Source organism: Cupressus sempervirens, chromosome 10 (genome assembly GCF_028749045.1).
Source record: "Cupressus sempervirens isolate cs-2001-9-10 chromosome 10, ASM2874904v1, whole genome shotgun sequence".
NCBI lineage: Eukaryota > Viridiplantae > Streptophyta > Pinopsida > Cupressales > Cupressaceae > Cupressus > Cupressus sempervirens.
Window position 1 is genome coordinate 806943695 of NC_143127.1, and position 72089 is coordinate 807015783.

At 35.5% G+C, this 72089-nt stretch overlaps 1 protein-coding gene, 1 long non-coding RNA gene and 1 pseudogene across 4 annotated transcripts; 2 read left to right on the forward strand and 1 right to left on the reverse strand.

Annotated features, from left to right (window-relative positions):
• The first annotated feature begins 1277 nt into the window (after positions 1-1277).
• On the forward strand, positions 1278-39571 carry LOC149536386 (uncharacterized). 3 transcript variants are annotated; one of them, XR_016357228.1, is made up of 6 exons: positions 1278-1769; positions 7413-7486; positions 38780-38845; positions 38934-39023; positions 39121-39186; positions 39273-39571. It is a non-coding gene; the product is annotated as an uncharacterized LOC149536386 (long non-coding RNA). The 3 variants fall into 3 exon arrangements; XR_016357226.1 differs by lacking the exon at positions 38780-38845; XR_016357227.1 differs by lacking the exon at positions 38780-38845 and having other exon boundaries at positions 1278-1714.
• LOC149536387 (GTP-binding nuclear protein Ran-B1 pseudogene) lies at positions 33189-33684 on the reverse strand (annotated as a pseudogene).
• On the forward strand, positions 33723-34547 carry LOC149536388 (UDP-rhamnose/UDP-galactose transporter 1-like). The gene has a single exon (XM_089805277.1). The coding sequence runs from the start codon at positions 33723-33725 to the stop codon at positions 34347-34349; it is 627 nt and encodes a 208-aa protein (XP_089661403.1). The 3' UTR covers positions 34350-34547.
• Positions 39572-72089: the final 32518 nt, after the last annotated feature.

A 72089-nucleotide genomic window follows, 5' to 3' on the forward strand; every position in this document is an offset into this window, starting at 1 on the left:
CATTCATGGCTTCCTCTTAGCCATTGTTCTTTCACAAACACCTTCAATAAGAGTTGGTCGATTCTACACATTGTTCACATTATAGTCTATTTCATATGGATTTAATAATGAATGATAAAATTTTATGTCACTTGACACAAATAATCTCTTTGTCATTTTCTTACATTGTAACCTTCATTTATAGGCCATGATGAGAATTATCCTACATATTTTTTAAAAATTCATATTCATTACCCATTCTATATAAGTCTCACAAATGGATTATATAATAATAATTCTATGTTCTATTAAAAATTGATATTTTACTCTACAATATCAAAAATTTAATATACTTCAACTAAAAGCATCAAAATTCAACTTCATGCAAATCTCCTATTAACTGTAATCTTTTTTTTTTTTAAACTATAGGGCGCCTAGTTTTGTATAAGAAAGGAAGAGGGCTCATTTTTAAATGCATAATGTTATATAAAAATTTTCAACAATGGGTAAAAAATATCTGAGCATACATGTGTTATGAATGATAGTTTGATGACATAATGAGTTAACTAACATGAATAAGATATCAAGATTAATTGAATACTCACTCTTATAAACTGCATAATCACAAACTTCAATTTATATAAACATCAAAAGAATGTAAATACTAGTATGAAATCAAAGATAATTGATTATAAAGGGTAGTTGATTATTGTGAATTTATTAAACTATTTCTTATATAAAAGAGTTATTGTGAAACTTTAGTGACTTTTAAAATTAATATATCATAGTTTTCACAAAATTATTTTAGAAGCCCTCTTATCTAATGCAATTAGAGCTCGTCTAAAAGATATCTACATAAACCGTGCAAGCTTCCTTTGTGTGTGTGCCAATTTGGGGATTTTTGAATATGGTATGGGGATGTCTAAAAAATGGTTTCTTGACTCATCGCATCTGTAAGATAAATAGTTAGTGGATTTATTTGAAAGTTTTTTGTGGGAGGGGGGGGGGGGGGGGGCTATGTATATATACTTTTGGAAGCAAGACTAGCTTAATTCCTTAATCTTTATCATGCTCCTATGATTCAGGATGAGTGGGAAGCCTTTAAGAAGGTACGGTGAACCCTTAATTTTCATCATTTAATTAAATTATAATCTCATGGATACATTGATTTTGTGATTACACGAAATGAATTTTTTAATAAGACCTACAAACCTCAAAACACATGCAAGTTGTTAAGGTAAAGCTAAACCTAAAAGCGCTTATTTCCTCTACCCGCATCAAATTCAAATTTCAAAACAAGAATCGTGACCCATTTTAGTGGTTTTTTGAAATGAATGATACATTCTGATGTTGTTGAATAAGGATGCACGATATGGATTTACGAAAATGAATGATAGCTTTCAAACTGGTAACATCGGACAATATTGTTTTGGCCCGTGCGCTGATGGAAGTTTGTGATTGAGGCAAATCTATGGATGCTAAATGTGGGAGTTAATACAAGGTACATCCAAAGAAAATTTTATACGCAGGTTTACATTCTATAATTGTGCTCGATAAAAAACAAGGAACGTGTGCCCTCTAGCCCTACTGGCGGGATGGTATAATTCCCAACCACAGATTACTGGACACACTCGAACAGGAGATGGAGGATGAGATTCGGACCCCGCACCTCCAGCTACCACTAGGGCATTGAGGTTTCTTTCAACCATGGCGAGCGCAGCAAGAACACCCTAAGGTGATGAGGTAAAACGGCGGCCTTTGCAGGCATAGAACCCTCGCGAGTGTCATTAGTAAGACAAGGCCGTTACAATTTTTCTTTTTTGAAATTTTGTGCCCTTTCCCTGATTGGACATATACATGAAACATTATGTGTCTCATTAGATCATGATCAAAATGTCCAGCAGATGTAACTGTATCTATATATTTATTTCACACAGTTGGAAAGGCATTTAGGCCTTCCCTCTACTTCATTTCCTCTATTTCATTTATGTGAAAATTACTTCATAGTAGTGATTTACACAAATCCATCTCTCATGACGATACATCAAATATTGAACACTCATCAAAAGTCCCAGTGCTTCACTTCTATGAGCATCACCTAGATCTAATGTGTGTTAAGTGTATTAGAAATTAATACTCCATTCTTCCACCTCTAGGCCAGATTAAGTCAACACTGCACGCACTCTAGTTAACATTGAGTCTCTCCCACACGTGCATTGAATCAAGGTGATTTCTCCACATTTGCAGCAGATAAATGTAATGGTTGTCCAGCTCACTGATAGTTCTGTCCATCATACCATCCACGTAAAGACTCTAGAATCCTCTTCTTTAACTTCAGCCCTCTATTTATAGAGGTTATGTAGTTGGTTTTTAGTGTGCAGCCAGATTAATAAAATAATTTTTGTTATCTGCTGTCACCAATTTCTTTCTCTTTTCTATTTTTTAATATGGTATCAGAGCTCTTGCGATTCTTGGGCAGTGCTATTTTTTCTTTGTCTGAAATTCAAATCATTTGCAGCAGGATAAATTTCCTTGAGCAGCATTCAATCAATTCATAGCCTGTCTGTGGGCATAGTCTACTATATGAATAACTATCCTACTATTACCGTGTTTGGTCTCGGCTTGGATATCTGAGTCTTAGGGGTTTTATTGTGTTTTTGAGGGCAATGTCAGTTTCAGAATTGCTTGTTTTGATCAATTTGGATTTGTTTTTTTGCTTGGAATGACGTTGCTTATGGTAGACGACTTCCTCGGAGCCGCCCTCCAGCCGCCCCAACCGCTGGCCCACTGTATTTTCTGTGATCTCTGTTTTTGTTTTCCCCCTTTTTTCAAAGATGGCTCACTTTGAACTCTCCCTCGGACTTTCTCGCCCTTTGGGTTGTGTGCGTAGTGGAATTTACCTTCACATTTGGATCAACAGCGCTTTGAAATTGGCATTCTCTCGGAGTGGCATGCATGATACACAAAGGAAGCAGATTAAATGTCTAGTCATTTTTGCAGGACAGTGTGCAGTCCGGACATCTATTATGAGATGCTAGAAATACGAGGCAAAGACAAAATCTATGTGGAGATACTTAGAGAAAGGTTCGACTGTTGAGTTTTGTATCTCATTTCCAGTGGAGCATCTCTGTGCAAGCGGGAGTGCCTGAGTATGCATACACAATTCTTATGAGAGAAGAAGAATAAAAAGAGTGTAAAGTGAATGAGAGATGAAAATTTGAGCTTGAAGCTGTTGGAGAGATGTGATTCATTGTTTAATTGTTGTGGAAAAGAAAAGTTCGAGTGTTTGAGTTTTGTATCTCATTTCCAGTGGAGCATCTCTGTGCAAGCGGGAGTGCCTGAGTGTGCATACACAATACTTATGAGAGAAGAAGAATAAAAAGAGTGTAAAGTGAATGAGAGATGAAAATTTGAGCTTGAAGCTGTTGGAGAGATGTGATTCATTGTTTAATTGTTGTGGAAAAGATGTGTACTTTGATTGGAAGTGTTTGGTTGGTCGTGAATGAGTCTGTCTAATTGCAGAGTTGGTGTCATCAAAAATTGTTGTTGTAATATCCCCTAATCAAGTGGTGAAGATTGAATTACTTGGCTGGAAAAAAATAGCGCAAGGTTCGACATAAGGAAGAAAGGAGTATGTTTCCAAAATTCAAACAAACAGCAGGAAATGTTATCATTGGTTTGATTCTTTGGCATGAGTATATTGAACAATTCTACAATGAGATATGTGGGTCAATGCTGTGTTATCCAGAGAAGCTGGTTTGCATAATATTTTTATTCATGAAACCTATATTGATGAACCATGTATCTAGAAAATATCCCTAGAGAACTAGCAAGCACAGCGGCTTGGTACCCATGTGACTCGGTAGATGGATTATTTTTCATATGGACTCAATATTAGTACATATGAGAAAAGTTTAGAGCTGGTTTCCTCATTATTGGAACAATATTTTTGTGAAGTTTGAAGGGTTTGTGGTAATCCAAAACCAATTGTTTAATAAATCTATTGAATGGTTTGTGGTAAGCCAAAACCACTTATTTAGGTGAAAAACCTAAAAGTTTTTTGAACGGTTTGTGGTAATCCGAAACCACTTGTCTAGGTGAAAAATCTAAAAGTTTGTTGAAGGATTTGTGATAAGCCAAAACCACTTTGTTGGGTAGAAAACCCTAAAGAAGGGGAAACAAAATTTTATGTTGTAAAATAGGTACCTAACAAGGCTCAATGCCAGGACCTATCCTATCTAAATTTCTTATTGTAATTTCTCCCACTGAAAGAATTTTTAAGTGGTAGAAATTAAGGACGGGTGTTAGAAATTAATACTCCATTCTTCCACCTCTATGGCCAAATTAAGTCAACACTGCAGGCACTCTAGTTAACATAGAGTCTCTCCCACACATGCATTGAATCAAGGTGATTTCTCCACATTTGCAGCAGATAAATGTAACGGTTGTCCAGCTCACTAATAGTTCTGTCCATCATACCATCAATGTAAAGACTCTAGAATCCTCTTCTTTAACTTCAGCCCTCTATTTGTAGAGGTTATGTAATTGGTTTTTAGTGTGCAGCCAGATTCATAAAATAATTTTTGTTATCTGCTGTCACCAATTTCTTTCTCTTTTCTATTTTTTCATTAAGTGTTTCATTCATTGTCATGAGAGATGGATATATGTAAACCACTACTCATGGAACATGGGTCAGTGAGTTTGACTCAAAAACTAAACAGTTGAATTATGATAGAAATATCCCAATTGAAGAACTCAAGCTCTATTCTCAAGGTTAAACACCATGCATCTATTTCACTCAGTTCTTATTATGTGAGAACCTTGATAAACTATATTTAACTATTTGATTGATCACTTCCACATAAATGTGGCTATAGACAAGTGATTGGTAAACATTAAATACAGATATATGATTTAAAAATAGCCTAAATAATCATGTAATTTTAGAGATTTGTATTTTCATACTGGTGTGTACTACCAAGCATTTTCCACTGTTGGACTCAGTAAGCTGAAACTTTCATTGTCACTGTCAGTTATTATCTCTAGGGTTGCAGATTTAACATTAACACCTTGAAAGGGTTGTTGGACGTCCGCCCATCTCCTACACTGATCGTTTACTTCTGATTGAATAGACAACCTATTGCTCATGCATCTGCTATCTCGCTATGGCTGAAAATTCTCACCGGCGTTGATGATATTGTAAATGGACAGATTTTCCTATTTTGATGCTCAGACCTGTGAAGATTCAGTATAAATTTAATAGAAGGATCGGTGATAGGACTGAAGTACAATCATGAATAGTCTTAGGTTGGTGTCTGAGATCCTTCCTGCATTGATTTAATGCAAACAATGATAGACTGCTTCAATGTCTCTCTTCACCCAATAGTCACTTATTTATAATGCCATTTCCAAAATGCCACAGTGCTAACACCGTTTCATCCCAATGGTGCTGACTCAAATATATAATAATATTTCCATATATAATACAATTTGGCCTAGAAAGAAAATTATTAATTATATTATACATCTATTTATACTTTTCATTTATTATTTATTTACTATTTGTTAGCTGATCTAGCGATATGATTCAGGGGTATTGCACAAGAACGTCCAGTTTAAATGGAAACATTGACTGAAAAAAGCATAGTGAGAAGAGTTGCATGGGTCTACTATCCAAATCAAGCCTCACAAAGATAAAAAAGATCTAACAATGTTTTGCAAGCACCAATACACAATTGACTTCTCTTGATCTCCCATTTTCCAATTTTTAGATGCATCTTTAGAACATTACGTTATGATAACTTCATCTATATTGAAGCTCCCATTTTAGTAATAAGATATGATGCTGGAAACCATTGTAGATTTTTTCTTAAAAATTTACACCTACCGTTGGCTTCTAACATTTAAGTTATTTTGTGAGGATTTTTTCTTAAAAATTTACACCTACCGTTGGCTTCTAACATTTAACTTATTTTGTGAGGACCAGTTTTGAATAATTTTGTTAAATAGTCTATTTTCTTTGTCAATGCTTTTATATAGTGCATTGTTTATGCTTCCATGTTTTTCATACTGAGGAAGTTACAAATGCATTGTTTATGCTAACAGATTTTGCATGCATGTTTTCTTGGACAACTTCACATGTTTAGTTTATACTTGCACAATTTTCATTCATGGGAAATCAAATCTGCATTATATGATTCCACATTTTGGAAATGAGTCGCTGGGTAATTATGGCTATAACATTTGAAAACGGTACCCTTCTAATATGCTTTGTTAGGTTTCATCTCTATTAGAAAGCTCACATTTTGGTATTATAAGGAAGGATAATGAAAAAAAATGTACAGTGTGACATGTAGATTTAGACCAGCCAATTTTTTTTTCATAAAATTTTTAACACCTTATTTAATTAATTTAGTTTTTTGTATACCTTAAATCATTACATTCCAGAATGACATTTCTTTGTTGAATTTTGTTAAACAATTTCAAGTGCCTTGTAAAGATGGCATCTCTTTGGGGAATTCCATTTAACAATTTAAGTATTTTATCTATTGCTGAAGATAATGGGTTCAAGTATTGGAGAAAAGCCCAAAAGTGAAAGAGCAGTCTTGATGGTTCTTCTATTCATTCCAGAAAATATGCAGTTGATAGATTTGAAACTTGAGCTTACTCCTTCTTGACCCATCTCTATCTCCTGCTCTTTACCTATCTTCTTCCACAGATATCAAGAGTGGACATATTAAAAAATATGCAGTAATTCCTTATCTAAAAGGGATTCCTTTATATTCTCCAAGCCCCTAGTTTTGAGCCTAGAATCCTTCTCAACTAAGCCAGTTATTTTCAAAGCACCAAATGGAGCCATTACTAGAATTGGTGCGCAATACTCTCAGGTTTCATATTGCTCATTTTCTATCCATTTCTGTATGTTTAGAGAAAATGAAAGAGAGAAGACGAAACTCAAGATGATTTCATTTTATTGGGTGATTGGAGTTCATAATATAATACGTTTGTGCATCACCGAGTGTGATCCACATACCTTTGTTTATGAATAATAAAATATATTTCTATTAGGATAGGTAAGTTTACTCTAATAGCTAATTTTTTTTTCTTTATTGTGTTCAATGTAACTTGACTGGATAGGAAACCTTGTTATAGTGTTGGACCGTTTTGAATATTATTTCTTCATTTTTTTCTTAATATTTGCACAGCTCGTGGTAAGACATATTTTACATTTTTGTAGCCTAACAGTAACAATCAAAACTACATATTTTGAACTTATTGATGATAAAGATGTAAATCTATGTCACTATATATTTTATCTTCATTTATATTGATATGCCTGATATTCTCAATTCCTTGAGTAATTATTACAGGATATAGGTTTTTAGGCAGCTCAGATTTTGATTTTGCATTGTCAATCATTTATATGTTTGCAGGCCAGATCTGTGTGCCCATTGCTTTCTGAGGACAAAATGAAGCCGCTGTTGGAATTGGTGGTAACTACTATCAGGTTTGATATTGCCCCTTTTTCTGTCCATTTCTATGTGTTAAGAGAAAATGAAATCAAAGATGAAGATACTTAAGATGATTAAATTTTATTTGGTCCATTTCTATGTGTTAAGAGAAAATGAAATCAAAGGTGAAGATACTTAAGATGATTCCATTTTATTTGGTGGTTGGAGTTCATAATCTAATACCTTTACATTCAGAAGTTTCTTGCTATACGTATTTAAAGCCTGAGATTTTTTTCAGTATCATTTCTCTTTCGTTTCACTACCTTATTAAATAAACATGCACAATTGTTCAGTTATTTTTGTGTCTTATTATATACGATAGACATGATCATACGTCCCCTTTTAGGTCTAATTTAAATGCTTGGTTAGTTTCAACATCGTGGTCACTTTGAATCCATATAAATATGAATTCAAATCTATACAAATATGGATTTATATGTGTTACTATATGATTTTTTCGTAGCTATAATGTTATATGGTGATCAACCAAACCAAAAGTCAACAGTGAGGATTTAAACACAACAAAAGTTTTACTTTATCGCTTCTAATCTCCTCTCATCCTACCAATTCTGAACTATACACTTATACTAGAACTCTACCAAGTTTTATGAATGAGCATTTTGTTCTCAAAGCCGGACACTGATGGTATACTTGCTAACACCACCTCATTATTTTAATATAAATTTCTATTCATAACAATGTTAATATTATATTCTACTATACCTTTCTCAAAATGCTAAAATCTAGGGGGTAGAATTCTGGACCGTATGAATCAACTTCCTGCTAAAATATCAGTTTGATGTGCAAGGGTATTTATTTCTTAACAATTTAAAAAATTCAGGATTCAATTCTTTCTAGATAAAGATTATCGTTTATGTACAATTTTTCCACAGGAAAAATGGATTAACTGTGCCAAAACATTCATAGTCTGGGTTTACCATTTAATATGTAGTTCATTATTGACAAATAATGTAATTAAAATGGTGCATCAATATAATATTGAAATAACTTTAATCCAATTAATTTGTGGCCAATTCAATCTCTCAAAATTTGGGAAATGGGAATAAATTTTGGTTGGGTTCTTATAAACGTTCTTAAATTTTTGGCTACTTCTTGTATTCGTTCTGGCCTTTTCCACTATTTTTCCCTATTTATGTCTCGTGTCTACATTTGAGGGCATCGCTATACCACCACTTCATTCTCCCAGCATCCCCTACTTCAAGAAAATCAGATTGTTTTCCCTGCAGTACAACTCAAATCTGATGAAAATTCTTCAATGCCAGTGAACCAGACGTGTAGTCTATAATGTGAGATAAATTATGTTATTTCAATGGATGTAGTAAAATTCCAAGTATAAGATATATGATCTGCAATAATGCCTATGTTTGATTGCTAGGCAAAAGTCTTGTAGTGAAAGACACATTTATGCCTATGACCTATAATTAAAATTCAATGTAGGGCTCTTGAATATAGATGTTATGGAAGTATCAATATGTTTGGATACGTTTGATGTTTGCAAGTATACATGTCACTTTGCTGATGAAAAATTGAGAATGTATATGTTAACTCCACTAATAAGAGTGTTCAATCATTCCCTACACTGGAAGCTCAACCTACTCTGGAGATAATACAGTGCAATTGTTTAATAGAGAGTGAAGGTTGCTAGTTTTTTGAACAAAGACATATGGAGAGAAATAATAGTATAGCTCCTCTCCTTGACTATGTAAGTGTCCCACTTTGAACACATGCATATAATAATGATGCAATTAACACCATTCCTTCACACTTTGTGTCATATTCTACTCTATCTAAGTGTACAAGAATTGATTCCACATTTGTTTCTATACCAACTACCAAAGTGACTAGATCTTTGTTCTGTTTTCTTTCAGAAAATGAGTTGTTTTTTTACCATATTTCTATTAACATTTAATTGCAAAGAGTCCAAGTATTTCCTCATTTCATGACTGGATCTAATTGCCTGATAATTATTCTTCTTCATAAGAGAATTTCTAACAAAATCCACCTTAGCTTTTTCACTTACACATGTTTCATATTTTGGTTGCAACAAGTCCATATTCAGGAGGGTCTGTAGAAATTGCCAGTTCATTGGAATGCTTCTTGTTGGTGTAACTAAATGTTCACTAATTACACTTACTTAAGCTTACTTAGGATAATGCATTGCATAGTAGTTTGTGATTGAGACACTTAGGAGTTTGTACCTCAATTAAACACATGGTGTAGGAGAATTCCACTCTAGGTGGTCATAGTTGTTATCTCATTCCACCTTTAGTGCACATATCACATTATCATCCTCATCATTGCACATACTTCATTGCATAATGGAGGATGATTCACCTTTGATGGACAAGTGATTCCACCTTGTGTGGGTGGTAGCTTATCTTCTCCTTATCATTGTCTCTTATCTCCTCTCCTATATAAGGAGGCTTATTATGTACATTTCAAATCAATCCGTTGGATGTCAATCAAGTCCATTATCAATAATATCATTCTTCCATCTTCATGCAATTGTCTTGCCATTTTGTTGTGGAAGTTATCTTGGTCTTTCATTTGATCTTGGAGGTGTTGTAGAGTCACCTAAAACTTTAACACTTCTTATGTCCCAATTCTATGGGATGTAACTTGTTTTGAGAATTTTTAAAGGTTATATTGACATACAATTCTCTCTCAGTTTTAAAGCTAATAGTAAAGATGAAATAGTGTTGAAGCATGAATGGCAAAGCAAATGGCCAAGATTATAGCAGACCTTATTTCCGTTGCAAAGAGTAGTGAAAAAATATGTGAAAATTGAATGGCTATTCTGAAGATAAGGCGATTCATCAGGCATTTTAGATTTTATATATCTCTGTACTAATCTAGTGATGATGTTACTAATAATATATTATTTACCCTTATTTTCTTAGTGAAGAATTTTTCAACTTCTCTCAAGGTGAGATAACATTGTAGAAGATTAAGGAATTTAAGCAGTCATTGAACATGTAGAGCAGTATGTTAGTTTAATCATTACATAGAAAGTGTCTTTTCAGTTTCTGATGGTTGTATTTAGAAAAGTAAAAAGTTGATGGGTGATTTTATTTATTAAATTTGAATGCGTATATTGAATTTTAATTTCCAATGCAATCTAAGTCAACTATTTGAAAATTGCATCTCTATATATTATCGACATTACAATGCCCTGAATTTATAAGGACAACTCTAGCCACTCTTCACACGTTTTTATGACGGATTCCTCTTGGTTATATCTTTGAATCTCCCCTAGTTTTTTTCTCATCCAACATATATCATCTCATCTAAATGCATTTTTGACCCTTAATTATTTTATTATTGCATATTGCTTTAAGTAAGAAATTGAATGCTTTAATTTACTAAAAATTATGATGACTATCTTGAATATGTGTGTCAAGATTCCTCCTAGTTTGTAACCATTCACTTGTTTAGTTTGTAACCATTCACTTGTTTGTGATGCTTATAGCTTGATACTTTTCTTTAAATAATTTTCCTATGCCCATCTATAGAAATTTGGCTTTGCAACACTTAAAATAAGTTATGTATCCTTGCATTTCTATACCATATGAACTCTTTATTTGTATGTTTATTGTATTGTGAGTAACTTTACTATAGAAATAAGGTTCTTATTTATTTATTCTTCTTGCATGCCCAATTGGTAGTCTCTATTCAAGTTGCAACACTCAATTTTGGGGACTTCAATGATGCACAATCTATGAAGCTTTATTCATTCTTCATAGTGCAATTGCAAGTATTGTGTATGAAATTTCTATAGTTCATGATTTTAGGTGGGTTTTATTTCTCTTCTTGTAAATATAAGAAAATTGGAACGCATAAGAAGCCCATGATTTGTACTTCCTCAAGACCTTGAACTATTGCTTCTATAAGAGTGTAAAGGATTACAAATAAAATGGGGTGGAAGAAGCCTATGATTTGTAGTCCTTTCGAGTTGAAATAATGTATTACAAGATGATAAAATTCAATCCCTCTTCTATTAGTCTTATTTTTCCCAACCCTACCAATACACAACTGCATGGATGTTACATCCCCTTGGTTTTTATCACAACTCGTGTTTAAATTAGTTACAATAGAGCTTCTTATATGGCTACTTCTATTATTAGACCTTTCTTTTGCATCTTAGGATGGAGAATGTAAACTTTATAAAAACTAATGATATATAATCGTTGGCACATGTATCTGTACTCCAACATTTAACTTTTTCTCGATCATTGTTATTTTATTTATTTATGTGTATTTATATTTGAAATACATTTATTTATTTTGAATTGTTGTCACAATAGACTATCATGAGATAAAACCTTGTATTTCAAGATTTCCATCTACCCAAGAAATATTTATAGAAGACTAGCCCAATTGTATTGTCAAAGCATTATACAAGCCATCATATTTGATTCAAACATGAAGAGACCATTCAAATATGAAGATAAAAATGTTTGGATTTAGTGATAGTTAGTTTGCAAACTTTTCCAGCAATCCCTAGGTGGGTTGATGGTAATCTGACTAGAGATGAATGAAGAAATGTGCCTGCCAAATGTATAGGAAGCAAGATAATTGCATGGTTTATTTTGTAGATGAAAGATAAGTGAAATAAAGTCCTTACATATCAATGGATGGTTCTAAAGATCCATTTAAGGGTGTTACAAATTCATTTGATGCATACAACCAAGAAAGACTTCAAAACCCTTAGAAACCCTCCATTTTGGGATTTGTGCTATACAGAAAGAGTTGGGAAGTCAAACCTCAAAAATAATCTGCAATGTCAAAATGAGTATCCTAAATGGTGAATAGGTTTGTAGGTTGTTAATAAAGTTTTCAAATTAAAGCCCAAAAACCTTGTTTGGAGGGCTAATTGCAAATGGCTACAAGGAAGTAACCAGCCAGTTTAGAAATTGATAGAGAAAGGGAATTCGGGGTCATTTTGTTTGTTCATTATAGATCAAAAAAAGTTGTTTAGACCTTATTGTTCATTATAGATCAAAAAAAGTTTTTTAGATCAAAAAAAATTGTTGAAAATAAAGGAGGAAGCTTAAGCAATTTAGGACAAAGAAACGATGTTGGGAAAAGAAGGCAATTTTTGGATGTTGTAAAGGGCCTCATTATAAATTTGAGAAAAGTGTGGTAGGTGGAGTTTGGTGATGACCAAAGGATTCAATTATATACATCTACATAAGCATGGAATAAATGGCAATTGTTAGTGACTATGGTAAAGTTCTCTAGCCACTCGATGATGGGACCATATATTGGTGTTTAGTTTTGATAGTTTTAGTTTGAGCTTGACTTGGTTTCAAGAATCCTTTCATATTCTCTACTTAATAAGGTTAACCACATGAATGTGGAAGCTCATTTGACCTCTACCCCCCTATAATCAATCTAAATTCCCCATTAACAACTAAGTAAATATTTGATTCACTTATTTAAGAAGTATATCATTGAATCATTATAATCACATAAAATTCATTAATAGAATATATAATTCATTAATACATATAAAAATTCATCAGTAATTCATGAACACATCAATCATTATAATCACATAACAATATTCAATAACATGACATAAAATTCATTAATAAGCTACATTCATAAAAAATTCATCAAGACATTCATCATCAAACAAGGTTTTTAACATTCATTTCTTGTTTTGTTTTTTCTTGTGTCGAAGATAAAGGCTAATAGGCACATCGTAACTATGTTCAACATTATCCTGTGGTTCTAACATTATGACATGAGGCTTCCTCTTCTTTTTTTGAGGACAAGATAGATGTGTCTCTATAATAAGAAATAAATGAGTTTAGTTATAATTTTTTAAAAAAATGTTATAAGTATTTCATTAATCTAAAGAACATAATAGGAATTTTTCTTTACCTAATAGTGACACATCATCTACTAACACATTTTGTTCATCCCCAACCTCAACATGCTCAACACTAACATCATGATTCACTTTGTCACCATGAGGTTCTACATACCAAAAAATTATCACATAAAGGTTACACCAATTATAATTTAAGATGTTAACTTTTATTAATAATTACATAATTAATTTTCAATAGAAATTGAACATATACCTCTATAATTGTGATTCACATCAACGCCTTCATCATGTGTAGGATTAGTGTTAGGAGTCGAAGGCTGCAGTGAAGTGTCATGTGCATTGTTATCATTGTTTGAAATTAACATCAAATATATTATTTCTCATAAAGTTCTCAGTTTCTATTATTATTCATTAGGCCTATTTATGTATGCATGAACTGATGCACCCAAATCTTCTACATCTCTTTGGCCACTAGAATCTATGTGGTTGTGGGAAACCACTTCTTTATAGCCTTTCTTGAAGCCAATTTGTTTGTCATCTTTTGTGTGTGCTAGATTATATTCAATGCCCTACATTTTTTTGTATAATATCATCAATATTGAATGTATTGGTTATTTGTAATTTTATATAAAAATTTTGATATTTAATTTCATTTATTGCTACTTATAACTCATAAGTGAGTTTTCATATATCCACCAGAGACAAGATGCTCTTGACCAACCTTATCTTTTTCTAGCTTTGTAGCCTTTGATGTTTCCTATAGCCTATATGTGTAAACTTTGAAATATATTAAAATATGGGTATGTGTAGGATCATGGTCAACCAAACTATGCTCTTAAGTGGCAATAGAAAATTAGAAACTCAGGGTTATGTCAACTTGATGTGCAATTTTCTACTTGTTATTAACTTTATATCAAAAAGTTGAGAGAAAAGAATCTCTAGAAAATTGAATTTAGTTTCTAAACTACTAGGACTTATCTCAAAAGAAAAGAAAAAAATTGATTAGTCAAAATTTTGAATTTTAATGCAATATTACAAAAATTTCAGAGCAAAAGTAAGAAGTAGATGTATGTCTGACCACCTTAATCAAAATCAAATGATAATATTTTTTTAAATAATATTCTAGATATAAGTAGTAGACTCATGCCTAGATGTGACACATATCTTTTGGTATTTTTATTTTAAATAAAAAATTAATAATTAATTTTTGACTTTAGTATTTTTGGAAATAAAAAAATCTCATGTCTGACCACCTTAACTAAATCAAAACTCTACAAAATTTAATTTTTTATTTCTTTTCCTTATAGTAGAAGAAAGAAAGAATGTGAGGCATCTTTTAGATTTAAAAAATGTTGTACCATTTGAAAGTTATAGTTGTTTTTCAAGTAGTGTTCAGTCAACACTTTATATGAAACTCCATTAGAAAAAAAGTAATAATTACTTACTAAACTAATAATTTGACAAACCTTACATTTATGGAAAGATAAGAACATTCTTAAGAAACCCTTTTCATTTCATCAAATTTTGGTGAAAAAAAAGTTGTCAGTTACATGTTTGAAGTAAAAATCACATAAAAACAGGCCAAAAACACATTTTCTTAGGATGTTTTTAAAGTTAACCATATAGGGTTGGTATCAAAAGATATAGTATACCTTGTAAAGATATTAATTGTTTTTTTTTAGTATCAAGGTGGGTCAAAAAAAAGTTGGAATATATTTTGAAATAGTTTGAGATATTTCAGAACTACATATTTTTTCAGATCACCACTTTTTGGCACATCATGATCTTGCACATACCCATATGTTAGATTATATAAATATAAAGATCACTAATTTATGCATAATTACATTAATACTATCACATACCTATTTTTTCCAGGTAGTGGGTTAATTCCTTTATCTCTTAGTCTTATCTCTTTTGTATCTTTAATGATTTCAATAGACTCTAGCTCTGGAACCATAGGAGGACACTCATACTTTGGGTTGAGCTTTAGAGCCCTTCTATATTGGTCTCTCACAGTCTTTAGATGTTTGGAATTTTTTTTTAATAATTTGGACTCTATTCAAAATATTTTGACCAAATAGATCCTCTAGAGATTCTATGAACTGATCCTTTAATTTAGGGCCTTGCTCATTCCACCTTTTAACAAAAAAAAGTTAGATAAAAACATTAGTTCAAGCTATGTACCTTGAATATATTACAAAAAATGGATGAATGAAAAAATTCAGCAGCCAATTATGTGAAGCTACATACCTTTTACATAATTAGGGCCCAAATATATTCAATGTCAAATCATAAAAAGGTTTCATAAAAAAGATTGTTTCCTGCAAAATCATCATAGGATCATTAGTCAAAAATGAGTTATGAATAAGTAAACTACAATTACCCCCTAAATAATTACAATTTTAAAGTATCTAGAAGCTTAGGTAATTTTAAGAGAGTCATATCTTTCTCATGTTGCAATTCTTTAGAATAGCTGAGAGTGGGGGGGGGGGGGGGTGCGTGAATTAGTTATCCAAGGTCATCATGCATTAATCTTTAAGATTATGCAATCACTTAAAACTTGTAGGTTACTCTCAAATCAATTTGTAGAAATGTAAACATGAAACATAATAGATTCAACAACACACGTGACACAATAATTTAAGCAAAAACCCAATTTAGAAAAAACCACCAGTAACATGCTACCATTTTTCACTCTTTTGAAGTGATGCCCTGTGAAAGGCCAACCCTTTTAAAGGTTACAAGACACAGTATTAAATGTGACCTTGTTAAAGGATTTCAATCACCCTATTAGGAGTGAGTGTTGTTAGAGGACTTTAGACCATTCACTTGGAATGTCACCCAGTTAAAGGATTTAGAAATGACTATTAGGTTAACTAGACTGATACAATTATTAGGGAGTAATAGTAAGGCTTGATCTGATAACAACTTACAACTCCATTTGTAGATTACAAATCTCTACTTTAGTTCTGCATTCTACTTGGCTTTCACACATTTTAGCTCTGATAGCTTGTTCATCCTTCAAGCATCCATACCCTTAAGCCTTATTTCTTAACTTGCTAATACAAACTCTTCACTTAGGTCACTTGATGAAGCAATACTCTAGATTCCTTCTCTTCCTTGGGTTCTCACACATGAAAACTCTTGCTTCTGACTAGCCATCCCTATAAATAGAGAATTAAAATATTTTGTCATTCATTCTCTATTGTCCAATTTAGGGTTAGAACAATTAGGTAGGATTCAATGAATCTACCCCTCATTCCATATCACTTATAGAAACTTCTCCTTCAATCTTCTATTAAATTCACCTCAAAATGGTTTACCATGAATTTTGTGCCACCAACTCATCAATCTTATCTTCAACCTGGTTCATACAATCCAAGAAAACAAACTTGTCAACTTAGATCCATCAAATTCATGATCTTTCTAATAATGTTGACACTTGGCATTAAATAGCTTCTGATGCTCGACATCAACTAAACTTTACTCGACATCCACTATTTTGCTTGGCATACACTAAAATGAACTTTTACTCAGCTCCAATTGATTTTTTTCTTGGCTTGCAATAACTTTTCTCGACACCTACTATCCATTCAATCAATCTTGGTAGAAAAATTGTGTTTAACTTATTCTTCTGAACTTGTTTAGTGTAACCAACCTTTGCAACCTTAAGGAGATTATCAATGCACTATGATATCATTATCTTAGTTTATTCTTGTACTCCTTTTTATATCATAACTCAAATTTTCCTCTAGGTGCTATTGTTACATCTTTTGATCATATCCTCTTCATCTATCAAATAGGTAATAGTACTTAAATCATATAAGCAATTGTCTTACCAAAAAAATAGTAGGTTTGACATCAATGACAAAACAATGATTGAAACACATTTATCATACTTGTATTAGTTTGGTTTCAACAATCTCCATCTTTAACCTCATCCATCAATAATGATGCCTCCAACGATTTAGTAGAATTAATACAAGCTACTCCAAGAAAAGTTGGTAAATTATCACCAGTACTAGTATCTATTCTATCATCATGAGAAGTTGTACCTATCAATGCACAAACTTAATCAATGTCATACTATGATAAATGAACAAAAAATTATAAATCAAATCATATTTAACACATAACAAAATGTAGCAAAATAAGAATTTACTAGCTCAAGTTGCAATAGGTGTGGATGTTTGCATGCTCCTTGTTGTTGATCTCGTAGTCGGTAATCTTAGAGTGCTTGTTAACCTCGTGGAAGGAGGCATATACACATCATCAAGACCTAAAAAATATTCATATATATATATATATATATATATAATGTATTGTCTTTTAAAAATATAGATTGCAAAAAATTGACAACAATAATATAAAACTATCAATAATAATCATTAAGAAAATAATGTCCTTTCTGATGATTGAAAATTGAAATCACATACCTATAAGATCTACATTGGTACCCTCGTTAGGTGGAACAACTTGGTAAGGTCTCGAAAAAATTGTCATAACACATATATATTTTAGGTCATGATCCATACATTAGTATAAAACATAAATCTTTAGTGAACTATTGTCCTAGCAAAAGATTCATTGTTGCTTACTTCCATTTAACATGCTCTCTGAAATAATTCATTTCTTGTTGTCTCTTTCTCTTCTATTAAATTTGATCCATCACAAGTCCAAGACTTTGTAGATTAATGCTTTTGATGCTCTTTTTACACATGCTTATAGGGTCACTAGTATATGTGATGTCATCATCGAATAATACTATGGCCATCATATCAACAACTAATTTCTCTTATGTAGTATGTTCTTTTCCCTTTCCCTAAGCATCAAATTGTGACAGAAACATCAGTAAAACAATAAATAAAAAGTCTAAAACCTTAATGAAAATAACAATGTAATATAACCTTTTGTAAAATTACAATTACAAAAAAAATTATACAAAAGGTTTACCTTCTCTGGAGAAGGGGTTGGAGATGTAATCACTTAAAAATGGTCATCTAGACTATTAGCCCCCTTCTCAGCATTTTGGCTAATTTAATTAATCATTTACCTAGACCAAATTTTTAATAATCAATTAATTTTATTATAACCTATAGGTTGATTATGCTATCCTAAATTCATTATTTGATTAAAAGAACATGTCCCCTTTTAATTAAACAAAAGCACCCTTTCTTCTAACCCACTCAATGTGCACATATAAAGTCTTATTTCTATTTTGCATATTAAAGGAAAAGGCTTTGTGACTTTTGTCTTATATGGGAAGTCAACTTCTATTTTATTGGTTGACTTGCTTATGCACATTGATCAACTTCACTTTCAAATTCCACCATTGATCTTCCATCATCTTGACCTTGATCTCTACCACCCATACAAATTTAAAAGAGAGAGATTTCTCCCTCAAAAGATCCATCCACCTTTTGAATATTGTTATGGTGCAGGTTTTCTAATAGGTTTCTTTGGAGCTTTGTGGATAACTTCTCATTACTTGTCTCATTCTATCATCACCATTGCATACTAGTTTAAAAGCATCTTACATGGTAGCTTAGTTCTTTTGTTGTAATAGTTTAGCTCACATAGCATAATTAGCTAGGATATTGTAATACTCTCATCTTGTTAACATGGCTAAACTTTTCATTTCATATTAGTTTACTTCACATTTGCATTGCATCTTTGAGGAACTCCTTATGAACAATTGCATTCTTTCATCTCATATTTGGAACCTCCCATTGCATGGTTTACTAGAAAGAAGAGCATTCATAAGGCTCAACTGAGAGCCCTCATATTTGAATCATACTCTCTTGCACTCTATGGATAGGGAGCTCTAAGTTGGCATCCAAGCATTCCAAACTCATGGAATCACTTGGATAGAATGGTTTAGAGTGTAATACCCCAAAATTGGCTCATTGCCATTTCAACCAATTCTAGTCTATTTTTGATCAATCCTAAGACCTATTCTAATAGGCAATCCTTATTCGACTACTCGCTACTTGACTTAATTGTTAGATGCAGAAAACCCAAATATGCATTCATCATATTCTTTATTTAATTCCTATAGTATTGACTCATATTAGTCACATTAAACCTATTGATTAATATTTAATTTAATTACTGAGTATTTATACTTTAATTAAATTAAATCATATCCTAAGGATAATGTACTATGGAATTAAATTTATTTAATTTAATAAATGTGCCTATTTTAATTAATTAAACAAAATTATTTAATTAAATAGAGAAATCTATTTCTAATTAATTAAATGAAGTTATTTAATTAAATGGGAAGTCATTCCTAAATAATTAAATGAAGTTATTTAATTAAATGAGAAAAGCATCTTTTATTAATTAAATAAAATTATTTAATTAAATGAAAAAGGTAATTACGAGAGCATATCTCATCTTATTAAATTAAATTTGGAAGAGAATCTATGATGCGTCATAAGATTCCTCAACCCACTTAAAGCCAAGAATCTATGACGAGTAAGTCAAACAGGGACATGCATAAGAGATAATAATGACTTCAATCCTCACTGTTGATTGAAATCGATCTCAACCGTTGATGGATTCCAGGAAAGTTTATTTAAGAGACCCTCCTCCCTTCATTTCAAAAAAAAGAGGATGAATTGATTTGCTATCAGATTGCAGTTGAAATTCATGCTCACTTACATTTCTTGCATGCATTCTCATTCTTAGTTTGATCTCATTTTAGTTTAATCATGCATATGCTTAATATAGTTTACTTTATTTGTTCTTAGATTACATTGCATCTTTCATTCTAGATTAATCTACATTCTCATATAGATTAGTCGTACTTTCTTACAAATCTTTCATTCTTAGAGGGTCTAGTTGCTTAAACACCTCGAATCTGAGGATATTTGATAAGCAATTCCCTTTAGATAGAAGGCAACAGGTCACTTTGTAGGGCTGATTTTCGGATGAACAATCCAATGTTCATTCCAGGATGAATCCGCATACAATGACCCTGTTGAAGTGTCTGTGAGGTTCAGAGGCCCACATTTCATAGGTACATTTTTGGCGCCCACCGTGGGGCAACCCACCTTTACTTGCTGGTTTTTATGCAGATATGTTGGCAGACTCAAAGAAACCGTTGATTTGAAAGATTTGTTCATATCTTTCAAAAAGATGCTTATTTTTATCTGAAATTTTTTGTGTAGGGCAAAGATATCTCCAAGAAGCTTTGGTCCAATTTTCAGACTTTTTTGAAACATGTTCGAGCTTTTATGATATTTTCTTCATTTTTCATAAAAAATCATTTTCAGGCGTAAATCAACACATTTTTCTGAAAAATTTACAGTTTTAGAAATATCTTGAAATTTTAAATAGAGTTGGTTCTTTGTGTTTCAATTTTAGAGGTCATATTATGGGTCAATAATTCAATTTGCAAAAACTGGTCTGTTTTGACAAAACAACTCCCTAGGGCACAAATTAAAAGATCTTTTCAAAAGTTTTGCATTTTTGGAAATCTCTCTAATTTTTGATAGGGGTTACTTTTTTGTATTTTGAGTTTTGGATCCGAATTCATATCATGCAAATCTTATCTTTATGACTAAGTCAAAAATCAATTGAAAAAAAAAAAAAAGGCATTGAATGAATAGTTTGCATTTCATTTTTACAATGAATCAATGCATAATGTGGGCTTTCATTTGGGTTACTTTCTGATTATCATCACTCTTAAAAATTAGATTTTCAGATCTAACCTTGATTTTGCATGAGTTGACATATATTGCATTCATGAGTTTGTTGCTTTGTTCATTGTGAGCGAGCGATCAAGTGTAAACGAAAGGTACAACAAAGAAAAGACGCGTTGCGAGGATTACCTGGTAATTTTTTTTACTAATAACACTTCATTTGGAGGTAAAATGAACATCTCTTATGTCAAGCTTGTGTGTGTATTTTCTTTCATGTTCTCATTTTACAACACATGCATAATTTGATACTAGGTTGTGATCTCCATTAGTTTCCATTTAGTAGGCTTAGTTACTTGTGATAGATCTAATTAGCTATCTTGGGTTATTGGACTCGCTAATATGCCGGCCCCTCATTCCACCCTGTGGTTGCAAGCTTAGCATCATGTTAAATAGGGGAGGGGTCTATAGGATAGAAGCGTTAAATGTTCCACAAGGCAACCCTTTTGTGCTTTTTAGAACTCACTAGTTTCTGAGTTGTGGACTCGTTTTGGCTTGTGTGAGGGGTTAAATGTTCCACATCTTTGGACTCACCTCGCATTAGTTAAAGCGTTAAGTGCACCACCTTGTTCTCTTTGGTTACTTTTGGATAGATTTTCTTTTGAGAATTAACATTTGTACACACATAGTAATTAGGCCTCATGAAAACTATTTGTGGATCTTGAGAGAGTGGGTTCCTAGTGAAACTCCTCTATATGATGGATTCCTTGTAGGTGGGGAGGATACTTTGAGCATCTCACAGATAGATGAATCTTCAACTTGTTGATTGAGGCATCCTTTCTCCGGAGAGGTTGATAGATCACTGGGAGTTGATATCATAGATCTTTAAGAGATACTCTTAGTTTAGCATGTCGGATTAATCTGTCTGCTTTGATTGGGCTAAAAGTGAAAAGGAGTCAAAACCTTGGATCTAGAAGCTAAGTCCCCTTGTGGTACACTATTGTGAGTCGGTCACCTTTAGAGAGGCTTAACCGTAGTAGACAATCCCTTTACAGGGCAAACTGCGTTGACGAAACCTCAAGCAGTAATAGCCATTTTTGCCATGGTAGTGACAACCGCTATATAAATGTCCTTGTGGAAGAAATCTCCACGGGTGTGGTTCATTGTGGGTTGTCAGATCTCCCCAGCAGCTCTTGAAGATTAAGTTCTCAGACTGTGTCAAAACCTTGGTGCGCCGGGATTGGAGGTCACCCCTGTGAGTCATAAAAGTTGCAGAGTCAAACCATTACTAAAAACTTTAGAGAGGCCAAACTTTTTCATTTTCTAGGAATGTGTGCAATGATTGCAAAACTCTTTGAAAACATACACAATTAGCTCTCTTAGGGATTAGTACAAACTAAGTCACTTGATTGTTCATGCGCAAGGTTTCTTTTGTCCTTGCTCATTGTTTTCAGACGTGCTTGATATCGCCTACTTGCTATTCTACGTGCCTTTTTATCTGCCTAGTTACTAAAATGAATCAACAATCTATCCAAAACTGTCTGAAATCTTCAAAGTCTTTTCAAAATCCAGTTCAGTTGTCAGTCTAGTTTCCATTTTCACACACAGTTTGCAAACTTTTGCGCGAATACTTGTTGTCCTACTACTTCTTCACGCAGCTTTGTCCAAGTTCTCATGCAAACAGTTGCACATCTCCATGTAAGATATTTATGCTATCCAAGTTAACCTTGCACTACTTTGCGTGGCTTACATCACATCCTTGTGTGAAATCTTTATGCTATCTAGAGTCTTTGCATGGCCCTATGTACTTTCTCATGTGCCTTTCAAAGGATCTTCACGTGAGATCTTGAGTCTGAACTATCAAGTTAGTCTGTTAGAGCTATTTGTGCTTTGTACCAAGTTTGTTTCTTGCATCAGTTTACTACTTCTCTATCTGAAAACAGTCTGAAATAGTGGCATCCTTCTTAGCTAATGACTTGTGATCCATACTTTAACTAGTCTTGTCTCTTAGTTATCTTGCTCTTGTCCTTTAGTGCTTGTTGTACTCTGTGTTATGATAGTCATAATCTTTGGCTACTCTAGCCTTCAAATTAGACTATTCATGCCTTAGTATACAATACTCTTATCTTGTCCCATTCAGACTAAGTTCTAGTGTGGTCCTTGTTTAAGATTATGCTTTTTGTCATTGTCTATGACTGTGGCAACTTGACTTATGTTCTAAAACTTGGCTGTCACTACTTGAAATAGAGTACATCAAAATGGCTAACAACAAATGTGCTAAATCCAATATTCCTAGTGAGGAAGAAGGGATTCTAATTACAAACATGAAGAAACAAATTGAAACGATAAGTACTCAACTTCAAATACTAAAAGAAGAGGAAAACATATCATCGAACAAATTCTCTTTGAGAGAAATTTTCCCTTTCTCCTTTGACAACCAAAAATCACATTCTTGTGATCTTGAATCCAAGACATCTGAGAACACCTCACATACACCCAAGAAATCTAGGAATATCTTTGAAAACAAACCTTGGGAACCTAAACCAAAGCGTGATTTCACACCTTTGAGAAAATCTTATGAATTAATCTTGGAAGAACTTCTTGAAGAAAAACTCATTACTTTACCTAAGCTCACTTTGGCGGGAGTTTCCTTTATGAGTAACTATTGTGTCTATCATAGACATAATTTACACAAAACTTCCCATTGTAAGGAGCTGAAAAACAAGATCCAAGATCTCTTTGACAATGGTATAATTCAAAAATCTAAGCTCTCAACTACTAAAGATTATACTCTCAAGAAGGATCAACCTTATGAAACCATGTCTAATAATGGTTCAAACACAACTTCTACTTCCTCCAACATACATCCACTTTCTCAATTGTCCAATCTTTCCAACACATATTCACCAAAAGAACTCACTACTCCCCCAGTTGACTATGTGTACCCTCAAGAACTACCTTTAAAGGAAACTCAAGCTAATCTTAACTTAGCTGCAAACCTCTCCCATACTACACAAAGCAAAGATCCAAAACCTCCATGTGTTGCTCCTCCTATTATCCTCAATCCAACTATTCCTCCATTGTCCCTTCAAGAGCCTGTTATGGAGACTCTAGAAATATATTCGAATACAGATTCAGATACTCCCTCATCCTTGGATTTGGTTTCATGTCAAGAGGACCACTTAAATGATGAAGAAACAAATGTTGATCAAGACCAAGATTCCTTCATCCCCTTTCAAGTCTTCCAAGATCTTGTATCTCCATCTCAAGAGCCACACAGTCCTCCATCTCCCATGTCATGCACCTCTACTAAGCAAGATCAAGATGTTCCTTCCACCATCCTTAAGGAGATTACAGAAGACCAAGAGAAGGATACTTTTCCTATGTTACCCAAAATTCCTTTTGAAGAGAAAAGTGTTCCCTCGCTCTCCTATTCTACCTTGCTACATTCACTTCCAAACTATGCTCAAGCTTTAAATACTCCCATCAAAGGTATTGCTCCTATAATAGTTATTCATAAATCTATTGATGACTTTGGTCATATTGCTTACTCTAAAGATGCTGATATCCCTACTCATGGTCCATTCACATCTTCTAAATCTATCCTTGGTCCCTACCCATCCAAGCTAAAACATTCAAGTCTTCCATCCATATTGGGACCTTATGTTCCTCTATCTCATATTGCCACTACTAGCTCATTACACATTCTTCCTACCCTACCCCAAGATCAACAAAGATACACATACATGAACTCTTCACATTCACCTTTCCATCCAAACCAGTCATATTGGCCTCATTCATCCACAAGTCCCAAGTCCTTTGGAAGCAATATGAATGATCAACTCAAACACAAGTGCATGAATCCATCCTCAAAAGTTCACTATGTCTCCTCTAATCGACATGTGAACGTCAAGAAGGAAAAAAGAAAAAAGAGACCACAAAGGTCCACTATTCAAAGAGCTCAACCAAAAACAATTTGGGTTCTTAAATCTATTCTTGAAGAAATGTGTTCCAAAGCATCTAATGAAAAATCAAAAGCTATATGGATTCCCAAGTCTCTTTTTAAGGACTTGAATATTGAAAACAAATCAAAGTTGACATTCAAGTTTCCAAAGGCTTCCACTCCATCTTCTTCCCAACATCTTCCTAAAAAGGTTTCAAAACCTTCTACTCCACCTTCCTCCAAAATGTCTTTGCTACCTCATATATCTAAGCCTCAATCTATTCCATCTATATTTCCTCCATCATTCCACTACCCTTCAAGGTGTGTGTCAATGTTTGATCTTGCCCACTTTTTCTTCTCCCCTTGCACATCCCTTTCAATACCCTATCCACTCCACCTTCTGTACTCCTCCTTTTATCCTTCCATCCCATTTATCTCATCCATGGCCTAAATCTTCTCCTCCATATACCTTTTCTACTATCTCCCTCCATTACCTTATCAGCATCTTTGAGCGTACCTTGCTATGGCCTTGGCTTATCATAACTTATCTTTCTTATAGGAGTGCTATCTCATTTGAGAAAGGCTTGAATTCTTTCCAAAAATTTTAAAAATCCAAAAAAAGAAAAAAGAAAAAAGAAAAAGAAAAAGTGCCTTGGTGAAAACCTGGAAACAGGCACCTTGGTAGAAAAAGTAAAGAAAAATAAATCTGTCCTATGGTGAAAACCACTTCTTGAGGCACCTTGGATAAGTACCATGATGAAAACTTGGCAAACAGGCATCATGCGTAATTCTCCCATCCATGACATCCTATCATGATCTTGCTTATCCCTCAGATGACCTCTTTTCCAAAGTCATTCACTCATAACCTCCATAACAAACTTTGTTATCCTATTCAGTTAACCCTTTGGTCTTGATCAATGAAAGAAAGAAGAAAACTCAGTTCTTAGCAATCCCTTGACATGGTCATTTTCTTTGGTTACTTACACGATACCCTTCATTACACCATGAGCTTATATCCTTTTCCCTAGCTTGGGTAATCTTGTGAAGGCTTTCCTTGAGGGTAACATTCACCACTTCATATTCCTTACCTTTCCATCTCTGTTTATCCACTCGCTTGCTACTACATCTTGTCCTACACCTTGCTAGACACTGGAACAAAATCAAGGTGATCCTTCTTGAGAGCTAGTAATCTCTGAAAAAATCTAAAAATCAAAAAAAATCCTGAAAAAAGAAATAGTTATCCTGGTGAAAACCTAGCAATAGGTGCCTTGGTAACACCAAAAAAATTGAAAGATCTCAAAAAATACAAAAAAAGAGAAAAAAAGAGAAAAAAGAGAAAAATACAAAAAAATTGAAACATAGAAAAGTGCCATTGGTGAAAACTTGGAAACAAGCATCATGGTAGCAAAAATAAAAATAAAATCTTGCCAAGAAGGTGAAAACTTGGTAAACAGGTGCCCATGCTCCATCTTGCAATGCATCTTCTGGCTATTCTATATAGTCACTTTCACGCTTTTTCTTTCCTGCTTTTCCTACTCATGTATCCATGGATTGAGTCTTGTTACAGCTCGGGGCATCCCCCCTTAGTGTCACTCTTTTCGAGGTTCTCCTCATAGAATCTCTTTCATAATAGTCACCAGCTGTTTCAACTGCGTCTGCCTACTGTCACTAGTGTCACTCTTTTCGAGGTTCTCCTCATAGAATCTCTTTCGCGATAGTCACCAGTTGTTTCAACTGTGTCTGCCTACTATCACTAGTGTCACTCTTTTTGAGGTTCTCCTCATAGAATCTCTTTTGCGACAGTCACCAGTTGTTTCAAACTGTGTCTACCTACTGTCGCTAGTATCATGCTTTTCGAGATTCTCCTTATAGAATCTCTTTCACAACAGTCACCAGTCGTTCCAGCTATGTCTGCCTACTGTTGCTTAGGTCACGTCTCCAACTTCATTTATAGAAGATCTCTATTGCGTCAGTCATCGATCGTTCTAGTTGTGTCTATCTACTGTCGCTCAGTCCTCTTTAGGTTCTTCATCATGAGGATTCCTCTTTGACATCAGTCACTAGTCATTCTGACTGTGTCTGCCTACTGTTGTCACCCTACTAAAAAGATTTCTTTTGAATGTATTCTGGACATTAGCACTTGACATCAATCCCAAAACATTGAACTCAAAACTGATGTACTTGTTTGGATATGCTGAGCATTTTCTTTATTTTCTTTGTTTTGCTTTATCATATCTCCTCGACCAACTCGATGATGTCATCTTCAACTAGAGAAGTAATGACTGGGGGCATGATCTTTTTCTTTGCTTGTTGTTTGCGGTTTAGTTCTAATAAGTTGATCTACTCCTATAAAAGGGGTGTCCACTATAAGAGCCTCCATCTCGTATTGGATGGCTATGTGTACCTCGACTCCTTTTATAAGAATACGTCAATAACGTTGGTGCTTCTCCTTGTTTGTTGGAGTGAACTCTTCATGCTACAGTAAATACTAATGCTCATCCTGCTAAGTGAACGTACGGGTCACTACGAGTATATTTAGCACACTTCTGTCTGAGGTTACGAATGCAAGGGTCGTTGCAAATAGAATGAATACTAAATACTTAGCATAAGAAAGATCTCCCGTGTGTTTGGTGTGCTTGTTATGCAAGCAACATTCAGGTCATCCTAGTGTTTATGCTTTGATGCTTATGTTAACTTGCTACATTAAAAGGGACAAATGTTCTGGTCATTCTGGCTTCTTGTGCCTCGAATGCTTACATTTAATCTCGACAAACCGATAACGTATGTTATATTCATATTTCCATGATTGCAATGTCAGTGGGAATTGTATAACCTATGAGCTTTGTTAGATATCCAGTGATGATAAATCGTCGAGCCTTGGTAACCAGACCTAGGGTTGCATCTAGTTTAAGGTTGCATCTAGCCTAGGGTTGCATTTAATATAGTCTTGCATTACATACTTCACTTGTATAAGCATGCGATTGAATTGCGAATCTACTTTCACCTTCTCTGATGAGGGATTGTTGATCTCTTCAAAGTATCATGTTCTTCATGACTACACAAATGATCTATTAATCAATCTTTTGGCTACTTTGGCTGCTTAGAACCCTTTTTTTTTTTTTCGGGATCGAATTTGAAATCTGACACACCTAAGTGCCTCAAAAATGCGTTTTAAGATTTTGGCAACCAATGCGATCGAACGCTTGTGCAACTCAAATCTTTCTGATACTTTATGATTCTTGGAATCCTTTCAACTTTACATTCTCAATATTTTCACAATTCATTCTGAAAATAGTCAACTTAAGTCAACTATGGCTGAATCTGGTCAACTTTTGGTCAAGCTTGGTCTGTTGGATCTCGAAATCACTTTGGATCAATCTCCAAATTTCTTTTGATCATTTTGATCTCTTCTTATGTCTTTAGATCTTTCTGATCTCTTCATATTTCTTCAGATCATTTCTTTTGATCATTCTGATCTCTTCCTATGTCTTCAGATCTTTCTGATCTCTTCATATTTCTTCAGATCATTCAGATCTCTCCAAATTTCTTCAGATCGTTCTGATCTCTTTATATTTCTTCAGATCGTTCTGATCTCTTTATATTTCTTCTGATTGTTCTAATCTCTTCTTTATTCATTCTGATCTCTTCTACATTCTATTAAATCTCAAATTTCTTCTGCTGCTTTACATCATATTTTTGGTGTGTCATATTTCGATTTCACTCTGGAGGGGGCAGGATGATTACATCATTGAACTTGAATTTCAAATCAATCTGAATCTTCATCGCTTGGGGCATCTTGTTCCTATCTTATGTCCTTGTCACTTGGGGCATCTCGTCACTCGGGGCATCTTGTTCCCTTCTATTTGGCATCTTTGCTATCTTTCTTATCTTTTCATCAATTGATCAACCTTATAACAACTCTTCTTAGAGTTCGATGGACAGGTATTGGGAAAGTCTAAACCCTGACTCCTGGGGACATGATTCTATGACTCATGATTGGACCTTGTTATCTTTTATCAATCTCAGGTATCTAGGTGTTCTATCTGGATCCTTGAAGGTTAAGCTCCGTTCTGGAGATAATCTTCTAAATGCTTTCAATCTCAGGTATCTAAGTGTTCTATCTGGATCCTTGAAGGTTAAGCTCCGTTCTGGAGATAATCTTCTAAATGCTTTCAATCTCAGGTATCTAGGTGTTCTATCTGGATCCTTGAAGGTTAAGCTCCATTCTGAAGATAATCTTCTAAATGCTTTCAATCTCAGGTATCTAGGTGTTCTATCTGGATCCTTGAAGGTTAAGCTCCGTTCTGGAGATAATCTTCTAAATGCTTTCAATCTTAGGTATCTAGGTGCTCTGCTTGGATCCCTTAGGATTAAGCTCTGTTCTAGAGATGGTCCTTAAAAGCTTATCAATTGGTCCTCTGTGTCATCAATTACAGAACCAATCTCGTCCTCTTGATCTTTGCATCACGCTTTTCTAATTTTCTTTGAATTGAACGTGCTGCTTGCACATTCATTCAAAGAGGGGTAAAATATAATACTCCAAAATTGGCTCATTGCCATTTCAACCAATTCTAGTCTATTTTTGATCAATCCTAAGACCTATTGTAATAGGAAATCCTTATTCGGCTACTCGCTACTTGACTTAATTGTTAGATGCAGAAAACCCAAATCTGCATTCATCATACTCTTTATTTAATTCCTATAGTATTGACTCATATTAGTCACATTAAACCTATTGATTAATATTTAATTTAATTACTGAGTATTTATACTTTAATTAAATTAAATCATATCCTAAGGCTAATGTACTATGGAATTAAATTTATTTAATTTAATAAATGTGCCTATTTTAATTAATTAAACAAAATTATTTAATTAAATAGAGAAAGCTATTTCTAATTAATTAAATGAAGTTATTTAATTAAATGGGAAGTCATTCCTAATTAATTAAATGAAGTTATTTAATTAAATGAGAAAAGCATCTTTTATTAATTAAATAAAATTATTTAATTAAATGAAAAAGGTAATTACGAGAGCATATCTCATCTTATTAAATTAAATTTGGAAGAGAATCTATGACGCGTCATAAGATTCCTCAACCCACTTAAAGCCAAGAATCTATGACAAGTAAGTCAAACAGGGACATGCGTAAGAGATAATAATGACTTCAATCCTCACTGTTGATTGAAATCGATCTCAACCGTTGATGGATTCTAGGAAAGTCTATTTAAGAGACCCTCCTCCCTTCATTTCAAAAAAGAGAGGATGAATTGATTTGCTATCAGATTGCTTAAGGTGCTCCTATGATTGTGAGGTCTATTACCCACTGCAAGGTGGGGTGTCCCTTAATTGGGTACAAGAGGAACATTATGAATGGAAGCCCTCTCTAAGCACTCTAAGTTAGTAGCTACCCTATTTTTTTGCTCAACTTCTTGGTGCAAGGATTGATCTTAGTGGATTACCCGAATCACCCCAAGATTTTACACTCACCATCTGTGTTCCCTTGGTTGTACTTATGGAACTTCCATGACAAAGCCAATATCTCTTATGGGCAACCACTTGGTGTGAGGCAAGGGAGCACTTAGTGTGGCCCAAGTTGTTAAATAATGAACCATGTCTCTACTGTAGATTTCTTGGCTAGTGTTTTCAAATGTGTTGACCTGTGTAAACATTCTTAAAAATCAAACATCTCAATAAAATTGGTAGGAAGGTTGTTCTAGTATCACAAATACATTTTGGTAAGGTTGTTTTGACCCTTGTTCAATTGTTTAAGACATGCTAAAAACCCCTGCTATTTGCAAACCTTGCTATTACTTGACACAAAGTGAAATCTAAAAATGTCTGGTCTAAGGGCATATGCACCGAGTTGTGGTGCCAAAAAGGTGCCAACTTTTTTTTTTTTTTTCCTCTATTTTCAATAGTGCGTACGCGCTATTAGCAAAACACAATTTTTATATATGATGGGCTGCACACCCATAGCCCATCATTTCCATCAGTGTTTTTGCCTTTTCCTTGCAGAGCAATGCGTATGCAGGTTGGAGTTTCAACATTTTTGCACCATCCATTGCCAATATGCCTCCTCGTCGACAAAATTCGAGATCACAAGTGCACTCACATCGATGCTGTATGTGATCTAAACTTAACTTTGCATTGTTTGATATGTTTTTCATATTGTTTTGTAGACTTTACAATTTTCATTTAGATTTGTTTATTTATTTGGATTTTAATTGATTTTTTATGAAGAAATGTTCATAATCAATGGCAAATCCACAAGAACCTCAAAACCCTCAACAACCTCAAAACCAAAACCCTCCTCAAGAAGAACAACAAATTCCACAACCCAAACTGTTAGAAGTTGTAATATTTCCTTGGTGTGTTTATAAACCAAGGTTAGAACTTCTTTCCTTATTGTTATAATATATTAGGATATAAGCCAAGCTATCCTAATATATTTCTTTTTTGTCCTTTTTCCACTACATCTTATTTTTTCATCTAGTGGAATATGTGAGGACAAATATTTATTGTAATTTCTAATTTTAGATTATTCCTCCTTAAGAGGAATCTCACACTTGGCCTCACACACTTATGAATGGTGGCATTCATAGACATGGGAGTTACATTCTAACTCCTCTCTCTCATCTCTATTTAAGAGATGACCCTCTTCTCTCATTTCACAATGAGGTTTCTTCCTCTTCTCAATTATTGTATGAGCAATTGCTCTCTTGCTCTCTCTCTCTTTCTTTTTAGGCTTTTCATGCCTCATTCATAACATCACAAGGGGTTTTCTTTGCTTTCCCCTTTCCAAATATCTTGTCTCATGGTGTTGGAGCTTGAAGCTTTCTCTCTCCTATTTTATGGTAATATCTTTTCATGCATTTACTCACTTAGATTCTTTCCTGGTATTGCTTATTTACAGATTTCTTTTTCCATTTCTAACATGGTATTAGAGCTATTTAATCTTTGTTTTGAGTGTTTGCATGAAGGTACAATTTGAAGGAGACTCTTGAGAGAGATTTCACTAATTCTTTTTAATTTTCTTAAGTTGGAAGAAATTGAATTTTTTTTTTTTTGGTTTGGCTGGTTTACCGCCAAACCAGATTAACTCCTGTTTGCTCTAATTTGTGCAGGTTTGGGAGATTGCATGTTATTGTAGTGATTTTTATTATAGATTTGTGTATTTTAGAGCGCTAGGGCTTATAGTTGCTGTTGATTTAAATATATTTGATTTAAAGTGATACTTTTCTGATTCATCTTTCCTTCTTGCAATTTATGTGCTTTATCAGAAGTAGTTGTCTGCATGTTATGAACAACAGTGCACATTAGTTTGCTTGTTCTAGCCGTTGAACTTGCCAATATTTCAAATTTTTTTTTCTCCGAAGTTTGCTTCTCCTCCCCTGAAAGAGGTGAAGAGTTCTGTCATTTGAGTTATTATTCCGAGTTTGCGCCCCATTTGAGCTCTGATGGAGAGTTGGTGCTGCAACCCCCCATAAATAAGTAAAGTAGCTGTCTTGATAATCTGGATGCAAGGTTGCCGTACTCTGTGGTGAGAAGCCATCTCATCATACATTTTTTCCTCAGCACTGTTTAAAGTGGTGTCCCGATTTTCCTTGTACATGTTATGATACCCAGTCCTACTTTGGTAACGCAGCCAGATACCTTGATAGTTGCTAGTTTTTTTCTTATAGATCTCATTTATGACAAGCATTTGTCCATTACTCTTCTTCACCTTCTTCAGCTCTCTCAGCTTTCTCATTGGGAACCCACTCATACTCATGAATTCGGATACCAGTACTACCGCAGTCCAAAATGTTTCTTACAGTAGTTTCTATCCATAATCTTTCTTAATACACTTGGAAGTGTCAATGTGCTGCTACTATAAGAAATGTTTTCTTACTTTTTCTGAATATCAGCATGAAGTAATGGCATCTCCCTCGATAGGATTTCATTCCATCGTGTTATACTAAAACCACAGGCATATTATATCTGGTGAGAATCCATGGCCTCCCGTAGGAAGCTCTCCTTTGATCTCCTGCGTTACCTAGACGTTCCCGCTCTCAATGAGGACAGACTTGCTGCACAGTCGGAGACGCAGACACAAGAAAACATCTGCCAATTTAGCCCATGCAATAGTAGACAATGGCCAGATTTATGGTAATGATGACCTTCTTTTGGCAGATTCCTCCAGTCTGAGGAAATGTGCCACTGTTGTCATCGGGTGCCTGGCAGATCTCTCTATGGGTAAAGATCGACAATTGGGCGTTTCAGATGCCTTTGAGACAGCTATTTGCCACTCTATTTTGGGTTCGCAATGTAACTTGCTTGGCCTTCACCTGCCTGTTCTTGACATCAACCTTGTTTCCACAAAGAACAATTAGAATGTTCTCACACACTCTGCAAAGATCCCTATGCCAAGTAGGCACATTCTTATAAGTCAATCTAGCAATAACATCAAACATAATAATCGCACACTGCCCATGAATGTAATAGCCATCACGTAGCCCACCAAACTTCTCCTGGCCAACAGTATCCCAGCAGTAAAAATGAATCTTTCCATCGTTCGTGAAGTAGTCGAGGGGATGGACTTCTACACCAATGGTAGGCTCATATTTTTTCTCGAACTCCCCTGTAAGATGACGCTTCACAAATGTGGTTTTACCAGTGCCTCCGTCGCCGACGATCACAAGCTTGAAGCTTGGGCAATCTGTGTGTAAAGATTCCATCTTGAGTGCACCTATTTTATTTCCAGAGGGGGCATCCATTTTGCAGTTGAATTTTTCACAATGGCTGCAGGGAAGAAACCAGTTGTGTCAGATGTAGGAGCATGGGCCATGAATGTTATCAGTTCTATGGGCATCATCATGGCTAACAAAGAAGTCATGTCTACTGCTGGATATGACTTCAGATTTGCGACTACATTGACTGGATTTCACTTTACAGTGGCTGCACTCGTGGGTTTTGTGTCAAATGCAACTGGGTTTACTACTGCCAAGGAAGTGCCCCTTTGGGAGCTTCTATGGTTTTCTATTGTGGCTAATATGTCTATTGTGGGGATGAATCTTAGTCTCATGTTGAATTCTGTTGGGTTTTACCAGATTTCAAAATTGAGCATGATTCCTATGGTCTGTGTTTTGGAGTGGATTCTTCGTAACAAGAATTATACCAAAGAGGTCAAGGCTTCTGTGTTTGTTGTGGTTATAGGAGTTGGTGTTTGCACTGTGACAGATGTCCATGTCAATCTGAAAGGATTTTTGTGTGCTGTGGTGGCTGTATTGTGCACATCATTACAACAAATATCAATTGGCTCCTTACAAAAGAAATACAACATTGGCTCATTTGATCTCCTAAGAAAGATTGCTCCTATACAGGCCGCCTCTCTTTTAGTGTTTGGTCCATTTATAGATTATTAATTAAATGGACAGAACTTGTTGAACAATCAATTTTCATATGGTGCAATTTTCTTTATATTACTTTCATGCACATTAGCAGTATTCTGTAACCTGAGCCAGTATCTCTGCATTGGGCGCTTCTCTGCAGTTTCTTTTCAAGTTCTGGGACATATGAAAACTGTTTGTGTTCTTATACTTGGTTGAGTGCTGAATCAGCTTGCATGAAAAAAGTCTCTTGCTCATCATTATTAGTTCTTTGCCTCTGCTATTCGTAAATGGACAGATACAAATATTGTCCCTAATTGGAGTGCCTCTCGCCAATGCTTATTAGATCAGTTGGTGTCTCAAACACCTATGAAGAAGATAGATCAATTTGGCCAACACGATTTAGGTTTAATAATCCAGAGTCATCAAGTGTATGTTCTTTAATGACCTTAATCACCTCCTCAGGAAAGAAATTTTCTATCTCTTCTAAGTCAGTCAGCTTCCTCCAGTCTCCTGTCTGGAGCTGTTTCTGAAGAGTACGTTGAAGCTTAGCTTCCTGTTCTACTGGACGACTCGCAGGCCTGTGTGAATAGTCTTCAGGCCTCTCTCGTTGCTCGGGGAATTCATATTCCTCGTCCCAATGCTACTTGCAATGCAATTCTCTGCTTCTACGGCATTGATTTAACTATTTTGGGTCGACCATGTAGCAGGCGAGCTCTGCTACTACAGCTTTATATTTTTTTTTCCTCAATTTGCAGTTGCTGGTCTTTCATTTTCAGGTTTTTTTTAGATGATTTCTTGATATGGTGAGAATTTTAAAAGCAGAATCAGACTGATTGCTGCTCTCTCACCTTTTGTCAGTCTATTATTCCTAGTAACATTTTCTTGTCTTTTCATGCAAGATTCTTTTTTCTTTTTTTTAGCTCTTGATAGAAGCATCATTTGCTTTTATTATTTCTTATTGTCAACCTATTTTTGGCCTGTAATCATTCATTGCTTTTATCATTGCCTCTTGTCAACCTATTTTTGGCATGTAATCATTCATTGTCAGACAACTCAACACAAGTGCAATATTTTACTTTAAATCTCTCTTACTATTATTCGTAATTTTAAGTAAGAAAAAGGAGAAGTTTTAGGAGGATTTTTCTTTTTGAGAAGTTTTATTAGAATTAAAACTAATCAAATTTTTATTTTTATTTTTGACATAAAAAGTTAAGTCTTTTTATTATCCTCATTTATAATTCCTTTTTTGAGGATTCTTGTCTTTGATGGTGGGCCCATCCTTTATACCTTCTCACTTGTGTTCACCTTGAATGGAGATTTTTACTGATATCTAATAATTTATATTTATTATACTTCTTATTTATCTCAATTATTCAAGTTTATGAGTATTTTACACTATTGCCTTCATTATTTAATGATTTGATTTACTATGTTCTATTGATCTATCTGCACATGGTTGCAGTTTTATGCTTCTATAGCATCGTTCCATGCCCATGTTGGCACTTTATGGTTTTATACCATTGATTTACATGATTTATATGATATTTTGATTTGTAAGTTGCATTGGGAGCCAATTTATCAAGGTTAACTATGGTGGACTTGACAGTTTTAAACTGACTCGTAGTTGCCTTATCTGGCCCGTGGAGTATCCCTCCAACCTATAATTCGTGTGCACTTACTTCTATGGAGTTTCTCTCCATGTTGTTCCATTTTTGTTCCTCAATGCGAGGATGATATTTTATGCGGATTTCCCATTACAATCTCTTTATCTCCTTAGTGTATGCTCCTAGTTTTGATTTAATCATGGTGTGACTTCCAACACTTTGCTCATTTTTGAGTGTATAGGTGACGAGGCTACCATATCTTGGAGCACTCCTATGTTGGAGACTTTACTTGAGAAAGTTGTTTTGACTCATATTGATCTTTTTCCTCATGGCAATGATGTTGCTTGTCCATGATGGATTTCTTATTTGAAGGCAATATGTTGTTACTCCTCATAAACCCTTCCTTTGGTCCACTTCAGCTATAATTCTCGGCAAAACTGTAACTTGAATTATTTAGTGCTTGAAGCACTTGTTCTACTTATTTATTATTATCTCTCTTATATTTCTTTGATAAATATACAATGTGATAATGTTCTGCATACTTTATTGCCTAGATCGTGAGTCATGTAGGTGATGGAGTCATGACCCATTCACCTGTAGTGGGATGACTCATTAGTGGACTGTCTATATCCATGAGATTGATGCAATGTTGATGCAGGTTTCATTAGTTGGCCTTGTCTGTGGTCATTTGTGCATTAGTATGTTTCTTTCATGAGAGACTTATTGCATAAAGATTGGTCATTTTGACCCATATTATGATCATTTTTGAGCTTATGACTAATTTTAGATATCATGTTAACTCCATTGCCTGTTGGTGAACACATTCATTTATTCTCATCTCTCTTAGTTCCTCCTTGATTAAATTATTATAACTTCATTTTTTTACTAACTGGACCATTCAATGTAATTCTACTTGTGGATAGTTGTCTTGTTGTTCTTTTTTTTCAGGTGACCTTCTTGGTTTTCCACATATGAAGAGGTGTCTATGCTTCCACATCCAAAGGACTCATGTGCTTCTCTTGGATCTGCAAATGTACCATATGGCTTGAAGACAATCAAATTACTTAATATTAAAGATTAAGTTGCAGATTTTTGTAAAAATTATGGGTTTAATACCCTTTGATGTAATTTCCCCAAGTAAAGATTAAAGGGGGGTGTTAGAAGTTGTAATCTTTCCTTGGTGTGTTTATAAACCAAGGTTAGACCTTCTTTCCTTATTGTTATAATATATTAGGATATAAGCCAAGGTATCCTAATATATTTCTTTTTTGTCCTTTTTCCACTACATCTTATTTTGTCATCTAGTGGAATATGTGAGGACAAATATTTATTGTAATTTCTAATTTTAGATTATTCCTCCTTAAGAGGAATCTCACACTTGGCCTCACACACTTATGAATGGTCGCATTCATAGACATGGGAGTTACATTCTAACTCCTCTCTCTCATCTCTATTTAAGAGATGACCCTCTTCTCTCATTTCACAATGAGGTTTCTTCCTCTTCTCAATTATTGTATGAGCAATTTCTCTCTTGCTCTCTCTCTCTTTCTTCTTAGGCTTTTCATGCCTCATTCATAACATCACAAGGGGTTTTCTTTGCTTTCCCCTTTCCAAATATCTTGTCTCATGGTGTTGGAGCTTGAAGCTTTCTCTCTCCTATTTTATGGTAATATCTTTTCATGCATTTACTCACTTAGATTCTTTCCTAGTATTGCTTATTTACAGATTTCTTTTTCCATTTCTAACAAAACCAATTGCAAGACCTCTACTAGGCACACAAGAAAATATAATAAATGAAATAGAGAGAGGCAAAACTGAATTAGAAGGTCTCATTGCTTGATTAAAAGAATTTGGACAAACCAATCCAATGAGGGCTCAATTGGCATCATCCCTTGAATCCATTAAGACCCAAATAGCCTTAGTTAGTGGTCAGTTAGATATTTGGAGGGTTAAGATGGATGAATAGAAAATATTTTATGCAAATAAATTGTCATATGAAGATGTTAAAAAAAAAGAAATAGAAAAAGGTAGTATATGTGCATTATTTAGAAAATCCGATGAGCAAAATATTGTTAGAGAGGGTACTAAGCGATTCCCCATTCATTGGTGCATACACGATGCTATTAGAAATAATTTTTGGGATAGATGGTGGATGGTTTTTGATGCGCCTCCTTGCAACAATCATGAGGTCCCCTTGTATTTTTTGAAGAAATTATATTGTGAGTTTGTCCTTGGGGAGATCCCCAATTATTTTGATATATTAGACTCCCAGGGTAGAGGTGGGGGCTAATCATTTGAGAGGCTAGGATCATGTCATGACTCTAATGTAGTTAGGGCACCTATGGTCAAGCCACATTGCAAGCATGTGACTATTCCTTCAGTTGTGAAGGAACATGTAGAGGCCAACGCTCTAGGGACCATTAATGCTTTGATGTAGACCCTCATCCATTCCATGAGCCCATTAGTTGAGGGGGAGCCTTCTGCACATCATGGTCACATGTGCACTTCATGAGGATCCCTATGCACATTGGCACTCATACTGGAGATGGTGAGGATGATGGGCTCATCACTGATGAGTTCTTGAATGATACATTTAGAATTGACACATAGGTAAATTAAAATTAAAATTTACTAATTTGATGACATTTCATATGTATAGTGAATGATTAATTAATTAGCATCTATTTATATTGTTCAAAATTTAGGGTCAGAGTGTTGTTGGGCCTAGCAGCAATCCTCCAGGCCCATTTTTTGTCCCCTCCATTAGTCCAGAGGTATGTATCAATTTAATCATTTATATATATATATATAACGTAATCATATTAAGGATTGACAAAACAATTTATGCATGTGCATTAGTTCTCCACAGGACCCTCAAGCTTTACTATAGACTTGGAGCATAGACATCATATGAGCTTTGTATAGGTACAATTGTTTCATGTTAATTTAATTCATTTGATTATATTTATTTCATGTTTCATGTTACATGTAATGTGTATTGTATGACATGCAGCTCATGACGTCAGACACACCTCCTCATCTCCGACAGTCTATTGATCATGGAGTGGCCACAGCTATGGCTAACTCATAGCCATTGACTGAGGTATGAAAGAATTTTCTTCATTTTAGTTGTTTATAATAGTTAGTCTCAAAATTCTTAATGTTATTTATAAGTGATTATATTTATTGAATTGTTGTAGGGTCTCATCACGCCTAATCGTCCACGAGCCTTCGAAGTGGACTTACAGAGTGACTATTTGATGGCGGTAAGAAAATAATTGATTTTGTGTGTACATATATTTGATTTCAATGTATAATAAATATTGATTCATACCTACTTTGTTTGTATCAGCTCAAGTTGAGAAGCACCTCAACAAGAGGACGAGTGAGCATATCAAGAGGACCCCGTCATCTCCACCATCTCCCTCCACATGACGACAAAAGATGTCGAGAGATTTGTTTCCTTCCCCTCGTGAGAAGGAAAATATATAGTTGATCTAGACATGTATATATATAGGTATCAATGGACATATTCAATACACATTTGATGTATATGGCATTCTATATTTGATGTATGACATTTATATGATGTATGACATTATTCAACTTATGAAATTGTTGGTTAATATATGATATGTTTGTTCATATATGCCATTATTGGTTATCATAATATATTATGTGTTTGTTAATGTACATGACATTATTGGTTATCATTTTATATTATTTTTTTGTTCATGTATGACATTAAATTAGATATGTTTGTGTATGACATTAAATTAGATATGTTTGTGTATGACATTAAATTAGATATTTTTATGTATGACATTAAATTCATTACCTAATCTGTTTGAAACTTTGATAGAATATTGATTAACAATAAACTTTATCACTGTTTAAGCATAAGTTAATCATTTGCAATATGTCATTGTCATATGATTTATGATCTTGTTCATGTTTAAAGTTTACCTTCTCTATCATTTTTTTATCAAGTTTAATTCAATACCTAATTAGTTTGAATTTTTGATACAATATTGATTGGTAATAAACTTTATCAGTCAAGATCGATTAGGACCTCCTGGAAATAAACTTTACTAGGCAATATTCGTGGACCTCCTAGCAATTGGTCACCTGAATGAGAACCTTGAGATTTATTAGGAACTCCATGAAAAAAATCAGTAGTTTGAAATTACTCTATCCAACAAAATTAGATCAAAAGTTCTCTAAACATTTATGTTAAAAATTTGATCACAAGTGGTCACAAATTTTGTTTAGAAGAAAAAATCATTGTTACAAAAAGAATATAGACAAGAAGAAAAAACACAATTAGCTTGTTGAGCTTCAATGAATAGTTGTGATGTATAAGAAAGAGAGATATCTCACATGAGAGGGGGATGAATCTAAGATGACACATAAGATACTTGTAAGAGGGAGGTATACTTGTTAATGAATTTACAATTCATGTTATGGAAAATCATAGAGCATCTTTAAAAGGAAATAAAAGAGTATGACAAGTGGAAGGAACATGTTGTTTTGTAGACTCATATTCAAATTTGGGCGTCAATTTTCTAATGAAGGATTCAAGCACTACAATTTGGTAGTTTTGGCTCATGTTATCCTTATATCTCAGTCTCTCGTATTCCCCACCCTCTTTATATTTCTATTTTTTCCATATCTATGTAGCCATCTATCCTCTTCATCTCCCCCTCACTAATGCAGAGATGTTGAGCAAGAAGTGAGGTTTAAGCACTTTCTTCTTCCTAATCTACCAAACTAAACTTTTGGCCTTCCTAATATCTTACTCCTTTAGGATATCATTTTTGTGGCCTATCCAAAGTGATAGGGTCATCATTTGTGAACTCCTCCAAGGTGAGTACTTCCCCAATCAAGATCTTGCACCTTTTTGTTTTAGGGATACTAGCCCTATTCCAAGCCAATAACTATAACTCTTCACCAATGGCTTCACCAACCCCAAGTTTCTATTGGGACACCTTCCTTATGTTGAATTGATTGAGAATCAACTCTTGGTTTAACCCTCCAATTGTCATACAGTACAAAATGTTGACTATCATAGAATTTCTTGTAGGTCTCCTACTCTGAATTTTTGGACTTAAATTCCTCTTAGGTTGAAATCTAACTATTCTATGGGTAGATTTAGACACCCTTTTGAAATAATTTTAAGACTCCAAAGCCTAGATTCCCAATTCCATTCCTGTAGCACCTATCCCATATAAAGTACATAGAGCTAATAAGCTCACACTAGGTTTGGTTTTCAAAGTAATTACTAGATAATTGGTGCATGGCCTCATCCCTCCTCTACTCACCAATATTTATCATCTTCAAATTATGATGAAACACAATAATGTTTCCACTTTTTTCTATTATATATTCCCCCTTATGAAAATATTCATAGAACTAATAAACCCTTCATCTCCTCCTTGCAACACTTCTCTACTTCATGTCTCTACTTGACTCATATCTTAACTATAACACTTCTTTCCCTGAGTAGCATTCACCAATAGTTCATTTCTCCCCCTTTGACTCATATCTTCTATTTTTACATCACTACCTTTGATATAAGTTGATTCAATATTTTATCTTCATTAACAATTTATCAATGTTTTAAACTAAATTTCCAATGTTTTTAACTCAATTTCCCCTTTTCTTAACATCTTTAAAGTTAGTCAATATTGATTATCCATTGTCACATAGGAATATATTTATTTTTTGTAGAAAATATTTTATATCTACTCATACTCTTATCATCCCTAGTCATGACAAACAACACAAAACAATGAGTTGCCTCTAGCAATTTGATGTTTTTAGTGGAGGATAGAGAGTTATAGAGTTGGTGACAATTTGGATGTGTAATGAATCTAAAACAAATGAGTAAACAAGAATCCATTAGACACATGACCTACAATATGGTATTTTCATGCATTCATTAGGTTTCAATATTATGGCTTTTGTGAGAGCAATGTTATCATTACAAAGAGATTCACACCTTGAAGGTGAGTGCAATGTACCCTTCTAAAACATAATCAATTTGAGAATGATTAGGCCTTTTTGAGTTTTTTTGAAGACTAATTTGGTAGACAAGGGAGAACTCCAAATTGGAGAGGACAAGGTTAATTGAGCAATGATTTGTTCATGGACAATGTCAACCTTGAATTTACATAAGGCTACTATTTAAATTAAGTTTACATTTCAACACAAATTATTCCTAGACCTTTCTTGAAACTTTGGATGGGGCTAAATAAGAATGCTAATAAATTTTTGTTGAAAGATAATGCCTAGATTTAATGTAATAAAATTTCTTTTTTTTGAAGTTGGCATAAAAAGTTACAAGTCAATTTTGAAGGTCTTAAAGACTCCTAAACAACTCGAAAGTGTTTGTAATTAGTGTAGTGGGGTATAGCTTGATAAAGGGCATCATGAGATTTGGAATGCTTCTAACAATTCCTCAATCAAACTCTTGGCTCAAAAGCTCTTTAACTCAATCCTCAATCAAACTCTTGGCTCAATGGACTATACCACTATATCAATTTATACGTATGATATTCTTCATAAGTAAATATGAAGTGATACAATAAACATATTCATTTAGTTAACTTTAGATAGGAGAATAGCCCCAAATTTACCTTTGATATCAACATATCAGATCTTAAGTCTTCCTATCAGTTGCTTTGTAATTGCATCATGCTTACATTGTTGGAAACAGGAGCAGCATGAAGGATCTCTGATATTTTTTAAAGGAAGGGTATCTAAGTTTTATATATGTGTTGTGCAAGGATAAAGGGTATCTAAAAAATCCATTTCTTCAAAGAGTCTTTTGGGAAAAACAAAAGTTATTGATCAATTTTTCTTGTTGCTGTCACAAAATTGGAAAAACTTGCATTGACAACATTTTGGTACTTTGAGCATTTTGGCTTAGAAGGTATTGAATCTAAAAGTTATTGATTGGAACAAGTTAGATATGCCAAAATAAACCTATTCATGCCTTGAAACATCCTAGAGTTGACTATTTGTAGATTTTGCCCATCAAGACCTAGAAGAGTCTCTTGGAACACTTCTACACTTTTGCTCATTTTGGGTTTTTTAAAGGGCTCATCATACTTTCATTTGCATCAGAAGGGGATAGGATGAGTTTGGGGATAAGTTTTACCTGGCCACCTAGAGCTAATGGACTAGACAGTTCGATCCCATGACGAAAGGTGAGAGAGATTTGGCAGTTGGCAACTTTGTACTGGCCAATACTACAAGTTTCAACATCAATCGAGATGGCATTGTAAAATAAAAATGGAGTGTGATCTCAAAAAAGTGAGAGAGGTTAATGTAGGTCTTTGCAACATGGTTCTGTAGGAACTAGAATTGCATCCATACCTCGCATGAGCTCTGAGATATGCCCCTTCAAAGATCACAACCCTATGGCATTTAGTGACCCTTAGAGACATTCCGGTTCGGCATGCTAGAGAATGTTCAAGCGTTGAATGGGATAGGAAGAGGTTGAGAATAGGGTTTACCTAGCCACCTAGAGCTAATGGAGTAGACAGTTTGATCTCATAACAAAAGGTGAAAGAGATTTGGCAGTTGGCAACTTTGTACTGGCCAATACTGCAAGTTTCAGCATCACCCGAGATGACATCGTAAAATGAAAACAAAGTGTGATCTTCAAAAAGTGAGAGAGGTTATTTTACGTCTCCCCAACATGGTCCTATAGGAACTAGAATCACATTCATACCTTGCATGAGCTCCGAGATATGCCCTATCAAAGATCACAGCCCTATGGCATTTAGTGACCCTTAGGGACATTTTAGTTCGGCATGCCCAAGAACGTTCAAGTACGGAAGGGGATAGGACAAGGTTGGTGATAGGGTTTACCCAACCACCTGGAGCTAATGGAGTAGACAGTTCGATCCCATGATGAAAGGTGAGAGAGATTTGGTAGTTGGAAATTTTGTACTAGCCAAAATTGCAAGTTTCAACATCACCCGAGATGGAAATGTAAAATAAAAATGGAGTGTGAACTCCAAAAAGTGAGAGAGGTTATTGTAGTTCTCCTCAACATGATCCTGTAGGAACTAGAATTGAATCCATACCTTTCACGAGCTCTAAGATATGCTCCGTCAAAGATCAAAGCCCTATGGCATTTAGTGACCCTTAGGGACATTTTGATTCGGTGTGCCTGAGAATGTTCAAGTGCTGAAGGGGATAGGAAAAGTTTGGGGATAGGGTCTATCCAGCCACTCAGAGCTAACAGAGCAAATACTTTGATCCCACAACAAAAGGTGAGAGAGATTTGGCAGTTGGAAACTTTGTACTGGCCAATACTGCAAGTTTCAGCATCACTCGAGATGGCATTATAAAATGAAAATGGAGTGTGATCTCCAAAAAGTGAGAGAGGTTATCGTAGGTCTCCCTAACACGGTCCTCTAGGAACTAGAATCACATCCATACCTTGCATGAGCTCTTAGATATGCCCTGTCAAAGATTGCAGCCCTATGGCATTTAGTGACCCTAAGAGACATTCTGGTTCGGCATGCCCGAGCACATTCAAGTGCTAAAGGGAATAGGATGAGGTTGGTGATAGGGTTTAATCAGCCACCCAAAGCTAAAAGAGTAGATATTTTGATCCCACGATGAAAGGTGAGAGAGATTTGGCAGTTGGCAACTTTGTACTAGCCAACACTGCAAGTTTTAGCATCACCCAAGATGACAATGTAAAATAAAAATGGAGTGTTATCTCCAAAAAGTGAGAGAGGTTATTGTAGGTCTTCGCAACATGGTCATGTAGGAACTATAATTGCATCCATACCTCACATGAGCTCCGAGATATACCCCATCAAAGATCGCAGCCCTATGGCATTTAGTGACCCTTAGGGACATTCTGGTTCGGCATGCCCAAGAACGTTTGAGCGTTGAAAGGGATAGGACAAGTTTGGGGATAGGGTTTACCTGGCCACCTAGAGCTAATGGAGTAGACAGTTTGATCCCACAACGAAAGGTGAAAGAGATTTGGTAGTTGGCAACTTTTTACTGGCCATTACTGCAAGTTTCAGCATCACCCGAGATGGCATAGTAAAATGAAAACGGAGTGTGGTCTCCAAAAAGTGAGAGAGGTTATTGTAGGTCTCCCCAACACAATCTTATAAGCACTAGAATCACATCCATGGCTTGCACGAGCTTTGAGATATGCCTCATCAAAGATCACAGCCCTATGGCATTTAGTGACCCTCAGGGACATTCCGGTTCGGTGTGCCCGAGAATGTTCAAGCGCTGGAGGGGATAGGATGAGGTTGGTGATAGGGTTTACCTAGCCACCCAAAGCTAACAAAGTAGATAGTTCGATCCCATGACGAAAGGTGAGAGAGATTTGGGAGTTGGCAACTTTGTACTAGCCAATACTGCAAGTTTCAGCATCACCCGAGATGGCATTGTAAAATAAAAATGGAGTGTAATCTCCAAAAAGTGAGAGAGGTTATTGTAGGTCTCTGAAACATGGTCCTATAGGAACTAGAATTGCATCCATATCTTGCACGAGCTCTAAGATATGCCCCATCAAAGATCACAACCCTATGGCATTTAGTGACCCTTAGGGACATTCTGGTTCGGCGTGCCCAAGAACGCTCGAGTGCTAAAGAGGACAGGACAAGGTTGGTGATAGGGTTTACCCAGCCTCTTGGAGCTAAAAAAGTAGATAGTTTGATCCCATGATGAAAGGTGAGAGAGATTTGGCAGTTGGCAACTTTGTACTAGCCAACACTGCAAGTTTCAACATCACCTGAGATGGCAATGTAAAATAAAAATAGAGTGTGATCTCCAAAAAGTGAGAGAGGTTATTGTAGGTCTCTGCAACATGGTCTTGTAGGAACTAGAATTGCATCCATACCTTACACAAGATCTGAGATATGCCCTGTCAAAGATCGCAGCCATATACGGATGGTGGACAACATTGGTCAATAAAAAATTCAGATTTTATGCCTTTTTTACTATTTTTTCAATTATGTATGGCTTGTACAGATTGGTGGTGGTACAAGTATTATATGGTTGGATAGAGGGCTGAGTTAGGATTCCATTTCAATTGGTTTGAGGTCTTTATCTTGTATACAAAAAAAATTATATCAGTTTTCGTGTAGGTAGGTCAGATTTACTCCAAATTTGAGAGTTTCAGCAAGATGGAATCCTAACTTGCAAACCCACCATGGGATTTCAATGTTGCTTTGTGGAATACAAGTTAGGATAGGGTTCTTTGAGATGGAAGAGATTCATGGCTGTAGGAGCATGGCATCTATTTTTACCAGCAAGCCCTAGACTGAGCATAATCTTATTGTCTAGATTTGAAGGAAAAAGAAGGATCAGGCTCCTAAACTGATTAATCTGATGCAAGTGAAGGGTGTAGAAGGAAAATTTTGATATATATCAGATATCCAAGGGGTTTAACCAAGTTTTTGAACCCATTTGTTTATGTTTTCCTTGTAACCCAACCTAAATTGGCCATTTAGGACTGTGACACAAAGTGGGCATAACTTGATGCTAGAGCCAAGTTGTTGGTTAATCTTTTGGAATCTCTTAGGGTATGTTGAAGAGTGTTTAAAAATGCAAAAAAAGAAGTGGGTCCTTTTTATGGTTTGGGAGTTTGACCATTAAAACTAGAAATTGTCCTAGTAGGAAGTGTTAGTAACAATTTTGAAATTTGATTGTTGAGTGTTGAGAAACCTCAAGTTTGAGATTTTTCTTGTTGGTTTGAGTCCATAATAACCATTTCCATCTGAAACATCAAGTGTTGAAACCATTTAAGAAGTATTTTCCTTTGTAGGCTTATTGGCGGCAGGGAGTTCCTAAGTGTTGATCCAAGTTGTTTGAGTACCCTAAGTTTGAGGGTTGGGCTTGTGAAGTGGAGTCCACTTGCAGGGTAGAGTCTCCCTATATTAGAAGTCCATTGGATCCTTAGTACTTGGTGTCTTCAATGAATCTATCTTCATAGAATGACCTTGGTGCCCCTACACCATTAAGCAATGATGATGAATATGAGTAAAATTATGAGATTTGTGCCTACATGTTACAATGAAAAAGTTGTATCTATTTTGAAATTAAGAACTATAAAACAAGTTTCAAGAGAAGCTTAGGCTATGATTTAGGAGCATCATATGCTTATCAAAGGCACATTGGAGGTCGAAGTCACCACAGAGGTCATGGAGAATCTCCTAGAGTCAATTGGGCAATCCTTCAACCAATCATGGCATTTGAAAGCATAAAAAGGTCATAATGTTGTATGATGTCTTGATGGATTTCAATGTTGGAAAGGTTGTAATTGAGCCATTGAATAGGATCTATGGATTTCATAGGGTAGGAGAGTCCTTTGATAGGGTCCTATAGGTTATCATAACCTTAGCATGTCATTTGATAAGTTAAAAGATTCAAAAAGGTCTTTAAAAACATAGTTTAATAGTTAAAAAATTTAAATCTTGAATGTAACGGCTACATGGGCATTTTGGAGGGAAACTCCATAGTTTAAATTTTATGAAGGAATAGGAAGTGAAACTGGTTGGAGTTGGTTAAGGGGGTTAGTTTCTATCTCCCAAGTCTATAAATATTTGTTTTGTACGGACTGTAAACACAGATTGTACGAACTGTCTCAGAAAAATAGAAGGAAAGTGCTTGGTTTCAAGAGTAATTTGAAGATCTCTTTGCTTTTTGAGTGCTTTCACATGTTCGAATGATTGGTAACATCTTACCAGACATGTTTTGAGATTCTTTACTCAGTTTAGCATTCAAACTTGAAGTTTTGTTCATCAAATTTCTATACTGTTGGCTATAGTAGTCTTATTTCTAAGCATTTTGATAGTTTTTTGCATCTAATCATGGTCGTTCCATGAAATTCTCACTATTTCTTTATGGAATTCCATTTATCTAACTTCTACAAATATTTCTAACCATGAAATAAAGATCTAACTTGAGATTGGTGGCCACCACATCAAATAAGTTGTGAAAATAGGGGTTAATTGGAGGGGACAATCAATTAGGAAGAGATTTTCCTTAAGGAGGGTAGTGTTTGTGAGTTGATTGATGTTTATGGTGATAAAAAATAGATTTTTGAATTTTGAATTAGTCCAAGAAGGCTTGGCATGTGTGAGATTGGTGATGCCCTAGGAACAAGGGTTTTGAGAAGGTGAATTGGGGATTTTGGGGTTAGGGAACCCATAGACTGAAATTGAGAGTGGATTTGTCTAATTGAAGTCATTTTAGGAGCCTATGCAAAGTTTGAAGTCCATACATTGAGTATTTCTATATGTTGCTTTGTAAATGCACTATTGCTTCATTGATGAAAATAGGGGCAGTGTGTAGAATCCCAGATATTTTCTAAAAGAGTTGCATCTAAGTCTTACATATGTTTTAGACAAGGATAAAGGGTATTTGGGAAGGTCATTTATTCAAGGATTCATTAAAAAATCAAAAGCTATCCATCATTTTGTCTTGCTGCTATCATAGACTTGTGAAAATGCATTGACAACATTTGGGTGAATTATGCATTTTGGCTTGCAGGGTATGGAAACTAAAAGGTGTTGATGAGGACATGCTAGATAGGCTAGAACAAACCTATTAAAACCTAAAAACATCCTAGAGTTGACTATTTGTGGGATTTTCCCATTAGGATCTAGAAGGGTCACTTGGCACATTGTTACAAATTTGCTCATTTTGGATTGTTACTTGGGTCCATCACCCTATCCTCTGCATCAGGCTGGAAGACTTTTTTTCTATGAGATGACTACTCCTGGTAATAAGCCACCAAATATTGAAACTACACTCAAATCCAATATTTATAAGGATACGAAAGAACTTTTGAAAGATAGTAGCTATGCTAAGTGTACAAATTTGCTCAAGGCAAAAAATAAAAATGACAAGATCTAGTAGCTCAATCGATAACACAAATTTTCTAATTTTTGGCCAACACTAGTGTAGGAGCACCAAGGTCACAAGCAGGAGGCAATATGAGAAATCCTTAGGTGGATTGGAAGACAAATGGCCTTCTAAGTTCATTAAAACTTGTAATGAGTTTAATCGTGGACATGTGATCTTGTTTTGATCATAGATTGATCATATTATAATTAAAGCATTAATGTAAGCCTTAATGGCATTATTGAGCCTACAAGATACCTAGGGGTCACTAGGAATGGATTTGGATTGATCCTAGGTTAGGGGTGGATAGAAATGACCTATAAAGGTATTGAATAATGTAATAAGGCTATCAAAGCCTCTAAAAGATGTAAAAAGGCACTAAAAGTGCAATATTTTGTAAAATTGCCAACATTGGCAATATAAGCCAAAATGGGCTTAATCGAGTCATGTAAGGGGTCCAAAGGGAGGTTTCATTTGGTTTTGAGAGTCTAAATGAGTTTAAAACCTCATTCCCACGTGTGGGAGACAAGTTTGGATGGTCAAAATTGATTGATAATGTAAGAGTTTTGAAGTTTGAGTAATGAATGTATAGTTTTCCCTAAAATTTGAGTGCATAAAAAGGGGTATGTGATTGCTCCAAAGGTGGATTTAGTGTTTTCTCCAAAAAAGAGTTGCATTTTATGTTGGAATTCATCTAATATAACAAAAGTGAATGTGTTTCAACCATTTTGGGGTTCTAGAGATGTTGCAAAGTAAGATTTGTAGAAAGCCCTAGGGTAAAGGGGCTAGAAAAGAGAGTTTTGTAAAAACCATTGTAAAGTTGATCATGAGACCAAAAAAATAGAAGAATCCTTGTATTTGAGTCATCTCTTAAGACTATTTTTGGTCATGGGAGTTCCAAAAGTCAAGGGATTGTGAGTTGCTTTGTAAATGGCCTTAAACTAGGCCTAGTTGGCAGACTGAAATAGCCAGTTTTGAGTGATATTTTACAAAACAAGTGTAGTTGGTTTTGGAGTATATTTTAGAGTGAGGAAAAGGGTATTTTAATCACCAAATATTTTAGGAATTTATATGGGAAATTTTGTAGAAAACAACAAATTAGTGACTAGCAAAGGCTAGTTGGAACAAGCCTAGAAGAGGCAAAATTGAGAAAGTGTAAGAGATGAGTTGCTAAGAGTGTGCAAGGAGTTAGAACATGTTAGATGGGATTTTTTGAGATGATTGAAGGTTTTGGGGTCATGGTATGAAGCTAAGGATGAGTTTTGGTATGTTGGAGGCACCAGAGTACACTAGGTGCATGGTGAACAATGTGAGTGTTTAGAAGACAAACTGAAGATTTGGGTTATAACCTCTTGGATATGGTTGTAGGAAGATGTTACCAAGTCAAATACCCCCTCTTGAACCCTAGTAGATTCTAATTCCTTGGGTAGATTCCAAGAATACAAGAGAATGCCAGAGTTGAGATGTGGTTCCTAGGGGAATATAGGAGGGCTTTGCATCAAACACACACACTTGTTGTATAGTCATGGCTATTGTGATCATTCATGAACTTGAACAACACCATGTTAGAAATAGTGTTGTGAAAAAGGACTACAAAATAGAGGGAAATGGCCTTCGTCTGATCAACATTATCCTTAGAGAGAACTATATCTGTCACTGCCCCATTATCATCAGATCGAGACCTATTTTCCTTCTTACTTTTTGATGATTGTGATCCTCTGCAATTCCAGGCATAAGATGATTAACATAAAATGGTACTTGAACAAAGAACACTAATAAATATTGAGGATGTGAATTGATAATACCATTTCACAGATGATTTTGGTATCTCACCCTTTATCACTTGTGTGTAAACTTTTTAGCCCTCTTCTTTGGTGACCTACAAATGAAGAATTAGCACAATAGAAAATCTAAGATAAGATTAATCACTAAAATTAGAGAATGAAAAAAATTAAATTTGGCTTGTCATTAAGAATTATCTATTTGTAGAAATCCTTGCTTTCTAAGTTATATGATAACCTTTGCTTGATGAGTATTGAAAACTTCTCCCATTGTATCCTTGCTTTCGCCAGTTTGAAGTTTTTGGTTACATGCACACAATCATGACTTTACATCACAAAGCATTCACATTCTAACAATATTCATGTTGTTTCATTACATTTTGATCTAAAAAAAAAATTCTAAACTTTCACTTATTCAAACGACTAATCTAAAAATGGGTCCTATTAAAGAATTTAATATAAATTCAAATAATGTATCTAGATTCTAAACAAATCAAAACTAAATCTCATCACTTACACATCATAACAATACGGTCCACCTTAGTCATGTGGATAGTCTTGGGGAAGATTTTTGTATTTGGATCCAATCGATCACTCTTTCTCTCTCTCCCTCTCTCCCTATTCAATCTAATGAGCCAACTGGATCTGCTCAACATTTTAATGTCTCTAGTATTGCCTCATGGTTTGACTCGTGAACTTTCCAAAGAATCTTATTATGTGATTTTCTACCACATTTTATCAAGTGGACATTTGATGCAACAAAAAGGTTTGAATAATGAAGAATCTTCCTCTTTGTTTGCCAATCCTTGAATAACCACAAGTTAGGGTTCTTCATAGAATATTGTCTAAGCCATGTGCCTGTTACAACCACTGCACTGACATGGTACTTTAAACCTTCACCATCTATAAATGATTGATCCAATTTTTGTTTGGCTTCAACACAATGACACAAATAATAATCTGTCCCTTCTTCATTGTCTTCAGGTGCAATAACAACAAAACCATGGCCTATAGTGACAAATGTACAAAATTTGGTCATTAATTCAGAAAATACTTGGGTAAAAGTTATAAAGTTACATATTGAAATTATAAAGATATAAACATATATATATTACTAGGTTGCACTAGATTTGACAAGTGATCAACGTCAATAGATGAATCCATCTCTAGCATTGTGGGGGACAATAGGTGTCAATTGGTTCCGAAGCCCGTATATCCCATTTGTTCACCCATTTAGTTGACTCACAGTCATTCCAATTTTTCTCTACACATGATGGACAATAGCATGCCATTTTTTGTGTGTGGATACTCCATGAACCTACATCAGAGCTTCTAAAAGAGTGTAACTCACTAGATCCTGTTAGTGTGCAACAATCCTGATATGGTGCAATGTTAGTATTATCTATCAACCAAAAAAATCTATGAACCGTAGACTCACCTTCCTTACCTAGACCCATTGTAGTGTTACACCATTGGATGATGGATTTTGCATATATCAATATTGCTCCATCTTTGTACTTTAGTTCTTCATGAGCCAAGGCTCTTTTAATGCATGCGCCTGCACCATCGTGCTCTCCCTTACCATGACTAGCTTTTGTGAAATTCCACATATATTGAATTCTACATAACCTGTGCATCCTGCTCAACCAATATAACATCCATGCATTCTTGAATTGAGATACACATTTGTTTGACCAAATAATGTGTTGACGATATGTTATGCCCCTGTTATCCAAATATCCATAAAATAGTTGGAAACAACCATGTACAAACTCCATAGAATGTGATCGATCATCGCTGATGTAAAAATGGTACTCCCTCAAAATCTTTCTGTCATCCTTTGTACTTGTAGGTGAATGCATGAATGTTATGTGTACAAATATGGAAACTTGTTGAGAAATATAATACTTTTCTTCCACCTCATTTTGTGGTTGTAGTGTGTAGTTCTCTGTGAAATCTACAACCAAAAAAATGGTATCTAGTGGAAACGTATCCTTGCACAACTTGAATTGCAAATCTAGCCATTGAGCTCTATGGGTATGCCTTGCATACTCGTAAATAATCTTTTCACAAAAAATCTTCATGAACTCATATATTGGAATCTTTTCAATGACTAAATCATGTCTTTTACCATGTTTCCCATCTTTTAGAGCATATGTCACTATCTTAAATTTTTCGTAATCTACTATTTCATTTCCAATTGCATGTGTACTATCCATATGTTGACAAGTTGATAAAACTTGCAAAGAACCACAAAATAAGCACATACCATCCAAGCATGATGTCTTGTAAAATTATTGGCTGTCCCCTATTTCACATAAAATGTTGGATATGAATTTCATTGAAAATCTTGGTGGCTCATTCATGTCACAATCCTGAAAAACAAACTGAGAATGCAAAACTACACATATATGCCTAAAAACATCAAAATGGTTAGAAAATTCAATATGTATTCTACAACAACAAGTTGTGCATGTGTGATTTATCTTCACATAAAAGGTTTACCCATCTCAAAATTTTTTTGACTTATTCGAATTTGAGGATACATACCAATAAATTTTGCAAAAAATTGTGTCTGAGTTGAGTCCAAAAAATGTTTCGCATGTGGGTCGCGATTTTGGCTACCAATCCTCCTTACAACATCTCTTTGATTAGGGAAAACACGTCTTATTTTTCCAAAAATCTTCGATCAATGATTTTAAGGCTTCACTAATTTCTTTGTCCTTTCATGGTAGTCTACTGCTAAATATCCATAACTCATTTTTTGTTGGATCTTCCAATCTCTCATGCCTTAGCATGGCTCTTCTTAGAGTACCTCTACCAATTTTTAATATTTTTCTTGTCTTTCTCATGAGTCGAGCTTTCTTTATTTGGCTACTTACTATTATCGATGTAAGTACTTGTCTTATGATATTACTATCTTTGGTGCATGATTTAGAACCCATTTTTTCATAAGAACTCATTAGATTCTTTACAATATTTTTTTCATTTGAATCGTCCATCATTCTTAGCCCAAGAATCTTCATGATAGGCCTAAATTTCAAATTCCTCATCATTTCAACAAATAATTGGCATTGACCTATAATATTTAATTCTTCAAAAAATAATCTCCACATAGGATTAAATTTTCTTTGACAAGTACGCTTGCTAATCTTGTCAGGAATTGATTTCAAAATGTTAGTATCAATATCAATCAAATATTTTGGTCTTCTAAAATGAATTCTATAAGGTGTTATAATCTCTTCCATTCCCTCAATATTTTGAACATCAACATAAGGTCGAGTGTATTGCATACCTTGAACCAAAGATGATGTGCCTTGACAATAAGATGCAAAAGATGGAATATCACCCACTTGATGTGTTGATGTTGTGCCTTCAACATGACATGCTGGATTGTGTATATCATCAGATCCACAAATTAGTGTCTCTTCAACATGAGAGGATGATATGACTTCAACATTGGAAGATGGTTAGCAGACAATATGACTTCAACATTGGAAGATGGTGTAGCGGATGATATGACTCCAACATTGGAAGATGGTGTAGCGGACAATATGACTCCAACATTGGAAGATGGTGTAGCGGACAAAATGACTCCAACATTGGAAGATGGTGTAGCTTCACAATTGAATTGTCTTCTTGAGTGTAACAGTCTCATTCGTTCTCTTTGTCTTTCCAATTCTTCCTCTTTGTTTCTTTGTATCGGTGGTTCTTGATCCTCTTCGAAAGTAAATTCTTCATTATTTCTTTGCAATTTTCTTTGCTCACGTAGTAATTTCATTTTACCTCTTTTAATTGTCAAATCTCTCTCTTTATCTTCATTTGTTTGAGTTTTTGGTTTCTTCCTTAGCTTGATGATGATTTCTACATGTCAAATTATTCAAACATCTGAATTACTTAAAATGTTTAAATTACAAATTATTCAAATTCATATAAAAATTATAATTATTTGAATGAATACACAATATATATCAAACGATTTGTCAAATTTTTAACCATTTCAAAATAATATTTCATTCAAACATACAAATTTCAATGAATACACTATATATTAAACAACATGTCAAATTATAATCAAATTTGTATCTATATATCAACAAACAATATTTAAAATAGATTGCACTAACCTTTTCTATACAAGGAATATTCAAAAAGTCTTCAAATCATCTATCCAATGGTTGAATTTGGTGTTTGCTAGCTTCCAAAAGTGTTGAAATAGTGTTTGCTATGTTGAAACCCGTGATTTCTATCAGAATAACAGAGTGCATAACAGACCAAAAGTAGAGAATGAATGAAATGGAACCCAAAGTTTCCTTTTGACCATTTTTAGGTGATTTCACATAGTGCATACGCACTATAGCGTGTACGCACTATAAAGCGCAAATGCACTATGTGGAAACACATCACTCTCAATCTTCCCTACTCTCTATCCTCCCTACTCTATCTCCCATCCCCTACCCTCTCTCTCTTCCTACTCTCTCTCCCCTCTCCCATCCCTTACACTCTCTCTCTCCCCTCTCCCATCCTTTACTCTCTCTCTTGCTCTCCCTCTCCCACCACCTACTCTCTCTACCTCTCTCACCCTCTCTCCTCTCCCATCCCCTACTCTTTACATCTCTCACACACACTCTTATCAACCCAGTCTCTTCTCTCCAATCCCCTACTCTCTACATTTGTCACACACACTCCCATCTCCCGATCTCTTTCCCTCTCCCTCTCCTACGACCTACTATCTCTCTCTCGAGTTCTCTCTCTCCCTCTCTACTCTCTCTCTCTCTCCCATCCCTTACTCTCACACTCTCTCTCCCATCCCCTACTCTCTCTCACACTCTCCCATCCCCTAATCTCACTCCCTCTCTCACTCTCTCTCTCTCTCCTACGAGCTCTCTCTGCCACCACCTACTCACTCTCACACTCTCTCTCCCATTCCCTACTATGTCTCTCTTACACACACACTCCCATCCCCCCTCTCTCCCTCTCCCACTCCCTCTCCCAATACCTACTTTCTCTCTCCCATCCCCTACTCTCTCTCTCCTCTCCCATCCCCTACTCTCACACTCTCATACTCTCTCCCATCCCCTACTTTGTCTCTCTTACACACATTCCCATTCCCCCTCTCTCTCTCCCTCTCCCACCGCCTACTTTCTCTCCCCCGTCGTCGTACTCTCTCTCTGCCACCCCCGACTCTCTCTCACACTCTCTCTCATTCCCTACTCTCTCTCTTTCACAGACACACACACTCTTATTCCCCACTCTCTTCTCTCCCATCCCCTCTATATCTCTCCCTCTCCCTCTCCCACTCCCTCTCCTACTGGCTACTATCTCTATCTCTCTCTCTCTCTCTCTCTCTCAAGTTCTCTCTCTCCCTCTCTACTCTCTCTCTCTCCCCCATCCTATATTAGCTCTCTCTACCACCACCTACTCACTCTCACTCTCTCTCCCATCCTCTACTCTATCTCTCTTACACACACTCCCATCCCCCCTCTCCCACTCCCTCTCCCACCACCTATTTTCTCTCCTCAATCCCCTACTCTCTCTCATCTCCCATTCCCTACTCTCTCACACTCTCACACTCTCTCTTCCATCCCCTACTCTGTCTCTCTTACATACACACACACACACACACACTCCCATCCCCCCTCTCTCTCTCCCTCTCCCACTGCCTACTCTCTTTGCCACCCCCTACTCTCTCTCACACTCTCACACTCTCTCCCATCCCCTAATCTCTCTCACACTATCAAACTCTCTCTCCCATCCCCTATTCTCTCTCTTTCATAGAAACACACACTCTTATCCCCCACTCTTCTTCTCTCCCATCTCCTACTCTCTACATCTGTCACACACACTCCCATCCCCCTATCTCTCTCTCTCTCTCCCCCTCTCCTACCGCCTACTATCTCTCTCTCTCTCTCTCTTGTTCTCTCTCTTCCTCTCTACTCTCTCTCTCTCCCATCCCTTACTCTCACTCTCTCTCTCCCATCCCATACTCTCTCTCACACTCTCCCATCCCCTAATCTCACTCTGTCTCTCCCATCCTGTATGAGCTCTCTCTACCACCACCTACTCTCTCTCACACTCTCACACTCTCTCCCATCCCCTACTCTATCTCTCTTACACACAAATTCCCATCCCCCCTCTTTCCCTCTCCCACTCCCTCTTGCACTGCCTTCTATCTCTCTCTCTCAAGTACTCTCTCTCCCTCTCTACTTTCTCTCTCCCATCCTCTACTCTCACTCTCTCTCTTCCATCCCCAACTCTCTCTCACACTCTCTCCCATCCCCTACTTTATCTCTCTTATAAATAAATAAACATTCCCATTCCCTCCCTCTCTCTCTCTCTCGCAGTCCCTCTCCCACTACCTTCTCTCTCCCATCCCCTACTCTATCTCTCTTACACACTTCCATTCCACCTCTCTCTCCCTCCCACTCCCTCTCCCATCGCCTACTATCTCTCTCTCTCTCTCCCTCTCTCTCCCATCCCTTTGCCATTACCTACTCTCTCTATCTCTCTCCCCTCTCTCATTCCCTACTCTTTCTCTTTCACACACACACACCTATCCCCCCTCTCTCCTCTCCCATCCCCTACTTTTTATGTCACTCGCTCTCCCTCTCCTGCTCCCTCTCCCATTGCCTACTCTCTCTCTCTCTCTCTCTCTCTCTCTCTCTCTCTCTCTCTCTCTCTCTCTCTCTCTCTCTCTCCCTCTCTAATCTCTCTATCTGTGCTACCCCCTACTCTCTCTTACATTTTCACACTCTCTCTTATCCCCTACTCTCTTTAGCTTTCTCTCTTACACACATTTCTATCCCCACTCTCTCTCCCTCTCCCATTGCCTACTCTCTCTTCCATCCCCTACTCTCTCTTGAGCTACTCTATCTTCCCCCTCTCCCATTCCATACTCTCTCTCTTTCACACACATGCACTCCCATCCTCCTCTCTCTCGTTCTTCCTCTCCCACTCTGTCTCCCACTACCTACTCTCTCTATCTCTTTGTCTCTCTTTCTCACACACATAGCCATTCCCCTACCCCCCCCCCATCCAGCTCTCTTTTGGTCTTGGTTTGTAATTTAGGCCTCAATAGTGCATGTGCCCTATAGTGCACATGCGCTACTAAGAATTCAATGCTTCCAATAGTGCATGCACGCTATAGGGCACACGTGCTATTGAAAGCTTTGTATTAAACCCAAGCCTAAGGCTTGGTTTTTCCTTGGAGATCAAACCCAAAGGTTTGGAGTTTATAAATAGGTCTAAGACGTGTTTTCCAACAAACATACCAAAAATGATTGATTTTTCTTGTGTGCTCCCCTTTAAGATTTCTTGTGGTTAGGTATCGATAAGATCAGGGTACATAGCATTATAGGTCTTTGTGTTAGCTAGCTAACCATATAATTTATTTTTAATTTGAACTATTTCAAGCCTTTCATCTCTAATTTCTTTTGAATGTATGTTCATTTTTTGTCAAAAACCACCATGTACTAATTGGGCTATAGATTTTAGCTCGTTCATTTAATTTTGCAACAACTTAGTTTTTTAGAAACTAGACTCCATTCTACACACTTTGAGAAAAAATGGTTTTGATTTTAGATTAGTTTTCAATTATTTCTAAGGGGAGCACACAGATATTTCACATTTTTGGGATGTGTCTAGTTAAAAAATTCATTAAAAAAAAATACACATTATAAAATTACTCGAAAAATCTAGGATAAATTACATAGTGTTAAATAACTTTTGATTAGAGCAATTAAAGAAGTTCAGAAAAAAAGTTAAAATTTTAGGGGGGCCACACTTTGTAATATGTTATGTTTTTTTGGAATAAACAATACCCCTTTTTGTGGCCCCATTTTTTGAGGACCCAAAACTAAACCATTTTGAAAAAAAAATAGTAGTTTAGAAACTAGATTCAAAGGACTATGACTTTTGTTTTTGTCATATCTTAAAATTTTGAGCATAACTATCTTCAAATTCTTGTTGAATTTCAAAATTTATAGATTTTAGGAAAAAGGTGTCCACTTATACCCCCCTTTTGGCACCACAACTTGGTGCACTTACCCCTAAAAACTATCTAACTATCAAACCAAAACATAACAAATTAGAGTCAAACTTGTATTTTTTACACAAACTAGACACTTTATCACACACTGTCTAGAGAAATATCATGCAACAATTTTTTTTCACAAATTGTGTCACCTTACTGTTATAAGATTTTTTGCCTTGCTAGCTATACTAAAATCTGTCATCTTGCCTTGTTTGAACTATCACCCAAGAGAAAAGTGTTGCACGAGTATTATAAACTATGTCATATGATATATTGTGTTGTCCTACTATCACCTAGGTTTTGAAAGAATATCTCCGAAGCCTTTTTACTATCAGAATAGATTCTATGTTTTTCTTTATCTAATCTAGGGTCTTGTCACTTTAGTCCTTCTTGGTCTTGGTCACACATCCATATGTTAGGTGTTGTCCCAAGTTGAAAAGAGGGGTTTAGTCCATTAGATGTAAGTCTCAAAATTTTATTGATGATCACTTGTCAAAATCTGGTTACCATTCTATGCTAGCTATTCACTATTGAGCTTCTTGCTTGCTTGCTTGGCTCAAGTCACTAGTGCTATAAATTCTTGAGCACCTTTTACAAGCCCTCTATTCTACCTTGACAAGTGATTATTCTTGATTGTAAGAGCTTCAAAAACTAAAACACTTCTCTCATCCTTTTAAGAAAAGACACATCCTTACATGCCAGTCAAAACTATGCTCCAAGTTGGTAATGATATTTATTCCCCTTTTATTTTCACATAGTTAGAGACACGACCTAGGTATCCTCAAAGACAACATTGTGTGGAAAACCCTAATTCTAGTCAAATTCAGATAGGCAATGCTTGGCATAGTCTACTTTATAGTTTTGAGAACCCATTTGGGACACCCTTTGAAACACCTACAAGTGAAAACACTTTGACCAACATGCATCCTAATGAAATCAAATGCCTCTTATAAGAGCAAGCAAGTGAAAATGAAAGACTTTTATAAATTATCTATGCTAGGGAAAGAGCAGATCAGAAAGATAAAGTTAACCATCATACACACAATGAGGAAACTGGAAGATACTATTATCACTATCCTTTTGAACACATTCCCATTGGTGACAACAATGGAAATCACACACCTCCAAGTACTCCTAGAGTCAACATGAGATCGTTTCCATCACCACCTAGACAATCACAATCAAATCACAAAAGTGAGGATGAGATCACTAGTGAAGATGTTGTAAGATTTCAACAAGACTAGCTCACTTAAAAACTGATGCTAAAAGCTTTAGAGAAAAATGGGGATCAATACTTCTAGTACATGACAGTGAAAGGATGGAAATGTCCCCAAGATTTTGATGTACAATGAATAATAAAAAAATGAGAGCCTACTGAGGCTGAAATCTTGAGAGAAGAAATGCAAGAACTAAGGAAATAGCTTGCACAATTGAAAACTTCCAAAGAGCCACCTAAAACTTCATTTATTGAATCAATATGTGCTCTTCCATTTGGTAGGAGTTTATACATGCCTCCATTTCATAAGGATATAGAGGTTCCTAAGTATAACAAATATGATGGAAATGGTGACCCTCATGATCATGTGAGACATTTCTATGCTATTGGTATGTATTTCATGCATGAAGACTCCTATCTTATGCATTTGTTTCCTACAAGTCTAAGGGGGAAAGCTATGGAGTGGTTCACAAAATTGACTCCCCCTCTTAATACATTTGACAAACTTGCACAATTCTTTATCCAAGAATACTCTTATAAAATTCAACATCCTGTAACTATGTTGGACTTATGCCAAATTAAATAAAAATAGGGAGAACTTTTTGCAACATACCTTCAACGATGGAGATCCCTATACTTGAGGTACCCTCAGCAAGTTCCTAAAGTTGAGAAAATTGACATTTTTGTCAACACACTTATACCTGAACTATACTTTGACTTAAGAAAATAGTTGTTCACATCCTTTAATGCAATGGTTGAGAGTGCCTATTGCATTGAGGATGTTGCTATTAAGAAGGGTAACATTGTTGTGAACAAAGACAAAAATAACAATGGAAATGGAAAATACAAAGGAAAACCTTGGAATAAAAATAAGTATGTTCTCAATGACACAGTAGTGGACACTCCTAAGACCAATGAACCTATGTTTAACCTTTCTAATGCTATCTATGCTACAAAACAACAAGAATGTTCAAAACCACAAACACTTGACAAGAGCTCTACGTTTACCAAAAATGATGTGTTTATACACCAATGGTTGAGCCTTAGAAAGTGATCTTAAAAACCATTATTGTGAACAAGCTGGTTACACTACCAGATAATTCCTATCCCTATGACCCACCCATTAGACCTCCATGGTGGAAAGAAGATCATCTTTACAATTATCGCAAAAGCAAAGGAAACAACACTAAAAATAGTTTTAAGCTTAAAGATGTTATCCAAGATCTCATTGAGGCTAGTAAAGTTGTCACAGATGGTCTTGTTAAAAATCCTCGCCATAAAGCTTTCAAACAACCTTTTCCCAAATATTAGAAAGGTGAAACCTCTAATGTTGCTAAAAAGAATCATGGCACCAAGATCAGCTATACCTATGTTGACACAAACAAAATTATAGGCATGCTTGAGCCCATTGAGTATCTATGTGTGACAAGTTCTAATGATGACAACTGACCTAAGGATGAAAGACCAAAATTTGTCCAAAAAATGAGAAATGTTCCCCAACACCATAATGACACTAGACCTAAGGTGGTAATCTGAGTGGCCAAATCTTCCTCTTCATAGACTAAATCACTTAATGCCATCACTCAGGGGCAATCTAAAGTTGTCTGAAAAGTTGCTCATTGTAATACCCCAAAATTGGCTCATTACCATGTCAACCAATTCTGTTATATTTTGATCAATTCTAAAGTCCTATTTCACTATGCAATTCTTATTCTAATATTTGCTACTTGACTTAATTCTCAAATGCAAATAACCCTAAATCTGCATTAATCATGCTATTTATTTAATTCCTAAAGTATTGACTCATATTAGTCACATTAAACCTACTAATTAAGATTTAATTTAATTTAAAGTATTTATACTTTGATTAAATTAAATTATCTCCTAAGGCTAATGTATTAAGGAATTAAAAATATTTAATTTAATAACTATGCTTATTTTTAATTAACTAAATGTAATTATTCAATTAAATAGAAAAGGCATTTATGAGGTCATGTCTCTTTTTATTAAATTGAATATCTTTCCCAAATTCTATTTCTCAGTGCAAAATGGAAATTCTTAGTTAACTACTTCTTGAATTAGAAGTAACTTAATTTACTCACTCTCACACTAAAGTGAATCTGAGTTAACTATTTCTTGCGCTCAAGATCTAAGTCAGTTAACTGCATCTATATTGGGAACCTTCCACTTTGACTGAATCTTGACTTCAATCCTGACCGTCAATCTAAGTTGATCTTAACTGTTGATGGATTGCAAGAAATCTATTTAAGGGGCTCTCAATCCCTCATTACAAAGGTTGGATTTGAATGCTATTGAATTTCTATTGAATTGTGCATTCATTTTTCTTACTATCATCATAGCTTTTCCATTGTTTGGATTTAATACCACATAGATTTAAAATGCATTCATATAGTTTACTTTGTTTTATATGTTATTAGATTACTTGCATTTTTAATATAGAATTAATTGCACATTATTTAGGTTTAATTGCACTCTAAAAACCTTCATTCTAGAAAGGTCTGATTTCCTGCATCTCAAATCTGAGAGCATAAATAAGCAAAATCCTTCTAGTTAGAAGGCAATAGGTCACACTGTCAAACCTCTTGGATGAACTATCCCATGTTCATTCTAGGATGAATCTATAGGTAAGGACCATGTTGAAGTGTGTGTGAGGTTTAGAGGCCAACAAATTCATGTATACATTTCTGGTGCCCACCATGGGGCTCAAAAAATAGCTTTCTGGCCTCATCTACATTAATTTCTACCATTTTTTATTGCTTTGTCCATATTGTTCCACACAGATTCCCAAATTTTCACACAAGAAATTTCATTTTCACATGAATATTTGAAGGGTCTTGTACATGTCTATAGGCTTTCTTGTGCAAAAAAGTGCCCTATTGAGAAAGTCTTCATGCGGCACCTCATTTTCTTGCACAGGTTGGTGAAAGATCTTGCACAGACTTGCACAAGATTTCACACAAAATTTTGAAATAGAAAGGTTAATTTTTTTTTCAGCATGTTGTTCATTATCTTTTACTAACATGTTTTTTCCCTGAAGCATTACTGTTCTCTTTTTCTAATTTTCTACAGTTTAACAGTTGTCTACAGGATGTTTGACAAAGATTCCTTATACAAACCATTGAAACATGAATTGACTATTTGTTTGTAGGATGATTGTTGAAGTAGGTTTGTTGAAGATCAAATCTTAAAACCCACAAAACAATGTGTTTTCTTTCCTACTTTTTAGGGATTGTGAACTTCTTAGGGTGCAAGATAGAAGAATAGTGGATTATGCTCTTCACCACTTGGAGGTCATGACCAAGGGTGAATCAGAAACCTAGATGCTTATGAAAGATGTCATTCTAAAGGAGGCAAGCAACTTAGTGGTTCTCTAGTGCTGATCCTTTTTAATGATGAGATGATGATTTCCTTTCAAGGGCATCAAAATCTTTAGGAAGGATGAGTCTAGATTGATTAAGCTAAGTTGGTAATTAACTTGTTCTACAGGTTTGGGTGAGAAAGTAAGGTAGAGGAGTATGCTCTTTCCCCTTGAGGGAAACTAGAAACTTTTACCCTTGCGTTCGAACCACCAGTCTGAGTCAATCCTTTAGAGGGCCTGTCAGAGTGATCCAACCTCTAGGAATGACCCAAGTGAGCACACTCCTTTTGCCAAAGATTCCAACTCACTATAATCAAGATGTTCTGTAGAGCGAAAAAATCCAAAGCTAGATTAATTTCTTTCCCTTTATTCTTGATATCACTTATCAAGGGGAAGCTCTATCTATTGCACTAGCTAGTGTCAGCTCTAGTCTTGCTAAGTAAGTGTGTGCACTCTCAAAAGCTTGTGTGGGTTGGTGGTCTCAACTCTATTTGTGGAGCCATTGGGAATTAATATGAATGGAAGCCAAGTAAAATCCTCTTAGTTAGAAGCTACCCAGTTCACCTCTGAAAGGAGGCGTAATCTTTGTGCAAGGAGGGGGAAGAATCTCTCCTATAGAACTCACCATAAGCATGCTACTAGATGTTGGAAGGTGGTATACGCACTTGTCCCCTGCAACAAAGGTGCTCATTCAGCGTATACTATTGAGTCCTTTCTAGGGGGTGACATGGCTATGTGAGGTGCATGCATGCGCATAACATGTTAGACAAAGGTTTTTCCTTGTCTACCATTTTTTGTTTCTAGGGATAAAGTGCATTTTTTATCGTGTCCTATACATGTCCAAACGTACTTAAAAAAATGATAAGTAAAGACTCCCTTGTCCCTCTGAGTTGCTTTGTCCTTAGTTGGATTGTATTCGACTACTGCTTGCTTCTTGTGTCCTATTGAAAACACTTTGTCTTAATTTGAAACCCAACATCACTTTTACAAAATTTGGAAACCAAACCTACAATCTATCTAGAAATGTCCCAAACTATTAAAAATCTCTTCAAAATCCAATTCTATTATTAGTCTGGTCCCAAATTTTGCGTGCAATTTTGCAACATTTGGCGCAAGAAGTCATATCTTCACGTGACCCTATCCAAATCCTCGCACGAGAACTTTCATAGATCAACACAAGATCTTGTTTTTGTCTTTTTCCAAACTAGTCATTTCTTCATGTAGCCTAGAGCATATCCTTGTGCAAGATTACTCTGCTATTCTAAGATATTGTGTCCCCCAATGTAATTTTTCATGCACCTCCGAGAGGATCTTTGCATGAGATCTTGTGTTAAAACTATCAAATCAACTTATTCAAGCAATTTTTGATCTATGTCTAGTCTATTTTCTACATCAACTTGTCCCTTCTTTATCTGTAAATAGTCCCAAACAATGAAATTTAGCTTAACTGAAGATTTGTGATCTATACTTTGATTAGTCTCATCTTTTATTTGTCTTGATTCTCATTCTTTAGTGCTTGTTGTACTCTGTGTTATGATAGTCATAATCTTTGGCTATCCTAGCCTTCAAATTAGACTATTCATGCCTTAGTATGCAACACTCTTATCTTGTCCTATTGAGACTAAGTTCTAGTGCGGTCCTTGTCCAAGTTCTTGCTTCTTGTCCTTGTCTATGACTATCACAGCAAGGAGAAAAAATGTGTTTTATCCTCTTAGACTTAGGTGAGGTTATGCTAGGGTTCATAATCATGGTAGAGGTCACCTTCATTTTGTTACACAGTCTACATCCAGTTCATCTAGTGAGGCATCTTCACGATTTCCCTCACCCGTCAAGTCACCTTGAGTTCATCGAACATTCTCCATAAACTTGTAAAAAACCAAGAACCCTCTATATCAAGTAGGACCTGAGATTAGTAAAGGTCCTATATCTCTGAATGAAATGTCAAACTTCCTTTTCAAAGGACCTTTCAAATCAAAATGTACTAAAATTGAACATGGTCCTATAATGATTGATCATGAACCTAAACATGGTAGTCACAACAGACATCAAGAACCACCTAGGAATGACAAAGAGAAAGACCATAACATTGATGAGGAATAGGAAGAGGTGGAAATACTTCTTGAACACATAGAAAAATTTTGAAGAGATAATTTTTTTCAAAAGGTCATGGAAATTCTACTCAACGAAGAGAAAGAAAAGTACTTTCTCAAACTTGCCCAAGAGGGAGCTAAGCTACCCTCTCATTTCAATGTGTAAACCATCATCACACCTGAAGATGAAACTGAGACTTCCAATCTCTAGAGACTACTAATAATTATGCAAGAACAACTGGCTCAGATGATGCAAGAGAAATAAAAACCCGTTAAAACATACACCTTAATGCTCTTTGTCCATTTCCATTCGACAAGAGCATAGACATGCCTCCTTTCCCAAGAGGAGTAGAAATACCTAAGTATGAAAAATACATTAGAACCATTGATCCACAATATCACTTGCAAGAATTTGGTGCTATGTCTATGGAATTTATGCATAACCAAACTTATCTCATGTGTTTATTCCCCAAAAGTCTAGGTGGTTAGGCATTGGAGTAGTTCTCGCACTTGCCTCCCAGCATCAAAACTTTTGATGAAATTGCTAACTTGTTTGTCCAACAATATTCTCATAACATTCAATAACTTGTCAATATTTGAGATTTATGTAACCTTAAGCAGAGAGTTGGGGAGCCTTTCCTCACATTCCTTCAATGGTGGAGACAACTTTACACTAAGTATTCATGCAATATTCCAGAAATGAAAAAGCTTGACATTTTCACTAATAATCTCCTACTTGATTTTGGGTACAAAGCTCAACTTCAAGGTCCATGTGCCTTTGAAGACATGATCAAATAGGCTAGCCACATATAGGAATTTATGGTCAAGAAGGGTGAACTCACTCTTTAGAAGGACACAAAACAAGGCTCTACCTCCACAAGGACAAAACCAAGTATGCCAACAAGAACCAAGAAATTGTGCATGATGGGGTTGTTGACAATGTCACTCCCAAACCTTCTAAGACAAACTTTAATCTTACAGATGGCCTCAATGTAGTCAAAAATGTTGAGAAACATATGCCTAACAATAAGAAATCTATAAACAAACTAAGAAACTCATGGGCCACACGTCCTAAATGAGAGTATACACCCTTGGGTGAGCTTTTAGATGTGGTTTACAAAACATTGTTACAAAACAAGCTTATTTCACCACTACACAAATCTTGCCCTTATGATCCCCAACCATGTCGACCATGGTCGAGTGAAACTGCTTTCTATGAGTACCACCAAAATAAAGGGCACACAACTAGAAACTACACAAACTTATGCCAAAAAGTCCAAGACATGATTGATGCTAGTAACATTGTGGTAGATGGACATAACAAGAACTCAAATCATAAGGTATTCAGAGAGACCTTCGTAGAATATGAAAAATGAGAGAGCTCCAAACGAAAACCTAACAATAAGGTCAACTATGCATACTCTAATGATGACAATGTGATAAACATGGTTGAACCTATGGATTTTGAATACTGTGACATCATCACCATTAAGGGAAAGCAAGATGATGATAAACCCAAGACACCATTTGTCTTGAGGTGCCCTACTTCCAACACAATAGACAACACACCTTCACAAAATTTTGCTAATGCTATTACATGCTCTTATGCCAAGTTGGTGCTCAAAGGCCATGCGCCTTCTACTCCTAATCTTGAACAATATAAAGACAAAGCCCTTGTTGGTCCCTCTAGAAAAGGTGCAAAACTTGTGACAAATTCAGCAGCGACCAATTATAGTGTTCTCAATCAATTGAAACTAACTAATTCTCAAATCTCCATCTTTGAGCTACTTCAAATCTCGCCTAGTCACAAGAAAATTCTAGACAAAGCCCTCACTAAGGTGAACATTCCTCAAGATCTTGATCTTGAGTGATTTCAATCCATGGTAGGTCACCTGACCTCACCTTATTTTATCTCCTTCTCTAAGGAGGATGATAACTCACTGAGTCACTCACACAATCAACCTCTACACATTGAGGTCATGATACATTAGACACATGTTCATTGGGTACTCATCGATAAAGGTGCTGGCCTAAACATTGTCTCTGCTACTTTACTCAGACAATTGAATTACTTTGAGGACTCTATTGATCCTCGATGCAAGATCACTATCAAAGCATATGACAAAGTTGAGTGAAAGCCTCTAGGTCTTGTGGTCTTACCTATTTGTGTTGGTCCTATAGAAAGTGATGTCACTTGTCAAGTGCTCAACATTCCCTTGGCCTATAAAATTCTACTAGGATGGCCCTGGATACATGAGATGTGTGTTGTTCCATCCACATATCACCAATGCATCAAATTCCTGTTTCATGGCTCCGAAGTTACTATTCCTACCACTACTAGCTATACCTGTAATATGCTTAAAGCTACTAAAAATTTTGTCCCCACTAATAGGGAATCCACTAACTATCATGACAACAAGCTAAAACAAATTGAGCAGTCATTCAAACTGAAAGAAATTAGCATAGGGGAGTACCATATTGAACCAGTGTTGTCATTAACATCTCTTCCATAATCTCCTTGTCATTATGAGAGACCCTTAGAGGCAAAGAAGCCATTTGTATTGACACCTCAAACCAAGTACAATGGTACTTTTGTTAAGGCTATACTTCCCCTAGAGGATGAAAGGGAAAATAGAGCTATTGTTGTATGGCTTTACAAAGAAGAGACTCCAGTAGACTTAATAGAGTAAGCTTGAGAGATCACTCCTAAGAAATATGGGCTTGGTCTTAGACTCATGAAGCATTTTGGCTACAAGGGAATTGGCCCTATTGGGTTCAATTGCAATGGCCTAATTGATCCTATTAAGGTAATATCTTAAAGAAACAACAATACAACTAGTCTACGCTTTAAGAAGGTTCCTTTCCATTTGGGAGCTATTAAATTCATATTAGAACCTAAGAGTTGATTTGAAAATGAGTCCCAAGCTAAGTTAGATACTCAAGATGACCAATAAGATGACGAGGATCCTTATCCTTATCCTATTCCTCATGATCTTGCTAAATTCTTTGATGAGCTAGATGACTTTGTGCCACATGTTAGTACTATGGATGATACTAGTGATTCTTCTAAGGATAATACTAATCCACCTAGAGCTCATTCAGAAAAGGGAGAGTCTAGTTAGTCATTACATATTGAGAACATATGTAAGAACCCAAATGATGAAGGCGAGTATCTCCCTATCACTGTTGGGGAATTCTATAGCCTCTCACCATGTAGCACTAATTCTAAGGAATATGAGTTTGAATCTCTTTTAGAAGTGACTACTAATAAAGACATTGACCAAGTTCATGTCTATGAAAACTAACTTGAGGTGGGTGAAACATCTAGGGTTAGGTCGTATGGGTTTGATCCAACTAGTGACCTAAAGTAATCAATTGCTGTCATTAGTAATCAAAGGCATTTGAACACACTTGTGGAAGAAGTTGTCATAGGTCTCAAATTGATGGTCCAAGCACTTAATGACTATACCATGAATGCAATCAAACCTGTTACTACTCTTTCACTCACACATCCTAAGATGATAGACTAGAACCTTAATGCATCTATGAAGTCTCAACATTCTAGAATGACTATGCTCTTGCCTACTACCTAAATATTGTTGAACCTATAACGTTATCCACCAGTGAACAAAGTGTCAATATGACTAAAGCTAACATCAAATATCTTAGTCATATAATTAAAAAGAAAAATGCAAAAGGTTTGATGGTGAAAACCACATTGTGGTAGTGTCAAAACCCAAAAAAGTAAAAAAAAAAGATGTATCCAAGGGTGAAAACCTCTTTGAGGTGCCCATAGATGAGATATTTGATGCACTTCCAAGTCACTTTCAAGAGGGATCATCAGTGTTGATAGAGCTAACACAGCCAACCAACCTGAGTATAGAAGAACATCCTCATATGATACATCTAGCATAGTCACTATCTCCTAAAGAAAGGGAAGAATTCATGGCCTTCTTTTGAGAGAAGATAAATTTTGCTTGGACATATTCTGACATGCCAAGACTAGATCCTAATCTTATTATGCATCATTTGTCCATTGCAGCAAACATTAAACCAATTAAACAAAAACTTCAAAAAGTGCATCCTCATGTTGCATTGCTTGTCAAAGTAGAACTGGAGATACTTATGAAAGTAGGATTCATCTGTGCAATTGATTATGCCAAATGGATATCCAACATTGTCCTAGTCTCTAAGCATGGTAAATCTATCAAAGTTTGTACTGCCTTCCATGATCTCAACTTGGCATGTCCTAATGATGATTTTCCACTTCCCAACATTGATATGATAGTGGACATGATGGTAGGCTATGAGATATGCTCACTCATGGATGGGTTTTCTAGTTATAATTAGATAAAAATTGCACTAGAAGATCAGGAGAAGACTGCTTTTACATGTGCACGAGGAACCTTCTACTAGAATGTAATGCCATTTGGTTTGAAAAATGTTGGTGCAACCTATCAGAGGGCAGTAACTACAATTTTCCATGACATGATGCATAAGACCATGGAGGACTACATGGATGATACCTTGGTCAAAAGAAAAAAAATGCAATACTCATCTCCAAGAATTGGGACCCATCCTAGATTGCATGGAAAAACTTAGTCTTTGTCTCAATCCTAAGAAATGCACATTTTGTGTTACATTAAGAAAGTTGTTGGGATACATCGTGTCTATGAAAGGAATTGAGGTGGATCTGGAAAAAGTTCAAGTAATTATGGATATGCCTCCACCTCAAAACATCATCTAGATGAGAGGTCTACAAGGAAGACTCCAATCTATTCATAGTTTCATCTCATAGTTGGTGGATAGATCACAACCCTTCACAAAGACTTTACATAAGGGTGTAAAATTCAACTAGAGTTAGGATTGTGAGCAAAGCTTAACACAGATCAAACAATATCTTTCCAATCCACCAATCCTGATGCCTCCTATTTATGGAAATCCTTTGATTTTGTAAATTTCAGCAACTAAAACATCTCTAGGAATCTTATTAGCTCAAGAGGACAATGATAAAAATGAGAGTGCTATTTACTGCTTGAGTCAAACACTAATCTCTTATGAGAGGAACTATAACATCATTGAGAAAGCTTACTTGGCAGTCATCTTTGCTTCCCAAAAGTTGAGACACTACATGATTGCCCACACTATGTGGCTGGTAGCTAAAATAGATCCACTGAAGTACTTGCTCACTAAGGCAACTCTTATAGGAAGATTAGTTAAGTGGGTTATGATACTTAGTGAATTTGACATTCAATATGTTGAACGTAAAGCTATCAAGGGATAGGAAATTGCAGATCAGCTAATAGATGCACCTACATAGAGTGTCCTACCAATGAACATTGATTTCCTTGATGAGTCAATTTTGATACTCACACACCAAACATGGGTCATGTTCTTTGATGGGTCCTTCACACAACATGGATCTAGTGCTGGATTACTCTTCATAATGCTATAGAGATATTCATTGCCCAAAGCATATAAGATTTTATTCCCTTGTACAAACAACATTTTTGAATATGAGGCTTTCATTAATGGCATAAAGATTGCAGTTGAATGGAGAGTGGATCAGTTAGACATCTTTGGAGACTGTTAGCTCATAATCAACTAGGTTAATGATGTGTATCAAACAAAGGATGAGAAATTAATTCCTTCCAAATGCATGGTTGATGACTTGAAGAAGTATTTTGCACACATCACCTTCCAGCGAATTCCTTGGGCAGATAATAAAGTGGTTGATGCTTTGGCTACTTTGGCCTCCTTGTTATGGATGCCTGAAAATGATCTATGACATGAGTTCTTGGTGGAAGTGTTACACTACCCAGCCTATGACACCCCTGATTCTAGGATGATTTTTTCTATCATAGGACAAGACTCATCCCACTACCATCACATCTATTCCTATCTCTATACTCAAACCATTCCAAAAGGTTTAACTCAGAATAAGAAATGTTACTTAATTTGTAATGCTTCACAGTATGTCATTATTGCTAACGATCTATTTAGGAGAGGTCTTGATAGAACACTCCTTAGGTGTTTATAACCCAAAGAGTCCAAATGCACATTAATTGACGTTCATGAGGGCATTTGTGGATCCCAATCAAATGGATTGACACTAGCTCACAAACTCATTAGAGCTAGCTACTATTGGCCTAAAATGGAGCAAGAAGCTATCAAGTACGCTAAATCCTACAAGCAGTGTTAGCTTCATGGGAATTTGATTCACGCTCCAACTAGGGAGCTGATTCTGTCTACTACAATATGTCCATTTCAACAATGGGCCTTCAACTTAGTGGGTCAAATTCACCCAACCTCTTCTAATGGACATAAGTTCATCATCACAGCTATAGACTACTTCATGAAGTGAGTAGAGGTAGTACCTCTCACAATAGAAAATGGAAAAAGTTTAGCTCTTTTTATCACCAACTACATCACCTATAGGTATGGTGTACTATCCTCCATCATTATTGACAATGCAAGAAAGTTCAAAAATAAAGACCTCAAGAAACTATGCAAATGATTCAAAATCACACAACATTGGTCTTCTTTCTATTACTCCCAGGGTAATGGCCAGTCTAAGGCATCCAATAAGGTGATCCTCAAGATCCTTCATCACACAGCTAGAAAATCTAGGAGGGACTGACACCTCTAGATCAATCCAGCCTTGTGGGCATATAGGAAAATCATTAGGACTCGAACAGGAATAATGCCCTTTGCTTTGGTTTATGGAGCAAATTTTTTGCTTCCAATAGAGGTCAAGATCCCTACCTTGATAATCTC

Excerpts from the sequence above, each read along its gene's own strand:
- LOC149536388 (XM_089805277.1), top strand. The coding sequence starts at position 33,723 with ATGGCTGCAGGGAAGAAACCAGTTGTGTCAGATGTAGGAGCATGGGCC.